This window comes from Anastrepha obliqua, chromosome 5 (genome assembly GCF_027943255.1).
Source record: "Anastrepha obliqua isolate idAnaObli1 chromosome 5, idAnaObli1_1.0, whole genome shotgun sequence".
Lineage (NCBI taxonomy): Eukaryota > Metazoa > Arthropoda > Insecta > Diptera > Tephritidae > Anastrepha > Anastrepha obliqua.
The window spans coordinates 109,564,440-109,636,528 of NC_072896.1; the positions used below are offsets into that span (position 1 = coordinate 109,564,440).

The 72,089-nt window shown below is 36.0% G+C and overlaps 2 protein-coding genes across 2 annotated transcripts in view; both read left to right on the forward strand.

The window, feature by feature from the left end:
• Nucleotides 1–25,578: 25,578 nt before the first annotated feature.
• Nucleotides 25,579–58,003, forward strand: LOC129248215 (probable cationic amino acid transporter). The gene is made up of 12 exons (XM_054887682.1): nucleotides 25,579–26,724; nucleotides 36,101–36,243; nucleotides 36,456–36,650; nucleotides 36,792–36,883; nucleotides 41,418–41,552; nucleotides 52,765–52,922; nucleotides 55,654–55,898; nucleotides 55,960–56,103; nucleotides 56,166–56,428; nucleotides 56,512–56,610; nucleotides 56,670–56,829; nucleotides 56,971–58,003. The coding sequence occupies exons 1-12, from the start codon at nucleotides 26,648–26,650 to the stop codon at nucleotides 57,324–57,326; spliced, it is 2,067 nt and encodes a 688-aa protein (XP_054743657.1). The 5' UTR covers nucleotides 25,579–26,647; the 3' UTR covers nucleotides 57,327–58,003.
• A 12,405-nt stretch (nucleotides 58,004–70,408) lies between these two features.
• The window catches only part of LOC129248455 (uncharacterized), a 6,235-nt gene continuing 4,554 nt past the window's right edge, over nucleotides 70,409–72,089 (forward strand). The window contains exons 1-3 of the mRNA XM_054888009.1: nucleotides 70,409–70,756; nucleotides 70,881–71,031; nucleotides 71,095–71,372. Of these exons, the coding sequence (XP_054743984.1) occupies nucleotides 70,562–70,756; nucleotides 70,881–71,031; nucleotides 71,095–71,372 (624 nt within the window). The 5' untranslated portion in view covers nucleotides 70,409–70,561. The remainder of the gene's footprint in view (nucleotides 70,757–70,880; nucleotides 71,032–71,094; nucleotides 71,373–72,089) is intronic.

A 72,089-nucleotide genomic window follows, 5' to 3' on the forward strand; every position in this document is an offset into this window, starting at 1 on the left:
CTTTATATACCCTTTTGGATTCAGTTTTTTGTTATTTTACGTTGTTATACTATTATTAACACCCTCGCCTCATTTGAAGTGGTGTTTTTTGGGTGTTTCTTTAAAGCGGTTAAAATTTTTTTTTTTCAGTACTTTATTTTTTTATCCGTAGTTAAAAAATAAAAATTTGTTTTGGCCACACGAGGTTCGTTCAAAAAGTTGTCAACCTTCAACAAATGGTCTTCCAAATAAAGATATATCGCTTGCGATACGGTTTTCGGGACTCACAGGTGTCTGAAATCAAAAAGATAAAGAGGTTCTTGTTCAGTTTGAATGTCGTTATCGAGTGAACTACAACCTTTAAAAAAAAATTTCACAAAATGGCGGGCGTTCAAAGATAATAACTGTTTTTCGACCCTTCTTTTATTTTGAAAGTCCCAAAAAAATACTAAAATGTTTCCCCCCAAATGAACGTACGACTGGGTTTGATTGAAAAGTAATGAGCCATCCCGCGCGGAGCGTCAGCCGAATCGGCTGATAGGGGAAAATGATCGTTGGACATTCCCCTTCCACTAGAAACCGGTCCCAGTTTGCTGGCAACAGCGGTGCAGTCAACATCGCTCCGCGCGTGAAAGCTGTTTTAAAAGTGTGTTAAGATTTTGCAGTGGCGAAATAGCAGCGATCGTTGGAGCAACATTACTTGATCAAATTTTGCATAAAGCTAAACAAAACGAGTACCGAAACCATTGGGCTACTCAAGGAGGCTTACGGGGACCAATCTCTGTTCAGTGCCCAGGTAAAACGGTGGCACAAGTCGTTCAAGGAAGGCCGGGAGAACGTCAAAAACGAACAACGATCTGGAAGGCCTTCGACGACGCAAACAGACGAAGATGTGAACCGGGTTCGTGAATTTTTAAACATTGACCGTCGTGTTAGTGAGATCAGTGAAGAGTTAAATTTAATTTATTATAATGTGCGGGAAATGGGCCCGACCTCGTCAACAATTGGACCCTTCATCAGGACAATGCGCCGGCGCACAACGCCTTTCTCTGCACCTCTGCATTGGCCAAGATGGGGGTTCCGGTGCTTCCGCACCCTCCCTAAAGTCCAGATCTTTCCCCTCCGAACTTCTTCTTGTTCCCGCGCCTGAAAAGAAAGCTGAAGGGGAAACGTTTCGACTCCATCGAGGCGATCCAAAAAACTGTGACAGCCGAATTGAACGCAATTCCGGCGGATGAGTTTAAAAAATGTTTCTTGCAGTGGAAGGACCGCTACCAGCGGTGTATTGACGCTCAAGGGTCCTATTTTGAAGAATATTAGTTGTATAAGCCGAAAGGTTTAATAAAACTGCTTAAAAAAAATAAGGCTCATATCTTTTCAATCAAACCCTGTACACATGATAATGACATCAATTCTACGTCATTCAAATTTTATTTCATCAAAATCGGTTAAGAACAATCGGCTATATCTATGCCCACTTTCCATCTGAAGAAGGTTCTCTTCCTTGGAACCCAATGTCTTGTCATCAATCGAAACCTCTCAAAAGTGGTGCCAAATGACTTTCGATATATTTTGGCTTCTTCTGAAGTTCGGTAGAAAACTTTTACTAACGAACCAGTAGTTTCTTGTTGGTAATCTACTTGATAAGTGGCTGCAACTTTTGTGCATATTTGGCGCTTTGCATAATTTATTGGAAGGTCTGCAAACTCTACTTCTTCATCATCAGTTCCTGTTTCTTTGACGTAAGTGTTGCCAAGCTCATTCCCCTTAATCCTCGCATGCGCTTTTATCCAGCTGAATTCGATCGAACACCGTTGCTTAAGCCGAAAGAGTCACTCATGGGCAGATACGAATAAGGGCATTCATTGTGTTCTTTCGGTCTCGAGGTACGACTGACTGTCTGAAAATAGCTGAAGCTTATTAGTTGGCAATTTTTTCTCAGCCCAATTCAAGGCATGATCGATGGCAAGTGTTTCAGCTTGACACATTGTTAAACTTCATGAAGCTCCAACCGCCGATTTACTACCATCTGTGTAGATTTGAATTGAATTCGCCGGTGATTCCACCTCATCCTCCATACAGCTGACGCAAAGAGGACTCGAAGTAGTAGAAATATCATGCATACCCCGCGGATACCATCCTATAGTCACACACTATAGTCATCCTATAGGGACACCCACGAAATTCGAGAGATGAGATTCCGTTAACCTCATAAGATTCTTCGAACGCGTCCCATCCACATGTGGCCAGAAAAATTTCGCGACCGTACAAGTTTGTGTACTTGCCCAGCGCTTGTTGAACTCACGCGAAGCCCACTCTTTCAGCAGCCGACCACAAGTTGTCAAAGAGATCCCAATGCTCTCTTTTCGTGGAGAAATTACCTCACAGCTCTCTTGTCTAGCCAACTTATCCGTCGCGCTGGTTCAGGCAGATGAGCCTAAAGTCAAAGAATTCGGATGCGATCAGACATTTCCTGACCAATTTCAAATGCATGATCATCGAGTTTAGGGCCCTTACTGCCGCTTGCCTGTCGGAGTAGATATTCCAATTATTATTACACAAGTGAGCACTGCTTCTTTGATTGCGGCTACCTCAGCTTGGAGCACACTGCAGTGGTCCGGCAATCTGGCCTTAAGCCTGATAGGGAGCTCCTCCCAAAATACTACTTTGTCAACCCTTCTTTCGAACTTCGAGCCATTCGTGAACAGGTTCACCAGGCCTTGTCTGCACCCCACCCACTTCTGCCTTTATGAAATATGAGTGGAGAATATTCCACTTGAACTAAGCAGTCGTCCGTTGAGCAGTCGTCCAGGGGGTGAATTCAAAGTTTCTAAGAATACTTAAATGTCCGTAATTGAGGTCGAGTCTGTAGCTCGAGCCTTTCAGTCTGACTGCGGCAGTTTTACCTGCGATGTCTACAGACATCACATTTACTTTGCTTGAAGCGCCCCACTCATTCCAATGAGTGCAAACCGTTGATCTCTCTCCAGCTTCTTCTCCGATGTCATACTTTTCAGTGAGTTTCACCAGACAAGGGCTCCATACTACGAAATGGGCTTTATAATGGTATTTTAGAAGAAAAATAGTACTTTAGGCGAGTGGAGCCATCTTTTGCCAATAGCATTCTTGCATAAATATAAGACGACTGTTGCCTTCCATATACTCCTTTAATGATGGGCTTCCACCTTAAGTTTATTTCACCTTGTCGGAAAGCACAAACGGTGCGCCCCCTCAAGTATTTTATATTTCCTCGTAAATAGGACGAGCTCCGTCTGGAGGGGACTCATCGATACACCGCAATTCGCCGCTCAACTAAAAACTGCGTTACCATTTCCCTGCATCAAATCGAAACCCAGATTGTAGACAAACTTCCCTCTGACAATTAGGGCCACGTCAACCGCGTAAACAATCACCCTGCAGCCTTCTTTAACCAGCTTCTCCATCAAGTCATTGACAACGACAACCCAGAGAAATGGTGAGAGGGCATCGCTTTGTGTGGAGTGCCCCTACTGACCTGCCGGTGGAGAGTGACACCGTCCCTCTCTGCCACGACTATTCTGTCGCTTAACTTTCGGTAGATAAATCTGGTAAAGACGGCTCCGACGGTCAGTTTATGCAGTGACTTAGTGATTGCCTCCGGGAGTACGTTATGTGAAGGCTTCTCGCTATGAAAGAAAGTATCTAAAATATCTGATAACATTTTATTTTGATTTCCTCTTGATTTGGACTTAATTTTTTGTTCAGCACCGAGCATAGCAAAATTTATGTATGTGTAAAATTGGCTCGCTCGAAATTCATAAGCGCCACAAAATTTTAAGTTAATTTTCGCTCCTTTTTTATTATTTCTTATTTATGTTTCATTTTTTCAGCATAATTTAAATTTTGTATGGAAAACAGTCAAGTAAGTAACTTTACATGTTGTTCTAAGCCTCTTTAAATCAGTCGCGCCAAATGTAGCTCCACACTAACAAATATCACTCATACGCCACGACCTACCCTACAAACAACGCCAAGCCTTTCATAACTAAAGCTCAACTAACGAATGCTTTTCCAGCCACATTTGCATTGCAGCTGTTGCTAAATTTGTATACAATTTCGCTACAAATTCATGCACACGCACTCATAAGCAAATGTATATACTCCTGGGTGTACGTTTTCAGACTTAGAGAATTGCATATGCATATCCATCAGGATCTGAATTTGCATATCTGCTCATTCGTTTATTTGTCTACACGTTGTTGTTGTGTTGAGCATGTTAACTCCGTGATTAATACAATTTTCGCCTGCCTACAGCTTAGAAGCTTTGTGGAGCGCAAAAATGACGCGCACCCGTACAGTGTGCCAAAGGGAGATAAAATTTGTAATGGTTAACTTTCTTCTTTTTTTTGTGACTAATGTGAACGATTTAGAGAGTAACAAAAAACTGCAAACGCCTACTTATATTCGACGGGCAGGATACTGATTATATATGAATTTGAAATTTTTCAAGCGCGGGACTGCAGCAAAGATTCTGGAGGAAGCATTTGTAATATTGTGGCTAAACTGTATGGTAAATCGAAGTAACAGAGGCTTACAACCATTCTCTAATATAACGGCAACGGATTGCGGCCTGTCGGTGAATCCTCTTAATTTGGACGACCTTCACGAAATTCGTCTTGGAGTGAACTACGACCACGATTGAATTCACCATACCACCGATAAACACTGGTCCTTGATGGAGCTTCATCGCCAAAAAATGAATTAAGTTCATCCAAGCAATGTTGCTGAGTTGATCCACGTCGAAAGTTGTAAAAAATAATTGCACGAAAATGTTCACGATTTAATTCCATTTTTGGACCGAGATGAATCTTTTAAGTTACTGTAACAACACAAATAGCGCTGGTATTTCAAAACGTTCTGAGTACGTAAAAGCCAAAAAATGTCAAACTTTGCGATACAGCTGTCAGTTGCCAGATTGCAACACCAGGGTTGCCAAATCCCGAAATATAAAAGGTACCCATATGGGTTTCAGTTTGATGAGACATCGGAGTAAAAAGTTTTGGTATCTGCCATGGGCATCAAGTGGAATGCCATTGAAGAGGATGGGATATCCTTAAAATTTGTGAAACTTGTGGTACCATTTATTGTAGGTCTCTAACCCATATTATTAATCACTGCTTCATAACTTCATGTTTTCCAAAAAAGTAGAAAAAAGCTGTTCAATATTCCTTTAGCCAAAAACGAACAATGCTACTAATGATTATAGGATTATACGCATTTTACCAGCCTTTACAAAGATATGTGAGCCGCTGATGGCAAGGGTAATTTTATAATTTGTTCAGGTAAATAATTTATTGTCCCTACTGCAGCCTGGGTTTAGACCTAAGCATAGCTAAGGGTATTGTGACAGCCCTATTAGTATCGACGGGTCAAGGTATTTTCTACAATGGAAAAAATCAAGTATCGTGCAGTAATGGAATTTTTAATTTGGAAGCTTTAAAAGCAAAGGAAATTTATGAACGAATGTTTAAAGTGTACAAAAGCTTTTCACCAACAATTAGTACAGAAGAAAGGTGGCTTACTGGGTTTAAACGGGGTCGTACAAGCCTTGAAGACGATCCACATCAAGGACGTCCAAGAACACCAATAACAACAGAAATCGTAAGAAAAATACAGAACATCGTATTGCAAATCAGTAGAGTGATTGAAAGAGATTTAGTAAAAACCGTAGGCATCTGAAGTATTGGTTTTCAGAGAGCTATGCGCACAATGGGTTCCGCATTCGCTGACAATGGAACAAAATTACATTCGAATCTGACTTTCTTAGCAGCATTTAGATCGTTTTCGAAAGGATAAAGCGAATTTTGTGCCGCGATGCATAAGTACGGATGAGACTTGGTTCGATCACCATAAAACGCAATCAAAACAAGAGGCTAAATGAGGATGTAAACCCGTTTCTTCAGCTCCGAAACGAGCCCGTGTCTAGAAATCGTCTAAGGAGGAGTAAAAACATTTCTGAGTGCTATTGTAACCTTTTACACCAGCTGAAGGAAGAAACTCGTGAAAAAAGACCCAGATTTTAAAAGCTAAAAATTCGTTTTCACAAGAGCATTTTGACAATGGCTAAAATGCATGAATTAAAGTTCAAATGGTTGGAGCATCCACCGTATTCATCAGATTCGTTTCTAGAACAAAAAGAGTTCAAGCGTTTTTCATCAAATGGTGAGGTCATAACAGCTGTGGAAGCCTTGCCGTCCTTCCAGGTTCTCACTTCAGGGATAGAATACAATACAATAAATTGGAATCTCATTGGAAGAAGTGTATTGATGCTCAACGAGACTATACTGAATAATAAAGTGTATTTCAAGCCATGGAATTATGTTTTCCCTATCGGACCGCAAAACTTATTGAAGAACCTAATACTTGATTTCGAATTTTGTAACTTCCAACAGCGTTGTATTTTAAAAGAACTAATGTCTTACAGATACAGCCTAATTTCTTAAATAAATAAATAAATAAGTATAAATTACTAATACCTATGAAAGTTAGGAAAAATAGCAGCTCCGCTCATTAATTGACGCCTGAATTATTCGACCTACCAATTCTTAAAATTAGTCTAAATCCAATGAATCTGGATTATCTACCTGCTGGAGAGAGAAGAGTTAGACCAGAATAATATACTGGACTACAGCAACTGGAACAAAATTTAACGATTATGTTGGCGTTTCCATTTCTTAATTTTTTCATTTTTTTAAAGCTGTATTTTCCAGTAACCAAACTGAGACACCGTAACTGCAACTACATCTGCCTTACGCGGCAAATAATCGTAATATTTATAAATCCATACATGTATACATTTCTATAAAAAAATGAAGGTATACATATATGTATATTAGGGTGGTCCAAAAATGCATGGGAAAAAATTTATATTAAAACTTTTATGCTGCCGCCCCCCATAATGGTAAAGAATGAAAAATAAAAAGACCCGTATTTTTGTTTTTTTAATCAGACCATATTTAATGGTGCCGCCGGGGCTTTGAAATATCCCATGTATTTTGCATGGGAAAAAAATACTTTTTCGTAGATTTCATGTAAAAACCTGGAAAATGAATATATTTTAACCGGATACCTCAGTTTCTCTTCATAATTGGTCAGGGAATAACAACCAATTATGAAATAATTAATTTTTTTGTATTAACTATTTTTTATTGAACCCCAAAAAGCCCCCATAAAACGAAAATCTAAGAAAAAATCGAAAAACATTATTTTATATTACTTTTATGAAAATAGTTAATACAAAAAAAATTAATTATTTCATAATTGGTTGTTATTCCCTGACCAATTATGAAGAGAAACTGAGTTATCCGGTTAAAATATATTCATTTTCCAGGTTTTTACATGAAATCTACGAAAAAGTATTTTTTTCCCATGCAAAATACATGGGATATTTCAAAGCCCCGGCGGCACCATTAAATATGGTCTGATTAAAAAAAAAAAAAATACGGGTCTTTTTATTTTTCATTCTTTACTATTTTGGGGGGCGGCAGCATACAAATTTTTTTTTTGGACCACCCTAATGTATATATATGTACAAGTAAGTAGAGCGCAACTTACCTCGCAACATCGCGACTATTGCAACATCCTATTTGCAGCTCTTAAGTGCTGCTGTGGATGTGCAAATTCGCGCAAAATAAGCGGAATCACTTGAAAATACGTTGAACTCAATAACAAGACCGCCACCACCTCAGCATACGCTGGCAAACGAGCAAGCATACATACCATATATCTACATATGTTAGATATGCAGCTATGTAAATACAGGCTCATGCTGGCCTTTCACTTAACACCTGCCAGAGTTACCATTGCCATTGGAGTGCCGAGTGCGGAGTGCTTGTATAGTAGCTGTTGCAATGTATTCACCTCATAAGGATATTTACGCACGCCTGAGTAGCGGAAAAGACAGAAACAAACGAGTGAGAGCCCGCACTTCGATGCAAGCCCGGTAAGACCTGCATCGCCCAGGTGAGGGTCAAGGAGTGCACGCGTATGCAGGGCATTGATAGTGCTAGAGATTTTTACACGACTTAATTTAATTTAATTTATTTAAGTGCATTTCCTTCCTTTTAGTGTGCTAATGGGGTTGGTAGCTTTTACTCCAACCATCAGTCGTGAACGTATGAGTGGGCACAACTATGATATAAGCAGATGGATGCACGCATATTCAGGCATATGGATATGTGTATGTGTTTGTGTGTGTTCATACGCATAACGCACGTCATGGAAGAACTCTGCCTTCAATGGCGTCCTTCCGTTTCCTGTTCTATTTTCCGTTTCTGCCAACTATTTTCCATTTACATACTCGCGCAGTTCTTCTCGCCCGCTGCTGCTGCTGCTGTTGCTGTTGCTGCAGCTTTTGTGTCTGCTGCATTTGTTGCCGCTTTGCATAGTTGCGTTTTTGTTGCATCATTAATGAGTTCGCACATTCGTAGCTGAAGTCGGCGTTGTTGGCACCGGCATCAACTTATTCAATGCTTTGGGAGGCAGTCGCCAAGGTATGAACGCGAGCAGTGATTTCGTTCAATCATTTGCATATTAATGTGCATACATATATAACACATACTAGTGTATAATTCGTACATACATACATACATGTATAATATAAGTACATGTATTGCTTTTATCTATTGACATTTGTTTGATATTTCATCTGTTGGACTGCCTCATCCGTTAACTTCCTCTTGTTTGGGCATGTTTTCATATACAGGCAGCCATTAGGGATGTCATTCCCGGGATTATGTTATATTTTGAGTCCAGGAATTTCGGGATTCTTTGCCAATCATTTCGGGATTTCTAATTTCTTACGAAGCAATCTCAATAGATGAAATCAGATTGATGTTACCAAAAACGAAATGTGGAAAAGCTCCAGGCTCAGACAAGATCCCATATGAGTTTTTTAAAAATGCCAATGACCGGTTTCTGGTTGAGTTGGCAAACGTTTTTAATAGGCTGTATAATATGGGCCAAGTAGCTGAATGTTTCGAAACAAGTCTGATGTATCCGCTCTTTAAAAAAGGCGATAGGAAATCTCCTTCCAATTATAGAGGTATCTCATGCATGAATTGTGTTGCAAAGATAATGACGGGCATTTTAAATGAGCGACTCACAAGCTGGGTAGAAAATAAAAATATTATAACAGAATTTTAAGCAGGTTTCAGAAAGCGACATTCAACCGTAGATAACATATAAAACCTAGCAGCAATAGTCCATATTAAGTTTAGGGAGAAGAAAAAAGTGTACGCGTTTTTGTGGACTTTAAAGCCGCTTTTGATACTGTCCCTAGACAACTATTGCTATATAAGCTTCATGAAATAGGAATCTCTACCAAAATGGCAAACTTTATTGAAAGTTATTACAGAAATACATGTTCGATAGTAAAAGTAGGAGATGAAATGAGTGAAAAATTCAAAATATCGTCCGGAGTAAAGCAAGGGTGCCTGCTTTTACCTTTGCTCTTTGCTCTTTACTTGAATGACCTGCACGACTGCTTAGAGGGGGGACTCTTTATAGATGAGTTAAATATCCGTTTGCTATTATATGCTGACGATATCGTCATATTGGCAGATGAGGTTAGAGCTCTTCAAAAAATGATAAGCAAAGCTATTTAAACGATAATACTGAAATATATAAAATTATGTGGATTATGAAAGCCAGATGTGATTTAATATACTTGGGAAGCCAAAGGAATTTAAATTGCACTTTATGTATTGTAACTTAAATGAATTAGAAGACATCACGCATTTCTTAGGAAATGGCCTGATACTTAAAAGAATTCGTGAAAGTTTTTTTGGAAAATGTAGTTTAAACCGAAATGAAATCATAGACATTTTAAATGGTATTGGCGCTTCTGGATATAATTACTTATTTAAGTTCATCACTGGTGCTATAGAATATCGAAAATTCATTTTAAGTGAATTCAATACAAGCTTATAAATTAAAAAAATAAATTACGTAAATAAATTAAATTAAATTAAATTACTGTCAATACCCTAAGAACTGTATCTATACATGGATTTATTTAAACTTTTACGATTGTATCTGTTATTTGATGTAACATATGTATAGGGTGGGCCATGTAAAATTTTCTTTTTAAATCGGCTATAAAAAAACTAATCAATATTTTTCCAAACTTTTTTTTTATTTTGAAGATTGAACATTGTCATTTATGAATAAAAAATAATATCGTTCAAATGACTGCCACGACTGGCTTTACAGTAGGCCATTCAATCAATCCAATTTTCAAGCACATTTTCGATTGTTTGGGCTCGAATTTCGTGAATGGCAACTTCAATTTCGTGTTTTAAAGCATCAATCGTCTCTGGATGGTTCTAATAGCATTTGTCCTTAACGGCTCCCCACAAAAAATAGTCCAACGGGCTTAAATCACAGCTCCGAGGCGACCAATTGATATCGGAATCCAAAAACGGTAGCCAAAAGTTCGAGTGTAACTTTGGCAGTGTGACAAGTTGCACCGTCCTGTTGAAACCAAATGTCGTCCTCTTCAATTTTTGGAAACAAAAACTCGTTGAGCATGTCACGGTAACGCTGGCCCCTATGATGCCGCCAGACCAAAAACCGCTCCAAACAGTGACTCGTTGTGAATGCATTTGCTTCTCTACAGTAACGTGTGGATTTTTTGAGCCCCAAATTCGACAATTTTGCTTATTGACGTAGCCACCGATGTGAAAATGAGTTTCGTCAGAAAAGAAGAAGACTCACCAGTTTGGAAATAGGTTTTCAATATTTCCCAATTTTGTTCAAGCGTATAGCGTCCCATTTCGTAAATGTTAAACCTTTAAGTAAATTGTGAACACATTTGACATGTCATTTGTGTTACCATTCTCAAAAAAATAGGTGGTTCAAAAAGAATGTAAGATTTTTTTCCGACAAACGACCTAGTGTCACTGTCGTACGTTCTAATGTTAATGTTAATTAAGAAGAAGAAGAATAAAGAAGAAGACACAAACTAAATCTGTTCGCATTTGAAATGAAGGCAAATATTTCGGGATTTGCAATTTCTTAGGAAGCAGACATGAAGACAGAAAATCCACTTTTCTATCAAAAAGCCACATTTAAAAGGACTTTGTGTTTACAACACTTTTGAGGTAGAAATCAGCTGGGTTTTTGTGTTCGCTGTTCAATTTTTCGAATGACTGAAATATCAGAATTCGTATTGTATCAAATAATACTAAAGTGCTGGGGTAACTTTTTATTATTCTTAGTAAAACTTTTTATATGATACTTAACTCAATTCAGTGCTAACATTTTATGTTTTTAATATTCAAGCTTTTAATGCCGAATGTCTTAAAAATATGCTGAAATAAGCACACATTTCTCGAAATTTAAATTAATTACTAAGAAAAGTAAAATCTATAGAACGAGAAAAGTATAAGACCAACTTTATTATTGGGCCATTCAAAGCTATTTTTTTTGTTTTTTTTTTTTGTAAATATTTTATTTGCAATCTATCTTAACACAATGATATTCAGCAAATTATGTCTTATAATCTAATAGCAGTGGCAGTATTTGCACAAATGCAAAACTACATATAAAATTACGATATTTGTTCAAGTCTTATATCTTAAATGTATTAAATTTCATTTGCAAGAGTTGCTTATCTTGATATAGGAACTTATGTATTTTGTTTTTTATTTAGTGTTGAATAAATAATTTAATTCAGCAAAATTAGAGAAATGGCAAGTCTAAGATATGATTACGCTTCAGTCGTATTGTTTCATTACTTGAGTCTAATAAGCATATAGCATTAGTATTTACATGGTTTGAGAGCCGTGCAAGATATCTGTTAGAAAATTTTGGAATTTCACGCTTTACAAATGGGATATCTAAGTCCTTGTGTATTGCTTCATTTGTGACAAACCAAGGGGCGTTAACAAGAGCACGCAAAGTTTTTGATTGGTAGAGTTGCAGGATTTCTATATTCGATTTGCTAGCAGTTCCCCAAAGCTGTATACCGTAGGTCCATACAGGCTTTAAAATAGCTTTATATAGTCTTATTTTGTTCTCTAAACTAAGCTGAGATTTGCAACTAAGCAGCCAGTTCATTCGCTTGGTTTTATTTTTAAGCTGCTCTTGTTTGGCCTTAATATGGGATTTCCAAGTAAGGCGTCGATCTAAATGCATTCCTAAATATGTAACCTTGGTATTCGTTGGTATTACAGCATTATTTAAAAATATTCTAGGGCATTTATTTTTTCTTTTAATTTCTATTAATTTACTCCTTTGACTTGATCCATGCATTGAGCCAGTTCGCCATGCTCTCGTAAGAAGTCAACCGCTCTCCAATAAGGGCTGACTGCATTGATCGTAACAGATGGTAATCCGATAGCGCAGTGTCTGAGGAATACGGCGGGCGGGGGGCAAGATTTCCCAATTCACTCCCTCTAAATATTTCTGGACTGATTTAGCAACGTGTGGCGTTGTCATGCAGCAAAATCAGTTTGTCAAGTCTGAAGCGATGCAGAAAATCTTTTCTTTTCTGCCGTTTAAGAAGCATCTCACACGTCACCAAACGTCTTTCGATATCCCTGGCCTTCAATTGATGCCTGGGTGCTACAGTTACCTGTTTTCTGGACCATTCCCATCGCATGAAAACCTTTACCGAGGGTTGATCTGTCAACATCGAACTCTTTACACATAATATCAAGGGTTCGACATATCTATTCATCCAATAATTGTTGTAGTTGGGTATCTTCGATCTCTATTTATCACTCACGTCGAAATCGCCACTTTGGAAGCGTCGAAACCACTATTTACAAGTTCTATTTGATGGTGCGTGATTACCATAAATATTGATCGATATACGACACGTTTTAACTGCACTTTTCTTTAAAATGTTGGTTTTTTCGGGACGAACGTAGAAATTTTTTACTCAGATAAAAAAGAATCTTTACGCTTCAAACGAATGTCAACTACTGCGATCGGAACCACACATACAGGTACACGCCTTCAAATCACCAGTATATTACTGTAGTGAACACAAAAATAGTATCAGCAACGACGCCTCTTTTACAAGGGTGGATACCTATTCCTATACCCAATATATTAAAAACATAAAAAAAAATAGAATTATTGATGTTAGTTTATAATTTGGAGCTTAGTAAATTGTGTGGGCCTCTTTTGATTATAACTGGTTGAAAGCAGCGATTTAAATAATTTTTTGGAATATTTTGATCAATTGTTGACCATTCGAAATTATTCGCACTCTGACGGTTTTAGTCCTATCAAACTGTCTGTATCCATTTTCCATTGAGTTAAGATCAGGGCTTCGATTCCAATTCCATTCTAAATTTGATTTTTTTTCGCTTCCAAAAACTCTTTTGTTGCTTTGAAAGCATGAACAGCTACGTTGACATGCTGGGGAATCCACCACTCATCGATTTTAATATTACAAAAAAAGTAATAAGTACTTCGTCTAGAAGTTCTATATGCTTTACGCTATTCATTAATGTTTTGCCTTTGTCACTAATGGCCGCCTAAACCATGGCAAAACCCCCTCCGGAATTACAAATCATTCTCTTCTAATTTTTCTTCCGTTTATCATGCCAAAAAATTTGTGAACCAGCTGGTCCATATAGATTGCATTTTTCTTTTCATCGGATAAAATTACTCTTTCCCATTCGTCTCCCAAAATTGGTATTAAAGGGTTAAATTTTAAGTGCCGATGTTGAATGTAAACCACACCTAAACGTCAAGTTTTTTTCTGCATTTGATTTAACATTTGGCCGATATTTTGTTCAATACGTAATTGAGCCATACCAATATTATCATAATAAAGAGAAATGATAATAATTTCCTAAAAAACTTGTAGTTTATTTAAAATCAACACCGGCCCTTAAAACTTAACCACCCTTTATTATGCAAATGTCAATCTGTCCTGTTTGAGTCGTGTGGTTAGCTTAGGTTTAGGTGCTCGTTTTACATATTCTGGACTAGAATCAGCTTGCAAAATTTGTTGCCCACGACGGGTAGTAATTTCCAAATTTGTTTTACTAAATTCCAGTATTGTAGTAATTAAATCCCGAAAATCCCGGGATTTAAAATTTCGAAAAAATTGTAATCTCTATTAGGCAGGTGAAGTCCAAAATAAAGAAGACTGAACTAAAATAGAAACGACAGGATCTTTGTTCTCTTTTCCAAAAAGTGTTTCAGGTCATTGACCGGAAAGTCCTTCAGAATGTCGGTACAAGCCTTTTGGATAGACAGTGAGTGATGGATGGTTAAAACGCGATTTATAGTCAAAAATCAGTCACAAGAGTGGATCGATGAGATGGTGCACTATCATGCCAGTTTCCTCCTTCGCGGTATTCAGGGCGAATTTGACGAATGGGATTCAACAAACGCTACAAAGCGCCAAGATAGAAAATTGCATTGACGGCTTGGCCCGTTGTTACGAACTTCTTGTGGACAACTCCTTTGGAATCGTAAAAACAAGTGAGCATTGATTTGATTTTTGACTTCTCCAAATGCGATTTTTTGAGTGGTGGCTTTGACGCGTAGTTTCAGATTTATGTTGAAAACTCCACTTTTCATCACCAGTTACAATGCTGTAAAAGAAGCTCTCGCCTCTTTAATGAGGTCTCTCAAACGTTAAATTCTGACCAATTTTTGGTCCTCAGTTAACTTGTGCGGAATGAAACGTGCACAGACCTTTCGTAACCCCAAATGATCAGTTAAAATACGATAAATCGATGTTTTAGAGATATTCAACTCCGATTCCATGAATTTCAACGATGATTTCGGCTCATTTTTGATAAATCTACGAACAATTTCGATTGAGTTTTCGGTGATTACTGATTTTGGGCGACCCGTATGTTCATTGCCATTTATGTCCTCACAACCATCTCTGAAACGTGTAAACCATTCATAAACTCTGGCACGAGATAGACAATCATGACCATAAACTTTTTTCATCAATTCAAATGTTTCGGTAAACGTTTTACCTTTAAAATCGATGATCTTTGTTTCAAACTCATTTTTGTACCGATGACACAAACATACTGACACTTTGGATGCAATAACTTCGCATCCATTGAACCGAATGTCACCAAGTTTTCATTGGAATTCAGCTAAGGATGTAACTTCCAACACTCTAACTCACTGAGAAGATGGCGCCATCAAACATATAACACCAATCCTGTTTATTTTGGACTTCACCTTGTATGCATATTTTTTTAATGTAAGTGTGAACCCACAATTAAATATACATCAATACAGTTACTGCTATTTTTTGGTGTGTCTGCCTGTTTGTCTGGCACTTTAATTTGACTGTTTTCATATCCGCTGTTCGCATGATGTATGAGTGTTGGCTTGCACTAATCATTTTTTTCACCTAACACACTTGCTGTTACTTACTTACATAGGTCGCGTTGCAGCTTTCTCCCCAGGGCTGTTCTAAATTTTCTAGCACCTCGCATGAATAAAGGAGGAGGTTATCAATCTCAACCATCGGCTACGAGGCTGCCAAACGCATAGGTAGACATTTAAATAAAACTAGACGACTTGCACTCTGTTCGGGATAGAGGCGGACAGAGTCAGAGTTTAAGTACTTATAAATTAGCGTAAAGTTTGACGCCCATCCACCATATAAATATTACAAATATTGAAATCTAGCTTAAAATGCCTCTAACCTGAAGTGTTATTCCGCCCCAACATTCCATTTTTAACGAGACATCCTAGTGGATCACAATGAATGGATATCTCTACGCCGCCGTAGCCGAATGGGTTGGTGCGTGACTGCCATCGGAATTCAGAGAAGAACGCAGGTTCGTATCTCGGTGTAACACCAAAATGAAGAAAAACATTTTTCGGTCGCCCCACGGCAGGCAATGGCAAGCCTCCGAGTGTATTTCTGTCATGAAAAAGCTCCTCATAAAAATATCTGCCGTTCGGAGCCAGCTTGAAACTGAAGGTCCTTCCATTTGTGGAGCATAACCAAGACGCATGCCACCAATGGGAGGAGCTCGGGCCAAACACCCAAAAAGGGTGTGCGCACCATTTGCATATATATATACATATATATATCTATATATCTAGGGTTCCAGTTGAATTGAATCTTCGCCTCGGCTGTCGAAGTTCTCATTTGAATTTCTGAAACTTATTTTTCCTTTTCTCAGCAGGTTACAATTAGCTATTATCTGAGTAAAGCGAGATATAAAACAAAATATTTATTTTAAAAGGCCGCTGCGGACTTCCCAGAGCTGGAAGTAATTACTTACATCGCTACTCCTTCTCGTTCAGTAATTAGAGCAGTTAGTGAACTCTTCACGGTGCACCCCGAATTTGTTGCCTGGGATTAAAATAAGTTACGAAAGTTTTCCGATTGAATGGACTGATGGTATTTTTATCAAAATCCTACAAAAAAGGTGACCTAAGAGATTATGACTATTTGCGTGCTGCCCGCGGAATCTAATATTGCAGCTAGTTTCACCCTCGATCGGCTAAAAGATCACCTCTATTCCACAATCGACTGCGCCCAAGCTGGTTTTCGCGCAAGATTCTCTCGTACTGAGCAAGTAAACGCTGTTAGAATTATCATCGAACATCGAACAGAACAATCGCAGAGTTCAGAGCCAACCATAATTTGATTAAAAAAGCTTTTGACGCGTGCCTAGTAACTTCTTATGGATTGCTCTACGCCGTCGAGGCGTTCCCAAAAAACTCATTTCAATAATTAAAACAACTTATAATGGCGCCAGAGACCGTGTGCTGCACAAGGATTAGCTATCGGAGCCATTCGCAGTTCGAAGTGGAGTTCGCCAGGGATGCACTCTATCGCCATGTATTCTAGAGCAGCCTTAAGCCCTCTTCACAACCGTGTTCTTAAAGAAAATAGATTCCGACCTTCATCGGGAAGCTAGGTCTGCTGAGTATAGCGTATAAGTTGGGTGGACGTGTGGAGATTGCAAGTAACCATATCGAAACAGTGAAGGAATTTACTTACCTCGGATGTAGAAGCTCCTGAATCTTCATCAAAACTAAACCATTGCTTATACCCGACCGATAAATTGAAGTATCTTGCAATTCAGAGCAATTTATGATTACTTCTTCACTCGTTTCGTTGAACTTACCTTTAGCGTCTTATGAATTGCGTTGCCAGCTAACCAATTTAAAACTTCTGCATAGTATTATATATTTTTCTTTCTTGTCTGCGATTTTATACTGCGTCCTCTGAATAATTCACTTGTCACTCACTGTCCCACTCTTTTGGAAATATTAGCATTCAATGCTTCCATAGGTTATTTGCGTTGGGCTCAGTATTTTGGGTAGGTGTTCCTTTGACTAGAGTCTTATCTGAGTTAAATGGTGTTTGGTGGTGATTTGGATCCTTCGCTGCCTTGTGGAGCAGTCCATTGTCTATTACAAGATTATTTTAAAATAATATTAAGTAGTAGAAACAACATCAAGAGGCATGCCACAAATAGGAGGAGGAGCTCGACCAAATACCTAACAAAAGTCTCCGCGCCAATTATTTATTTATGAAGTAGTTTTGTTCTATAGTCAGTGAGAATATTTTTCTTTGAAAAGTGCATATGAATTTTTAATCATAACAACTAAATATCCTGTTATTTAATTTTTCGGTACTAAAAATGCTGGCCAAAGAACAATTTTTAAGTTTTTAAATAAGAGTTTTTCGCATAATAGAATAACTCTTAGTTTCAACTTTTTTTTATCGCCATATAACAAATTTTCGATTTTTTTTTTTTTAACTTAACTTTGGTTGAGGTTAAGAAGGGTTGCCCACAAGGCGGTGTACTCTCTCCCCTTCTCTGGTGCTTCGTGGTGGACTCTCTTCTTAATGATCTGCAGGAAATTGGACACATCCAAGCCTACGCAGACGATGTGTGCGTACTAATCTCAGGACGATCACTTGAAGTTATATGCAATAAAATGCAGGTAGCTCTAAATAAGCTTGAGAATTGGTGCGAATTGCATGGTCTTTCGGTGAATCCTGCAAAAGGTACCTTAGTGCTTTTCACTAGGAAACGCAATATGGAAGGCCTGTTACTACCCACACTGAAAGGGTTAACACTGCAACTGTCTTCTGAGGTTAAATATTTAGGAGTAATCCTAGATAGTAAACTTACCTGGAAGAAGTACGTCGAGCAGAAGGTCTCTCGAACACTAAAAGACTTCTGGCAGTGTAACAGAACCTTTGGCAAGACATGGGGTCTAAGTATGATGTTAGGTAAGAAGTATTATGTTTTAATTCCAGATAGAGATCAATGGTTAAGTCCAGAGAACCTATTAACGGGATACCAGCACACTTTCTATACCGACGGATCCAAAACTAGCGATGGAAGCGGATCTGGATGGTACTTAGACGAATACCCTAAGTACTCCTATGCCACAGGACAGATGGCCACGGTATTCCTTACGGAAGTCTATGCCATCTTGAATGTGGCGTACTGGCTGATTGAGAAAAAGTGGCGGGGTAGCAGTATTGGAATTTGTCGTGACAGTCAAGCTACACTGAAAGCCTTTGCTAACCCACGCTGCTCTTCGAAGTTAGTCGGTGGATGTAAGACAAAACTGAACAGTGTTGCAAAACACAACAAAGTTAGTCTTATTTGGGTGCCGGGACATTGTGGTAATGCAGGGAACGAGTTAGCTGATAAATTGGCAAATAAAGGCTCTGCCACTAGGCCCTGACCCCTTTCCAGGTTCAATTCCGCATCGATTCAACTATGTATTGAGGACTTCATGAGGTCTACCCACAGCGGTCGTTGGTCTGAGTTGAACTCGTGCAGAGTAGCCAAGTGCTTTGTAAAATAACCAAACAGGAAAATAGCGACCTTTCTCCTAAAACTCTGCAATACAGGTGGGTGTAATCACAGGGCACAACGTCTGTGGTCAGCATATGGCTACCATGGGGGTCGTGGACAGCCCGATATGCCTATCCTGCCTTGAGAATGACGACACTGCAGGGCATTTTCTTTGTAGCTGTCTGGCGTTTCCCAGAATCAGACTTAGGATTTTGGGTTGCGATACACTGAGTATGGACAAAGTTCATACTCTTCCTTTTTCGGATCTCTTAAAACTCATCAATGAATCTAAGAGATTTGTGGAAGAGTGACCTCAAACTAATTTATCCGTTTTTACCATCCACCTTTTATCTTTCCTGTCTCTATTCTTTCTACTGATTTCAATGCCGGTGTAGTACAATGGTCTACTGACTGAGTACTTGGACTTGTCCAACCCCCACAAATCTAATCTAAACCTTTGCTTCATCAAAATTATTCACCTGAGTTTTAGTTTAATTTATTTGCTAAACAGGGTTTCCTAAAACTCCCTCTGCGTTTGTTATAAAAAATTCTGCGTGAAAATAAAATAGGTTTCGCCCCTCTTGATGGTTATTCCGACCTATGAGTTTTTGTTTGCGTCACCAGCATCGTTATGGTAGGCGGCTATTGTGAGCTCAGTCATGTATGCGTACATGCGTATCCTTCTATGTACATATGTATGTATAATATGTGCGGATGCATTCGTACCCTGAAGTAACAAAATTGGTAAAGCATCCTAGAGAGTTATAAAGTGTCTTCAAACCAGTGTAAAGTTGATGAGAATTGTAATAGTTGGTACTCGGATTACTTTAGCTGGATTCCTGTCTTTTTTGTTAATATTACGATTGTCAAAGCACAGCAGTTTACCCTCAAACTTGCCTCTCTTCAAATAGCGTCGGGGCCTCGGGTAAGTTAGGTTAGACTAGAACTTCAGCCAGGAAGAGCAAAACTTATGCCTGTATTAAGTTCATTATTTAAATTCAATTAGTAATGTGCCGCTTTCCTAGGGGAAGAGTCATTTATCCGTTTATTAAAATTAAGAACAATTCTTGGAACTCAAGTACACCTGCCAATGAAAAAAGTATTGAGGTACATTCACTAGAGTATTGCACTGGTATACTGGATACTTTTCGAGTTATTCAACAAATAACAAAGAGCGCTCGGGTGCAAGCAACCGCCTTCTCGGGTTTTATTGTTATGAATGTCCATTTTGATGTATATATGAATAAGTTCGTGCGGTTTTACAACAGATGGCGTAACTTGATTATTATTCCATCGATTCACATTTCCAAACATTCATTGGAGAGCTACTGTCGTAAGGCACAAACGTCAGTATAAGTTTTTTATTTGAAGCGTAAACAACAATATTTTTACCACACTTGAAAATGTCGAATTTCGTGCCAAATAATGTGTTTTTGCGGGGAATTCTTCTTCATTATTTTAATATGAAGAAAAAAGCAGCCGAAAGTCATCGTATCTTGGTGGAAGTTTATGGTGAGCATGCTCTAGCTGAGCGAACGTGCCAGAAGTGGTTTGCACGCTTTAAAAGTGGTGATTTTGGCTTGGAAGACGAAGAACGCGAGGGTGCGCCGCCAAAGTTCATGGATACCGAATTGGAGGAATTGCTCGATCAAGATCCGGCTCAAACGCAAGAAGAGGTTGCAAAAACTTTGGGAGTTGATCAATCAACCATTTCCAAACGTTTAAAAGCCATGGGAATGATCCGAAAGGTAGGCCATTGGGTGCCGTATGAATTGAAGCCAAGAGACGTTGAACGCCGTTTTATGGCATGCGAACAACTGCTTCAACGGCACAAAAGAAAGGGTTTTTTGCATCGAATTGTGACTGGCGATGAAAAGTGGGTCCATTATGACAATCCAAAACGTCGGGCAACGTATGGATGCCCTGGCCATGCTTCAACATCGACGTCGGCGCAGAATATTCATGGCCTGAAGGTTATGCTGTGTATCTGGTGGGACCAGCTGGGTGTTGTGTATTATGAGCTACTGAAACCGAATGAAACGATTACGGGGGATGTCTACCGACGACAATTGATGCGTTTGAGCCGAGCACTGCGAGAAAAACGGCCGCAATACGCCGATAGACACGACAAAGTTATTTTGCAACATGACAATGCTCGGCCACATGTTGCACAAGTGGTCAAAACATACTTAGAAACGCTCAAATGGGATGTCCTACCCCACCCGCCGTATAGTCCAGACCTTGCGCCATCCGATTACTATCTCTTCCGATCGATGCAACATGGCCTGGCTGACCAGCACTTCCGTAATTACGATGAAGTCAAAAAATGGATCGATTCGTGGATTGCGGCAAAACCGACCGAATTTTTCACAAAGGGAATCCGTGAATTGCCAGAAAGATGGGAAAAAGTAGTAGCAAGCGATGGACAATACTTTGAATATTAAATTTGTAACCATTTTACGTCAATAAAGTTTCAAATTTCGAAAAAAAAACCGCACGAACTTATTCATAGTCCTATTAATATAAATAAATATATATATATATATATATTCCCTATATATACGTGGTGTGTTCAAAAAGTATCGCGAATTTTGAATTTTCCCAGGTGAGGTATATTCGAGTTTCGATTTTTTTGTGGCGATATGTTGGTACTCATGTGAACCTGTATCAAATTTTGTCTGAACAACGAAATTAAATGCGCGGATGCACTCCGAATGTTGACTGTGAAGCAATTTACGGAGAAGCAATTTTGGACCAAAGCAACGTTTATCGGTGGCACAAAATGTTCTCAGAAGGCCGAGAAAATGTGAACAACGAAAAGAACGCCGGACGCCCGAGCACTTCAACAACACATGAAAAAATTGATGAAAAACGATAACGGGTAAAACGGTACATAAGGAATATTACCTGCAAGTTATGCGCATCACGATAACGCCCCTGCTTAGACACACTAATGATGACAAAGCCCCCGTATTCCCCAAATCTTGCCCCTGTTGCTTTTTCTTCTATTCTTGGTGCTCTTACCAGCACGATGAAGCAACTCACGATTATTCTCCCTTACCACTTGATGTTTGAATCATGCCTGAATCGTTCAATGGAGGCTTTTCTATTTATTACCTTTTGCAATTCGTAGTTGAATCATGTCTGAATCATGCCTGAATCATGCCTGAATCACAAGTGAGGACTTTCGTTAATATTTTTCGTTTAGAAATTATAAAATTTATATATTTTTGTTTTCATTAAAAAAATTTTACAAATAAAATGAGGAGCTTTTTCATGGCAGAAATACACTCGGAGGTTTGCCATTGCCTGCCGAGGGGTGACCGCTATTAGAAAAATGTTTTTATTAATTTTAGTTTCACCGAGATTCGAACCAACGTTCTCTCTGTGAATTCCAAATGGTAATCACGCACCAACCCATTCGGCTACGTCGGCCATTTGTGGAACAACATCAAGGCGCACACCACAAATAGGAGGAGGAGCTCGGCCAAACACTCGAAAAGGGTGTACGCGCCAATTATATACATATATATGTATATACCCGGAGATTCGAACTCACGAATTTTAAACTTTTAGCCAAGCATCTATTCATTCGGCTATGGCAACCTTACAACAACAACAGCCAAATTTCACACTAGAACTTTTTTCTGAGCAGCCACATTATAAGCATACAAATGAATTATCTTGGCGTTTAAAGTACAGTAGTAGATATATTTTTCACTTATATAAAATTGCTAATGGTAATGTAGAATGCATATGAGCTGTGTTATGTGACAGGTCAAGATATTTTGAAATAATTTTGATAATACACTTAATATCAATACAATTTAGTTAATTAGATACTTAATACTTCACATTCGTGCATGCATATTAGGGCGGGTCGATTTAAAAATCGCTCATTGCTCTGTGAAAATCGTATTCTAGGGATCAAAATAAGAAACTTTGCCGAAGGAACCATACCTCTAAAACGAATTCTGATGTCCCCCAATTTGGGTCGAACGAAAAATCCTACTTTGACCCATTTAAAGTGCTCCAATCGAGTCCAAACGTATGACCGACCCCCACTAACTTTGGACGGCCGATCCACTCATGCCAGTGGCACACCCCCTGGAACTCCCCTGGGGGGTTCCCCATACAATCACTTCAAAATATCACCATTTTTGGCCTTTACATGAGAAAAGAAACTAAAAAGTTCGACCCAAAATGGGGGCATCAGAATTCGTTTTAGAGGTATGGTTCCTTCGGCAAAGCTTCTTATTTTGATCCCTAGAATATGATTTTCGCAGAGCAATGGGCCATTTCTTTGCCTCCCCACAAATCGACCCGCCCTAATGCATATACTTAGAATTAATTTATTTATCTCACAAGAAATAACCCATAAGCCTGAAAGAAAAATGTACAAATAACAGCAGTATTTTATTTTGCCTAACACCAAATCATGGCATTTTACATTTCAATGCAACGCTAAATTTAATTCTGTTGACTACGCTCCGCTATGTTAACTTTCTTCTGTTAACTTTTCCGCGGCCGTGGTGAAATAATAAACATTTCTTACCCGCGTTTTGTTAGCATTTGACATTTAACCTGCTCATTCGTTCCTGAGGTCGAATTTACGTTCTCTGCTATTTGTGTATTTGGGGGTGGAAAACACCAGGGGATGAAGATGAACATCTTACAGTGTTCTATTAAACTTAACATACAAATGTTCTTTCTAAAAACCAACCCTGAATGCATCTTCGAAAAGTAAAAAGTAGCGTTAATAATAAAATATTATTTCATCTGCTTTTGTTTTATCTCAAAAAGTTGGATATGTCAATCATGAATTTAGAAAGCTTGAACAATGAAAAAGGTTATACTCTTCGGCTCAAAGGAAATGAAAAATATATTTTGGTATAAAATGAAATGAAACTACAAAATTTGTAATCGATACTCACACACAGCCCGCGACAAAACCAAGGAACATCAACATTTGGCTAGTTTTGAATATTTTCCTTTTTCGTAATTTTTTTATAAAATTATGGCTTATTTTCTAAAAAAAATCATATGAATCCCAAATTCAAATTTAAATAAAGATTAGGAAAATGAAAAATTCCACAAAGTTTCCATCACAACATAAGTATGTATGTATATAAGTAAAAATTACAAAAAAATCTTTAACATAAATCCAAGCTTAAAACTTTGTATAAATAAAAAAACAATCAAAACATGTTCATCGAAATTTCACACTTTCTAATCTGATAATTTATGAAAACGTCAAGTACACAGTTTTGTAGCTAAAAAGCCGTACTAGTTTTAAAATAACCTGCAGAATAGCTTCAAATTCATTGTATCTATTTTAATATTTTTTGTGTTCATGTTGTGCTTCAAGCTTTTTTTTATTAATTACTAGCTTTACCCGGCGCGCGTTGCTCCACCTACAACTAAAATAAATTTAAGACAAATAACTTTAAAGAAAAATCAGTAAAAAAAAATCAAATATTCAATTCATTCTAAACCATTTTATTGATTTTGTTTATTTCAAAAAAATTGTGACATTACAAAGTTTAGTTTTCAATTCGATGTTTATTGAAGTGCTGTGGGATACACAATATTTCTTGTTTTTTCATCTGGTGCGTAGACGAATAAATCAGAAGGTTTTCCGACACATGAGCAAGCCACATAGAACTCTCCATGGATTCCCCAAATTTAATCCACACACTTGTAACGATTGTCCTTGTGCTTTGTTAATAGTCATTGCGAGAGCGAGTCGCACCGGAAACTCTAAACGTTTGAATTCGAATGGCAACAGTACGTCCTCTCCTTTGAATTTTCCAGTCAAAGTTGTTGCCTCGATAACATTATTCATCATTTTCTTGATTCAGAGTCTGGTTCCCTTGCAAAGTCGTGGTGGATTTATGCTTCGAAGAAGAATGATGGATACGCCAATTTTAAACGTATCATAAGAACGTGCGGCGGCATGCCTGGCAAATCAAGCGAATTCAAGAATTTAGTTGGATAGTTGACAACCTCGTCTTGATTCTCCACAGTATCGATGGACTTATATGTGGTCGTTTCACTGGGTATTCCATGCTGAATGGTGAAGTTAATGGTATTGACATCGAAGTTTTTGGCTGCTAATATAGCACGCGTACTGAGCCACTGATGGTTTTTGTAGTTTTGTGCAATGTTTGGGAAAACTTTTTGCACCAATTCGTCGATGCTTCATGTGATCTTACAGAAGTTTGCTGGCAGGGTGATACATTGTGTAGATTGAATTTACATTCGCCTATTTTCAATATCCAGTAGTTTTCAAAGTCAATTTCTGTAAATGACGCCATAGAGCTGATGATTAAGACATGCATTAAGTTCATCAGCGGGTGTTGAACGTGGTATAATGCGCAGTGTTGGTCGAAAATCAGCAGACAATAAAATGAGTGCGCCACCGAAGATCCGTCTGTTTCCTCTCAAATCTCGCAGTGTACGACCAAGCGCTTCCAATGCGTTCTTGTGAGACATTGTAAAAGTACATGGTCATACTGATTTTCATGACAATCGGTTGAATGGGGCAGTAGTTGCTACTCTGCAGCGCCACCTGGTGGAAAAATACATATATATACCAATTTATATAAAAATCGGTCCAGTAGTTTTTGAGTTCATCGATGACATACAGACAAACATTCATTTTTATTTATAAAGATTTGCTCATAAAGTCATATTACTAAGATAACTTACCTTCAAATACAAATTTTTTTAAATATAAAAGTGAAATTTTACTAGGTGCTGAGTTTTGTGAATCACTGTTTTCACTGTTATGTAGAATATTTGTGCGCGTGCAAGTGCTCATGTGCCGGCAAAGCGTGATTGAGAAGAACATAAAATGTGACAGCTGTTCTGCGTTGGTCTAAATAGTTTCGGTGGGTAGGTGAGAGAAATGGAGTTGAAGAATAACGAAAAATACTACGAGTGGTGCAAAGCCTATTGTTTACAACGTGAATGTGAAAAATATGTGGCCCATAGCGAGATGCGAGAGAAAAGAGAGCACGTTGAGAGAGGGTGATGACGATAGGCGGAAAAAAATAGCTGCTTGTCGCAGTGTTGCCAAAGAGGCCACAAAATGCAATTTTCTCCCTGAAAATTAGCAAAAGAAAGTAGTGACAAGGAAAAGCAACGCAAATCGTGCAACAAATCACCACCCCGGCAATTTAGTTCGTTTTGTGAGCTTCATAAAGAAACAACCAACGGCACTTTTACGTTCGACAGGCAGCGCTGCGAATTTTCAATGCAATAGTTGTTGTACGCAACCGGGGGACGAGCGAGTGTGTGGAGTGTGAGAGGGGTGTGGGCTGTAGTGGAATAGAAAAAAAAGTGATTAAAACAAAATTAAAGAATATTTAAAAAGTTCGAAAGCCAAGTGTAAATGAGCGACAATAATTGGCTATAACTAATGGCTGGCTAAAAATAAGCGCAGAGTAAAATATACCTGAATTAGCCAATTTAATGCAGCTGCATAGTTTTAGCAGAGCTAACAAGAAAGAGAAGTGAACGAAAAAACTGCAAAGTGTGTATTTACGCACACTTCGAATTGGGATTGAATTTTGAACAAAGAAAGAAAAAATCAATTGAAACAGAAAAGTTCAAATAAAAATTGTACATTAGTATATGTATGCACAAGTGTGTATGTGTGTGTGTTGAAAAAAATTTAGCCTGCATTGAGCAAAACTGTGAAAATAATACAGAAAATTCAAAAAACCTGCTCGTGCGCATAACCACAAAAAAGCCCTAATATTTGGCAGTCTGCCATCCAAACAAAACAGAAAAAGGTGCAAAAAGAAATCGCAGCCGCCAAGGGCTAGCCCGCTCCAAAGCAAAGAATGCAAAACAAACCAACAATTAAATACACAAGTAAACTAGCAAATACAATATACAACGGACCAATGGGTACGGTGAGGTGAGTAAAGCGGCGAAGGTGGTGGTTGTAGAGGAGCGCCATGTCAGCGCGTGCCACTCAAGTGTGGCAGGCAAAAGACGTCGCTTGCTTACTTACATATGCATATTAAGGATATGCCGCATGAATACCAGTCAGCCTCAGTATTTGTATGGTAAACGCCATCATCTTTTTTCACCCCCCTTTTCATCGTTGGCGTTCAGATGCTTTGAAACGTTGCTGGCCTGCCACTTGTGATTCAGCTGTCAATTTATGCAAAACTATGCAATTTCCATTCCATGCGCCCCACCGCTTATCTGTGGCTGTGGCCATTATGGCTGGTGCTCTCGACGATTGGGTACTTACTCTTAATTAGCATTTAACTGCCATTTACGTTTCGGTATTTGAATGCCTGCAACTTAGCGTTCTCAATAGGCAATCGATAAATTGATTTTTGATTTTAGCAACCACTACAAATGTTCGTTTCTTTTCGACCTAATGGACAAGTATGTACGAGTATATGTAACTTTTTGTTGTTCGCGTTATTCGTACTCGTATGGCAGAGTGTTCAAGGTGATGAAATAAGTTGATTTCGATATGTCAGTTTGTTCGTCTATTCGTTCTTAAGTGCTGCTATGAGCGAAATAGCTTGAACAAAAATTTCGATGTCTAATTTATGTTTCTGTTAAATGTCTTTTGTTTTCTGCTTGTTTTCTGTTAGATGTCTACAATAAGCCATATCTCCTTATTCTTCGTCAGCAACACTAATATCCAAGGTGGAGCCAAAAGCGGTTAAGCCTGGTGCGAATCAGGACAGTGCCGATTTAGATAAACCTTGTATGTTAGTGATCCTTAAAAGCGCAACAAGCTACCCGCAAGACAGCTCTTGCCAACAAGCGCTATTTGGGTCTGAGTAGGCAATTGAGTACTAAAGCTCTCTCTCGACAAAAAAAAACTAACACCTCATAAGGCTCTCATCATACCCCTCCTATCGTATGGCGCAGAAGCTTTGACGATGATAACATCATAAAACGTCCCTTGGAGTGTTTGAGAGAAAGATTTAGCGTAAGATTTTTAGACCTTTGCACGTTGGTGATGGCGAGTATCGTAGGCGATAGAATAAAGAGCGCACAAGCTTTACGACGACAGAGACATAGCACATCGAATAAAGATCCAGCGGCTTCGTTTGCTGGATCACGTCGTCCGAAACGCTCTGGCTCTGAAAGTTCCGGCTGGTAGTAGCAGAGAAGAGTAAGACCTTTTATATGTTAGAAAGATCAGGTGAAGAAGGGCTTGGCTTCACTTAATTTTTCGAACTGGTGCCGGTGAGCACGAGAAAAAACTCGGCCAAAATCGCTTAAGGGGTTACGGCGCCAATTAAAAAGAAGACAGCCGAAGAAAAAGGAGAGGAAATATGAAGAAAGTTGCAACTTTGGCTAAGGCAAGGGTGATAGATTTCAAGGTTTGGCCCTTCGAAGCAAAATTGTGAGAGTAACTTCGGCTGCCACTTCACATGGAACTTGTCAGCAGTATTGCGGTAGCTCATTGCTCACGTATTTTTACGCCCTTCCAATCAGTCGTTGTTCCGACAGCAGTGAAATAACACAATCTCGGTTTGACGGTCATATCCCAGGTTACGTCAGCAAGCCAGCTGATTTCTTAAAAATCGTTGAGAGTCAGTTATATTTCTGATGCTGACCACACCTTCTGAATTATCTTTACCGTGTGACCAAGGTGAGTACTCAACTTTCTTTGTTGTCAGGGGAGCGTGACTCTTCTCTTTCCACCCAGTGTTCCGTGCGAGTAGAATGGTAAGAAAGAAGAAAGTCTCGGAAAAGTCTTGGGACCGGAATCGGATATGCCTGGAAGCTCGACCCAACTGCCCGCCTGCTAACCAACAGGTTGGTAAAGAATCGTGATCGTCGGTTGCTTCTGCCTCTAAGTCACTTTGTCTCTCCCTCTAAGATTACTCTTTAGAACGCTTTAGAGGTAATGAGACTTGAGATATATTTCAATAAAGAAAAAGTTTCATTTTCCACAGGACAAAGCGATTTCTTCGAGAAACTCGAGGAAGGCTTTGGCGGTTCGAAATATGAACCGAAATTCGAGGTTTCCATATAATTTCTATCAGGAATTTTATTTTGTATGCTCATAGTCTGGTCGCCTTGTATGGACGTAGAGGCGCTATAGGAAAAAGATGCGTCCTCTCGAATAAAGTTACATTTTGGCATTTGGCCTTTTTGAAGTCTTTGTATGGTGGAACTAGCTAGAAAGGACGACACCAGTTAAGAAGCCAGAGAGGCTCCAAAAGGTTTACCCACATTGGAATCAGTGGGATGCTTCGGACCACTACTACACTAGCTCTTAACGCTATGCTTAACCCATGGATATCATAGGGCAAACTGCCACTGCACTCGCCGCAATCAGATTAAGGTGTTCGGGCCACAAGCTACACTAAGTTTATCACCATAGTGCTTGATCAATGTACACCCTTGTTGGGTCCGAGCAGGACTTTTTCTATACATATTCGCTCAAGGGAGGAATGTGCGGGGTGAAATATTTGGAGACAGGGCATGTCAAACATAATTTCATATGGCTCGAAGCTCGATGGAGAATTTTGTGGCGGAGCATTCTGCAAGGATATTAGGCTCACTTGGGTTACCGATCACAGTGTCATGGAGGGAAACTGCTGGGCTGATGAACTGGCTGGACAGGTCACTCTGCAGACGCCTTCATCGCAAGATGAAAGGTTTGGTTCTCCTTTGAGAACCTGTGGTCTACACGTGGAAAAATTGCCCCAGCGTCAACTCAGCGATCGATGGGCTAGTGCGCAAACGGGTAAAGTTGCGAGATAGATTTGATTTTCCTCTGCATGGCATCAGAATGGACAAATTTTGATCTTTCGTCCAAGGGGCTCCTCCCGCGTGCAGCCATTTATCCTAACCTAACTCAGTCTTGTATACAAAAGTTTATGAGAAATCGGTCTTCCTGACAAATTTCCATCCCAAATTTTTTGAATCTTTCTTCAGCATAGCTAAAGTCTTCTTCGCCTTTTAGCAATCCTGAGGATCCTCTGCCAGCACCTTTTTTTCGCTCAACACAAAAGTGCTCATTAAATCGTTTAATATCGCGGGAAAAGGTTTTTTAGACTAGGACCTCCAATAGTAACTATTAGTAACTTTAAGTCCATTGAAGTTGCTTTACTATTTTTATAGTACTTTCCATTTCCCATTCATTTAAAAAATTCTTCGTTAATACTTTATTTACTTGATCACTTTCAGGATTTATTTTGAAACTAATAAAATGCAATCTGACTTTTCCGAATAGAACAACAAACTTTATTTGTTGTGCTAGAAATATATAAAAAAATGCATTAAAAAACAAACGAAGAGCAATTCAAAGATTACTATTTAAATGCTAATGCGACAGATATTCCAGTTTTAAATCACGAAATATCTTTAAAAGCGAAAGAGATTTGAAGAAATGAATTTTGAAAATATGGAATCATCGATGATTTTTTACTGACATGAATCATTCGATAATTTTCAATATCCTAAAGAGTTTGGGATACTCTGCTTATGTGTTTATAAAATGTTAAATAATAATAACATTTACACCAAGAGGGAGCTGCAAGTATCGGATTAGTATTATTTTTCAATTTATATTCGTCATTCGTAGTAGTAGACGCGTTCGATACCTCTAGCATGAAACACCATATGATAAAAACAGTTTTTCCTAATAGCGGTCGGCCTCGGCAGACAATTGCAAGTATCCGAGCATATTTCTGCCACGGAAAAGTTTCCCATAAATCTGTAGATCACTTCATTTTTGTAGAAAAACATTAAGAACAATGCTCTAAATAATAATATTTTATCCTTCAAATTAAAAAAAAATTATATGTTAAAATTAGATAAAACAAAGAGAAATAGTCTTAATGAAAAAAAATAAGAAAGAAAAGCGAAGGAAAATGTTTTCCAAAACCACATAAATTTTTTTCCTCAGAAAAATTAAGGTTTCTTCTAAAAGTAAGTAAGTTTTTTCTAAAAAAATATTTGTAAGAATAAAAACATTATCTCAACTATTTTTTAAAAAAAGATAAAATGTAAGGGAAATGTTTTTTAAAGCCGAAAAAAAAATTTTTCCCACAAAAATGCTTAACAAAAAAATTTTATTTTAAATAATGTTCCAATTTTCAAAAAATTATTTTTTATTCTAAAAAAATTGTTGTAGTTAGGTAGAAAAAAAGGAAATAAGAATATATCATTTTACCACAAAATTTAAAAAAAATAAAATTTTAAGTGTCAAAAAAACAAAAACAAAAAAAAGGGTATATGTTTTTCAATAACGACAAAAAAAATTCTCCGCAAAAATATTAAAAATTTTAAATTAGAAACAAAATATGCATTTGTTTTCTAAAAGAATGTTTGTAAGAATAAAAAAATTATCTCACTTAAAAACAAACAAAAAAATTAAAAAAAATTAAATCTAAATGTTTACAAACACGGCAAAAAAATTGTTTCTTCCCCAATAAGGTTTAAAAAAATTACATTATTTTCTAAATTTTTTCTTTTAATTAAATTATTTTTTAAAAAATTGCTGCACTTAGGTATAAAAAAGTAAATAAAAGTAAAAAAAAAAGAATTTTAAATGTTAAAAAGCAAAAAAATTAGATGGTAAATGTTTTTCAATAACGAAAATTTTTTTTTCAACAAAAGTTAAAAAAAAAACTATTTTTTTTTTTTAAATAAATTTAATAAATTTAATTTTTAATTATTCAATTTCAATGTATCAAAAATAAATTTTTCCTTTTAAGTAAATTATTTTCTAAAAAATTGCTATATAATATATATATATAATAGGTTTCAGAAAAGTAAATAAAAATTAAAAAAAAAGAATTTTAAAGGTTAAAAAAAATCAGAGGGTAAATGTTTTTCAATAACGAAAATTTTTTTTTTCAACAAAAGTTAAAAAAAAAATTCATTTTTTTCAAAAATAAATTTAATAAATTTAATTTTTAATTATTCAATTTCAATTTATCGAAAACAATTTTTTTCTTTTAATTCAATTAGTTTCTAAAAAATTGCTGTACTAAGGTATAAGAAAAGTAAATAAGTGGGTAAATGTTTTTCAATAACGCGTTATTTTGAATTGTTGAAATCTGACTTCATATTCGTAATCAGAGACCATCAAAACCATTGAATACGAAATTTGGTAAAAAAAATCCAATTTTTTAAATTTCATGTCCGCCATATTGGATCCGCCATTTTCAATTGTTGAAATCTGACTTCATATTCGTAATCAGAGACCCCAAAACCTGTGCATAGCGGTATTAAAAGTTATAAATTGTTGGTGTTTTGGGAATTATGAATTTTGGCCACTTATAAGGGCTCCTGGCCCACTGTGTAACGGAGAAAATGTGTCCACAAACAAATTAAAAAAAATTTTTTTTTTTTAAATAACATTTTTCCAAAAAAATTGAAAATTTGACAGAATAAAATTGAGTAAAGCACAAATAAATAAATAAAAATTATACAAAATATGAGCTCTACACATGCGCATCTTTCATTTTAGGGAAAAATCACCAACTGCAGAAATATTCAATAATTGATTTTTAGTTTTTTGAAATAATTAAATTTTATTTTTTTTTTTAAATTGAATTTTTATTTTGTATTCTATTACATTGAATCGTTCACATAAGACAGAAAGTGTGCTGGGTAAAAGTCGATGAGACCCTTAAAGATAAGCCTCGATATTTTCTTTGTTGTAGCTCGAAATGGCACGATTTTTGTTAGTGAAACATTTCTTCGTAAATAATTTAGCAAGTCAGCTGCCCCTAAATTATTTTTACTAAAAATACTGCTAGGCCTATAAAGCGTCATTCTCACTGAATTTATTACAACTAAATTTATTGCATTCACTTAAATTTGTACAATTAATTGATTTGGCTTATATTTACGTCTATAATTTTTTTTTTTATTAAAAACTTAACTTGAACACTGAAATTAGTACACTTGGCAAACCAGTTAGTCACACAAAAACATAAATAAACAGCAATTATGGGGACAACTATGCAAGCAAAATGTCAAAGAAGTTAACAAAATAAATAAATAATAAAAGCGCCTCCACTTATGGGGCCAGCAAAAATAAATAAATAAAGTGAAAAATGAAAAATGAAACCAAAAGACGAAGCCCAAAAAAAACGGCATACAACAAAGCAAGTAATTAAAATTAAAAACCTACTAAAAGATGCCATAGCAAATGCCAAGAAAATGAAAATAAAATATGAAACACAAACATATTATTTACTCACACTACGCTCGTTATGTGGTTACTCACCCTTTTACACACACACATTGCACATTTATTGCGTTCCTGAAGTTGTCGTCCATGTCGTATGAGCAACTTGAATGGGGGCGATGCTGGTATGCGTTGGCATTCATTATGAAGCCTTTACTGAGTTAGTAAAAGTCATTAGGGAAATCCGCAAGGATGTTGTGGAAAATTGTCGACAGCGGAAAGGTTAAAGTACGAAGAATATATAAGCCTGTAGGTGCATGTGTATGTAGGTGTGAGAGTGCAAATTAACGGCATGCAGTGTTTAATAACGAAAATAAACTACTGGGCTGACATTGAATTTGACGCCTTTGAATGAAAGCCGTGCACGCCTTCTGAAGAGGTTTCCGCTCAATGCGATGGTCTATAAATTTACGCTTTGCTAAGTAATGAATGACGAAATATATGCCATAAGCCACTACCAGCTGCAAATATTAAGCAAGAAATTGTTTCAGTGATTACTATGTTCAGCAAGCGTCTGTTATTATAACAGTATTTATAACGGTCTAGGAGTGGCAAGATAGTTGTACAGATATATGGTAAAATGAGCAGAATAGCAAGGGAAAAAGTCTTAGCGCATTATGTGGTATTTCAACCACGCTCAATAGACACACTTGGTAAAAGGACGACTGCTATTCAGATTGGCAAAAAACGAAAATTTTCATATAATTACAGTTTTAAAAAAAGTGAGAGATGTGATGTTTTGGTAAATAATTCAACTTTTATTTTTTAATTAAATACAAACCATTATTCTTTACATTAAGTGCATTTTAATTAAATTAAAAACAACTTTTTTTTTATAATTTTAGAAAAGAGTTCGTAAGTCATAGCGATGCTTCCATTGATTGGACAACGTACGTAATACTGATACTGACTTACACTGATTTTTCACTGGTTCACATAACTCGAAGACTTATGGGAATGCCACTATGAAATTTTCAGAGATTACTGATAAAAGTCATTTTAGCTATGGGCTTTTAATGAACAAATAAAAAAAAATCTGAGGAGAAATGTTTTTCAAAACGGCAAAAAAAATGTTCCCCAAAAATGCAAACTGCTTTCTAAAAATAAACATTCTTTTTTTTGAAAATTTTTGTAAGTATGCTTAAAAACACAAAAGAAAAAATCCAAACATGAGAGAAAAATTTTACCCCACAAAATGGAAATGATTTTCAAAATCCACAAAAAAAAATTTTCCAACAAATCAATTAAATTACTTCTAAAAATAAATAGTTCTTTTTTCTAAAAATTTTTTTGTAAGAATAAAAAAAAATTATCTGAGCTATTTTTTGAAAAAAAAGATAAAATCTAAGCGGAAATTTTTCCCAGACACGACAAAAAAAATTTTCCTCCAAAAATATTGAATAAAAAAATTTAAGGAAAATTTTTTTTCTAAATTTAATGTTATTCTAAAAAAATCATTGTGGGTTTGAAAAAAGTACATATACTAAGAGAAAATTATGCGAGCTATTTTTTGAAAAAAAAGAGAAGTCTAAGGGGAAATATTTTTCAAACATGACAAACAAATTTTTTTCCACCAAATGGAAATGTTTTTCAAAAACCACAAAGATTTTTTTCCAGCAAATCAATTAAATTTCTTCGAAAAATAAATAGTTTTTTTCTCAAAAAATGTTTTGTAAGAAAAAAAAAATTATCTGAGTAATTTTTTGAAAAAAAGGTAAAATCTAAAGGGAATTTTTTTCCAGACATGACAAAAAAAAATTTTCCTACAAAAAAAAAATATTTTTTCTCCCAAAAAATTTAACTTTTTTCAGAAAACAATTTTTTTTTTTAAAGAAGCAAAAAAAAAATTATCTGAGTAATGTTTTGAAACGAAACGTAAAATCTAATGGGAATTTTTTTCTAGACATGAAAAAAAATATTTTCCCACAAATATGTTGAATAAAAAAATTTATGTGTTTTCTAAATTCAATGTTTTTTCTAAAAAAATTGTTGTAAGTTTAAAAAAAATAAATACAAATATACTAAAAAAACGTATGTGAGCTATTTTTTGAAAAACAAGAGAAACCTACTGAGAAATGTTTTTCAAACATGACAAACAATTTTTTTTCCACCAAATGGAAATGTTTTTCAAAAACCATAAATATTTTTTTCCAACAAATCAATTAAATTGTTTCGAAAAAAATAGTTTTTTTGCAAAAAAATTTTTTGTAAGAATAAAAAAAATTATCTGAGTAATTTTTTGAAAAAAAAGGTAAAATCTAAGGAGAATTTTTTTCCAGTCATGACAAAAAAATTTTACCACAAAAAAAAAATTTTTTTTCCACAAAAAACTTAACTTTTTTCTAAAAATAAAAATTTTTATTTTTAAATAATTTTTTTTGTACGAATAAAAAATTATCTCAGCTATTTTTTGAAAAAAAGAAAAAATCTTAGAGGAATTTTTTTTGTGAGAATAAAAAATTATCTCAGCTTTTTTATTATTTGATGAAAAAAAGATAAAATCTTAGAGGAATTTTTTTCCAGACATGACAAAAAAAATTCCCAAAAAAATTTTGAATAAAAAAATTTGTGTTTTTTCTAAAATTTTTTTGTAAATTCAGTGTTATTCTAAAAAAATTGTTGTAAGTTTAAAAATTTTGTTCCACCAAATGGAAATGTTTTTCAAAAACCAAAAAAAAAAACAATTTTTCCTACAGAAAAATTAAACTTTTTTCTAAAATTCTAAATTTTATTTTGAAAAAAATTTTTTTGTCAGGATTAAACAATTATCTCAGCTATTTTTTGAAAAAAATTAACATCTAAGAATTTTTTCCGAACACGGCAAACAAATTTTTCACCACAAAAATGTTTAACAACAAAATGAATTTTTATTCTAAAAAAATGTTTGTAGGTTGGCATAGTATTATTGATCAACCAATCGACTGTTTTCTTATTTGTAGCTACCTCTACTTGAAGAACATTATGAGCCTACTCATAACATATTTTGTTTTGATAATTATCTAAATTGCACCAATGAAGCAGTGCCATGGCACAACTATTAGAAAAGTATTTTATTATGAGTACTTAGAATTTTGCTAAAATAACTGTTTTGATCTTATTTCAGTCATAACGTTCTCTTCGATGGCAGTGGAGCTCGTATGGTGGTTGGGTCCGCCATCCTTGTTTATTTACTCGTCTACAATGAGGCTTGCGCGCCAGCTATTGTGCTCGCCAACTTTTTGGCCTGCATTTATGGATTAATAGCAGGTTAGTCATGGAAGTTATACTTACATATACATATACATATGAAGCTGCAAAAAATCGCTAGCGCATAATCTAATTAAACACAACCACTAAATTCACATATTCAATCAAATCTGAAATAAAATCTCCTGTGTAAAAACGTACCTTACTAATTCCTTTTAACATTTTATTTACTCTATTTCCCCCTTTCTTTAATGCTTTTCGTATCCACACAGCATTCTGCAAGTCCAGTCTACGCTCCCTCCAAATGCCCTACATACGCGCTACCAACAAATTTGACTTCACCTGTCTCTTTCTCGCCACATGGATGGATGTGTTGGCGGTACTGTGTGCCTGTGCAGCTTTGGCGCGTACAATGAGCACCTGCTTGGATGCGATGACAGGTGGCATGGCGCATATTCTCATTTTGGGTAGGTGAATGTGTACGAAATTGCGTTAAAATTTTATTTGCTTACTTTTAAGCTATTTATGTTTACTTTTAAGCAGCACTGTAGGTAGTAGCAATGTGATTAAGTAGTATTAATAACACAATTTTTGTTGCATAATTTTAGGCCGCAATTCATCAGCGAATGAGCCATGGCCGGATGTTGTGGGTGTTGCGGTGGTTCTTCTAATTACTGGCATGTTTATGCTGGGCTTGGAGGTATGCAGTTGTTTACTGTTGAATAACTTAAAATAATGTTTTGTTTTACATAATTCGAGTGCGCATAGGCAAGTAGAATATTATCATAATTATAATAATATTTAGTTTTATCTTGCTGAACGCACTGAGTATAGATTTTTTGCTTTTTTTAAGCAAAAAAAGTCTTCATTCTAAAGTCATTTTAGCTATGGGCCATTAATACTATTAGATGAAGTAAAAAGTTCTGAACAGTAACAAAAAATAACCAGGGCATTTAAGAAAGGGACGCAAATTTCTGCATAGTGATTTTTTGATATAAAATTTAAATAACTCGCAAAACTTATACACAATTTTTGGATTTATTTGTTGAGACTTTAATTTGATTTATAATTTTTTTATTCATTTTTTACGTTTCGAATTGATCTTCTATTTAATATTTTCTTTTAAATATAAGAGTATCCAAGTAAACTTCAGAAGATAAACATTTGAAGTATGTATAAAAATTAATGTAGCTTAGGATTTCGATTTACGTTTATTATCTATGCCGCAGAGAAAAAAATCCTCAATATTTAGCTATTATTGCGTGAATTCAAAATCTAAAATCGAAATTTTTGAAAAAAAATCCTTCGATCAGGCACGAATTTTTTATGCTTTCCAAAAGCAGTATACATTTTATTGAAATCCACCAAGTTACACTGATCACCAGTTCAAAAAAATAGTTTTGAGAAAAACGCATTTAAAGTTTTACTATCGATTCCGGAGTTTCCGAACGCCTTTTGTTAGTTGCTGAATAAATCGAAAAGTAATATATTTGCCGGACTCATTTCAAATTTCCACACATTTTTTTTAAGATTTTATATTTTAAGAAAATGCAAGAAAAAAATTAAATTTTTTGAAAATTCTGCCTCCTGCATAATCCAGTCTTGGCCTTTACAAAAATAAAACCAATAAATAACTGGTTTGCACACTTTTGTTATCTGTTCGACCGAGTTTCTCCTCGTATTTGAGGGGTGTGTCTTGGTTTTGTTCGTAGATCAAATGGTTTTTTATGAAGAGCTCTTTCATGGCAGAAAAACACTCGGAAGTTTGCCATTGCCTGCCGAGATTTAAGTGTATGAGTGTTCGCGAAGGCTTGTCAGTTTCGGCGGTTAAAAGCTAACATCGAATATGAGCTATTATATGACTATTTAATAAACATTTTTATTCGCTTTTTCGAGAATTTTAAATTCTTAAATTCCTAAATTTTAAAGATTTAATTTTTTATTTTTTTAATTTTTAACTTTTTAATTTTTTTTTCTGGAAAAATTTGCATTTCACATTGGAAAAAAATCTCTACATATACATTCATACATATTTACATATATAGTATGTACATAACAAGGTCGAAAGTTTCTGCCCCGATTTTAACCGTTTTTACGCCGTGAGAAGCCTTATGCATCATGGACGGTTTGTAATACTCATTTCAGCTGGGTGTTGTCACCTGTTTGCATCCAAAAAAAAAACAATAATTGATTTAGAAAATAGAGATAAGTGTTACACCATGGGTATGAAAGTTTTTCAAGAAAACAATATGCAAAAAACAATTTTTTTGACAGCGCTGCCACGTGATTTTTTTTTAAATAGTGACTTATCGCAAATATTACTTGAATTGCAGATGAAAAGTATAAGGTTGGCCAACAAGTCTTGCGGTATTTCCGCAAGCTTGTCTTTGCAAGCGCGTAGTTCTAGTTGTATTCGTCGCATCGGTTCACGCTAGAGCTTTTTGGAAAGCTCTTTTCACGTGCTAACACGTGTTTGATTAATTGTTGTTTGCTTTTAGTCGTTCGTGAGTTATAGCGTCGCAAACATGGAGCAAAATAAAGAGAAAATACGGCATATTTTACAGTACTACTACGATAAAGGCAAAAATGCATCTCATGCTGCCAATAAAATTTGTGCAGTTTATGGACCCGACACAGTTTGCATTTCCACCGCACAACGATGGTTTCAACGTTTTCGTTCTGGTGCAGAGGTGATCGAAGATGCGCCACGGTCCGGAAGGCCTGTCGTCAAAAATTGCGATAAAATCGCTGAATTGATCGAAAGAGACCGGCATAGTAGCAGCCGTAGCATCGGCCAAGAGCTGGGCATGAGTCATCAAACCGTTATAAACCATTTGAAGAAGCTTGGATTCAAAAAGAAGCTCGATGTATGGGTGCCACACGACTTGACGCAAAAAAAAATTTTTGCCCGTATGGATGCATGCGAATCGCTCCTGAATCGCAACAAAATCGACCCGTTTTTGAAGCGGATGGTGACTGGCGATGAAAAGTGGGTCACTTACGACAACGTGAAGCGCAAACGGTCGTGGTCGAAAAGCGGTGAAGCTGCCCAGATGGTGGCCAAGCCTGGATTGATGGCCAGGAAGGTTCTTCTGTGTGTTTGGTGGGATTGGCAGAGAATCATCCACTATGAGCTGCTCCCATATGGCCAAACGCTCAATTCGGACCTGTACTGCCAACAACTGGACCGCTTGAATGCAGCACTCATGCAGAAGAGGCCATCTTTGATCAACAGAGGCCGAATTGTCTTCCATCAGGACAACGCCAGGCCACACACATCTTTGGTGACGCGCCAGAAGCTCCGGGAGCTCGGATGAGAGGTTCTTTTGCATCCACCGTATAGTCCGGATCTCGCACCAAGTGATTACCACCTATTTCTGTCCATGACCAACGAGCTTGGTAGTCGGAAGTTGTCCACAAGAAAGTCCTGTGAAAATTGGCTCTCCGAGTTTTTTGACAATAGGGAAGCGAGCTTCTATAAGAGGGGCATTATGAAGTTGGCATCTCGTTGGGAACCCGTCATCGAACAAAACGGCGCATACTTGACTTAAATCGCATTATTATAACCAATTTTATGAACAATTGAAAATTCAATAAAAATACCGCAAGACTTTTTTGACAACCTTATATTTACAAAAGCTTTAATAAAAATTATATTTATTTGGTGTTGCCACTTGATTTTTATTAGGAAACAGCATTTTTTGACAAATTTTATTTGAATACATGATTTTTGCGAAAAAAAAAAATTACAGCGTTGCCACCTGTTTTTTTGTGTGAACAAATTGTGACTTATCGCAAATAGTGCTTGAATAGCAGATGAAAAAAGTTTAAAAAAGCTTTAATAAAAATTATATTTATTTGCTGTTGCCACATGATTTTTATTACGAAACAGCATTTTTTGAAAAATTTTACTTGAATACTGAATATGGGTATCCGATAAAAAGCTTTAGTGAGAAAATATCTTTAGATGGTGTGGTGAAATGTTAGAAATTCTAACAAAAAAATGTATTACAAAAATATGTATATTAATTCTAATATACAAAGATATATGAATAAATATATAAGAAGGGTTCCCTCCTGGCCTGGCCAGGTCATATGCCTCACAATTTACAGAAAGGTCTATGTGACCAGGAAATCAAGCATTCTCTGACCAGTTTCGCATGTACCATCATTGAACTGAGGCCCCTAATCGTCGCTTGGCTAACAGAGTAAATATTTACTTTCTTGACAGTTAATACGCATGTGAGTAGCCTATCAGCTGCTACCTTTGCTTGGAACACACTGCAGTGGTTCGATAAACTGAATTTGAGTCTGATGGCGAGCTCCTCCGCCAACCGAAGAAGAGTTTCATTGCTTTTATTCTTTAATTTACTTCATTTCTTATTTTTACTTCATTGCACTTTCGTCTTGTAATTACTCTGTTCTACAATAAAAACTACTAACTAACATTTTCAACGAAAACTTTTCCATAACTAACTTCGGTTCCTCTTCAATTCGTGTCAAGGTTGCCTTTCTCACGGGCGTTAATCATAAAATTTCTCACATAAAAATGTCTCTTAGTGATAAATGAGAAAAAGAAAAAGAAGAAAAATTAAATGGTAGCAAAACAACAACTTGTTTTTACTGTGAGCCTGTTATTATTGGGTTTTCTATTGCAACCATGAGTTTTGAGATTTATTCGATTTATAAATTAATTATTTAAATTACAAAATATTGTAGATTAAAACTATAGATGAACTTGTTTAGTCAACCTTCATTTCCTATGCCCATTTCTCTAATTTTTTTGGCCAACCAGAGCCTGCTTAACCTCAGTTGCATTTGATATTTTATTGGGTCGATTAGATTAGATTCGATTATCTTTGAGGTTTGAACTTCAACTTCATTTTGGGCCCTTTACATTTCACAGTACCTTACCCAGACCCAGTTTTTTCTTTTTTCGCCTCCCATTTGGAGCGCGGCAGCACATAACTGGCTTAGCTACAGAACTCTCAAAGCTCCATAATGCGGCCTCTCAATCACCCTATAGAGTGACTTAATGCAATTTATATGTATATCATGACATATGGCTCACTAAAGACATCCAGCGGGAAATGCTCAGAGCTTTTTACTTCATTTAATATTTCTATTCCATGTGAATTTATTCCCTTAAAATTTTAAAAATAAAAATAAACTATTTAAAATAAATACAAATTTTCAAAACGCTTTATTTTTTATTACATGTTTTAACTCAACAGAATTCCAAAGTCTTTTGCATGATCATGTTGACTGGAATGGTTATCCTGGGCGTCTTGGTAAGCGCCGTGACTCTTTGGAAAGCTGATTCGCAGGAATGGAAACGCTATCTTTTTCGACCAAATGGCATTAATAGTGTAAGTAAATTTGAATACTCGTAAGTAAATCAAGTAACTTATATCAAAATACCAATCGAACTGCAAATTTATTTGAGCAATTCTGCTGCTGTGCACTTATCCAAGGGAATGTTTTTAGAGGCATAGGTAGCATTTGCTTTCAAAAAACAAAAATAAAAATAAAGAAAATGTTAATACTTATACTTTCCGCTGAATTTATACACGACCTCAATTGATTCGAATGTCAGCTGGAAAGTAACTTTATCGTTCGAATGAACTTCTAAGATTGTCTCATGTGTAATCTGCATTATTAGCTTCAAATTTTTAGGGCTTTTAGTGTTAATAAATAACTTCAGACATATAGTGTAGCACCAGAACTGCGTCTTATGAAGATCAATCAGTCGCACAGTGGGAGATTTCATAGATCTATCTGGAATTAACTTATAAAATCTACAACTTTAGTCTACAGATTTTGACTGAAGTCGTCTGGAGAACGCCTAATCATGAAATCTGGATTGCGCTTATCATTAATATATTTCACAGAATCAGTTCTGTAGTCAGTCTTCATTCATTATTAAATTTGAATAAAATCCATAGACTGAAGAATGGACATGAAAAAAAAGTCGATTATCTTCACTCATCACTTGCGTAAAACTAACTGTACAGGGTAGCCAATATTCGACGGACACATCTGGCAACCCTGTATCTTTTGATAGAGACGTCAGATCGCTTAATGACATACCGCGCTGGAAGCGTCAGTCCAAGCAGATTTTTGCCATGGAACAGTACACGCCACGCGAGCGCTCCCAAATTGTTGAAATTTACATTCAACAAGAGAAGTCAATTGGGAAAACTGCGTATAAAAAATTAAATAATGTGAAAAGTGCGCCTTCTAAGAACACCATTAAACGTTTGTACGAAAGGTACGACCAAGGCGATCGGATGAGAATATTACTCTTGTACGGGTCAGTGTTGAGACGTCGCCAAGGACATCCCAAAATCGCCGTTCTCAGCAGTTGGGCATTGCTCGGACCACTTTACAACGAATTATCCGCATTGATTTGCATTTATTCCCGTATAAGATTCAATTGACGCAAATATTGTAGCCAGCGGACAAGCCTCGTCGATTGGAATGGGCCCAAAAAACACATGGGTCCGTCAAATATGGGCAACCCTGTATGTATTCTTCTACGAATTCTTCAAAATGTATTCAGTTAAGTGCGAACTTATGTCTTAAAAAAGTTTAATGCAATCTTGTCGGTTGAACGAAGACCTGAAAGTGGAAGGAAAAAAAAGGATTTGTGTCGCAGTCACAAGCCAAAGAAGTGGTGCCATTATTTCGAAAAAAACTTGCCTTTCACTTCGAGATGCTACAAAACAGGTCTATAGCGCTCGAAAGGTTACGCCCAAAAAGCGCGCAAAAGTGAAGATATGCGATTATTTAAAAAGATTGTAGCACCTAATCTAAAAGATAAACCAAATAAGAGTGCTAAAAGCATGTGCATGAAAATTATACAGTCAAGACATTCATAAATATGGCTGTGTGGTTATGGACGATGAAACAGACTTCAAAGTAGAGAGGAGGAGGTACAGGTGCCTTTAAGCTAAAAATGTTAGACAAGTTCTTTTAAAAGCTGCGATCAGGGCACTGTCGTCGCCGTATTGCAGCTCTCTTCTGGTGAACCCCTGTAAGGAGGAACTCAAACATCTCGATCGAGCAGGAAACATCTCCCTTATCTGGATTTCTGGGCACAGGAATATAAAGGGAAATGAAATTGCCGACAAGCTTGCCAGAAAGGGGTGCCCTTTGGGGTGCCTAGCGTGCCCTTTGGGGATGACTTGAAGAAGTTCTCCAGCTTATATCCCTTTTCTCTCCTCCACTACATCAAGAGCACTGGATGGCTGTAGACGGTTTCTTCTCTCAATCTTTTCACAAGTCCAGGTGGTCCACCTAATGGTATCAAAACGGCACGTGAGTGCTACTTGAAGTGTGCCTGTGGCACTCTTGCCATTTTACCTACTTACGTACCTCACTTAAAATTTTCGGGCTTGGGAAGCCACCTGCCAGTGTGGTATGAAAAGCAAAGCGTTCATTACAAGAAATCAAGAAATATATTTGCAGTTCTGTTTTGGCGCCATTTAGCATCGTGTCATTATAGCCGTCTTGCTGTGAACTGGTATGAAAATTACAGGGTAAATATAAATCAAAAGGCCCACAACTCACAAAACTGTTAAAACAATTGTGACCCATTGAAAAATATTGGGCAATTGCTAAAACTAAAAAAGGAATTAAAAAGCGACAGATACAGTAAAAAACCTAAGCGAGAAGTCAAAACTAAATTGTGTCATTTTGTTTATAACAAAGAGCATTTATATGAGTTTTTTGTTTAACATAGTACGCTTAAGAAGAAGAAAATAAAATAAAAATTGTTTTGATAGATCATACAAATTTTATGTTATAATGATTTTCGCCCGATCAATATTTTTTGTGTCCATTCTTTATACATATATGTAATTTATTGTATAATCATAGAGTTAACTTTTGAGGGGTCCAATGCTTCTTCAGACTTTACTTTATTAGATGTTGCGTACGGTTAGTAGCTACAATTCCTGTGTTAATTGGATCATATGCGCATATAGACGCAAGCCAAACTCTGTTATCAGATTCTTCCATGCAATGAAGAGATAAAGGTTGAGTTGTTAAGGGCAATAGAATTTCGATTCATTTCTACAGCAACCATATCTTCTTCGGTAAGCTGAGTATGAAGTTGTTTTGGATGAATATTTTCTTAACCATGAATGTTGCCAGCCATAAATCGCATCATGAGATTGCAGGCCAACTACTTAGAAGCACTACTGTGCGCAACTTGGGCGAAGTGTTTAAGCAATTTGGAAGCACAGAGTGTAAATTTTGGAAATAAATTTTCGCAATTTGTAAACATTGATCCGCTTGCCATAGTAACTTTCCATTTTTATGGTGATTTAGTAGAGTATACTGAAAAAAATGAGAAGGATAGACCTTTACTAGATTAGTTGGTTTGATGGAAAACCCATTCAAATGTCTTGTATGTTAAAAAAACACAGAAAATAAAATAGAAAAAATATATAAAAAAATAAAATTAAAAAAAGGAAGAAAAAAAAGAAAAAAACATCAAAAGAAAAAAAATATATATAAATAAATACATAAATAAATCACCCGTTACAATGCAGTGTGTAAATTTGAACTGGACGAGTGTCTTACGCACAATGAATTTTTAAATTTTTTTCTGGGTTTTCCTGTGGTTAGCATTTTTACTATTTTACATAATTAAGTATTAAAAAATCATTTTAATTTCATAAAAGAAATGCAACCCTTTACCGGAACTGGAACGGAGAAATGTTATTTGTACTCGTATCTTCTATTGTATATTTGCATATCCGTGCACCACAGCGCCACATTCATTTCTGCCCTATTTAACGGCTAATATTGATTTTATACACTGACGCCTTTGCCCTCTTGGTGGTGATCCGACAAATGGTCATGCAAATGCGCGTCAGGCTTTGAGTTACGACCATTTGTAGTAATTATTTTGATTTCCTGTGGTTTACTGTTTGCAAATCTCTCAGCGAGCTGAGTTCGCGTGGGTTGCATATAAATTATGGTGAGCTTTAATGAATGAAATGCAATGCATTTAGAAATACGAGCGCATGCAAACTTGTTAATGGGCACACCAACTTATGTATGCACATACAGATATATTATATATATGTACATTAGGGTGGCCGTTATTCATGTAAATAAAACACCTTTATTTGTTGCGGGACACCCTCTAGAAAAGTAAGGTTATCTAAAAAACTGCAAATTATGAAATCTTAAGCCAATCGGAAAAAATTTAGAGGTTCCGACTAGAGCCTAAGGTTGAAAAATAAAGATATATGGGTATTTTTTTAAATTAATCTCAAGTTAAGTAAAATAAAAATAGGTTATGTATGTTTACTATTCGAAATATTGAAGTTGTAGCATTAGAATATTGTGTTCTTAAAACTATGTTAGTTTCTAAGAAATAATGATTTTATAGTAATCTAAATATTAAAAAAGTAAACAAATATTATGTCTCGTGAACAGGTTTAGCAATTTCTAGGCCAGTTGAAGTATCATAGTTAATTTTGGAACTCTCAATAGTTGTTCACCACTTGCATGAGAGATAATGACTGGTAAACGATCTATCATATATCATCATTTTATCATTAAATAATACAAAATAACAACAATTTAAAAATTTAACCTTGAAATTATTTTTAACTAATGTAGATATTTTCAATCGGCTTTTCTTACGTTCCTCCTGTAATGGGTTGCGATTTATTACAAGTATTATATATCAACGGGATGTCCAAGTGCTTCAATAATTAAATGAATGGCCGGCCTATCAAAAATTTTTCACTTGTCCAAAGATCCGAGAAGTCTCGACGTATGGAATTTATTTTTGCCTCTTCTCAATAGCCCCAGTACTTCCATATACATCATTTCAAGTTTCATATCATCTTGTGTTTCGATATCGCTTTCGGACAAAGAAAAAATTTGTTGATCTAATCAAAATTTATTTTTAACATTAAATTTAGTGAATTAAGTTAATTAACCATAAATTAAATACTCATTGTTCATACCTTGAAAACTGATTCCTATTGACTTATTACTTTCATCAATATGCTTTCGCTTCCGGCTTTCTTCTGCATTCAATCGATCTAATTTTTGTTTATCTTTTAGAATTGCTGTTTCTTTAATACCAAGCATACATTCTGGACGCCCTTTCTCACGTTGTGAAAGAAGAAAAGATTTATCAGTTTCATCCTTCATCATAGATATAGCATAAATGTGTGCGATATCGAAAAGATCATCCAGTTCATTAACAAACTCCATCTCTCTTGTACGAAAAACCTCCAAATTTTTATTTTTATTCTTTTGAAGATTTTGGTATTCTTGATAAAGCTTTTCCACTTTTTCTATACAATGTTGTTCTGTTCGAACTGGATTATGTGACTTTTCCCAAAATATGCACATTTCTTTTATAGCTAACTTTACACTTGCACGAATAGTTAATTAATTTTACAGTACGATGATTGAGGAAAAAAACGGACAATCTTTGTTTTGTTGATGGTATTTTGGAGCCAAGTATTTCCGAAGTAGAACATAACTTTGCCATTTAATAATTATATTTCGGCTTTAAGTGGAGCACAAGAAACATTAGAACGTAAACTGCACTTTATAAACACATAGTTTGACGATCACATACGGGCACTAAATTCAATGAGTCAGTGGAAAAGGTCGAGTAGAGGTTTCGATACGCAAGAACAGTGGAAAAAGCAATAACTGATTCCGCGAACGTGAAAACACGGAACTCAATGTTTACAAATGTTATGTTTGCAGACGATAACCAAAAACTACAACCACAAAAACCCTGACAGTATAATCAAAATCGAACATTCATAAAGAAATTAACTTAAAAAAAAAATAGTTCAAAAAAACTAAAAAACACGCTTTTATTGCTAATCGAACTAAAAAGTAGAAAATTAATTTTAATGACAAAGATACCTATGATGAAGTAATAGCAAATCGAACGATCAGTCATAGTCAACTACCTCAGAACAGAATTATAACAAAAATTAAGATACAAATAGAGTAATTCAAATTAGAGTTAAAAACGTGGGATGCATTTTGCTTCACTTTCATAACCCTCTGTACATAGGAAGTTGCCAATAGAATGATTGTAATATTTACTATATCACTATATATTTTTTATTTTCTACTTTTTAGTTCGATTAGCAATAAAAGCGTGTTTTTTAGTTTTTATTTTTAACTATTTTTTATTTTTAGTATATGTAGCTGTTAACGAGTAATATACTATTACACAACCGCACACTAAATACTAACCTCAATGGTGATGTGGAAACTAAAAATTCCCAATTTTTGTTTAAAAAAATACCCAATTCATGTTTCTACCGGTATGGCAATATTACCAAATGTTATAAAAAATGCACATTTTTCAGCGCTCTTCCGAGTCGATCAGATTTTTAGAAGCCAGTAAAAATTAAGCTCAAAGATTCCGTTATAGTCATTCATACATACAACCCGAGCTAACAAAAGTGTGTTAAAAAAATAAAATATTAATCCTGGCAATCCTAATAAGGATAATGGAAAATTTATCTCACATGTCTCACACTGCACTCGTTCTTCGTGACTATTTCGCCAAAAATTCCACGCATATCGTTCCGCAACCACCGTATTCGCCTGATTTGGCTCCGTGTGACTTCTGGCTATTCCCAAAACTCAAGAGACCACTCCGGGGAACGCGTTTGGAGTCGATTGAGGAGATAAAAGCTGAATCGAAGAAGGTGCTGATGGCTATACCGGAAATGGACTACTTGGCATGTTTCGGGGATTGGAAAAATCGTTGGCATAAGTGTATTTCATCGAGAGGGGATTATTTTGAAGGGGATGAAATTGATTTACAAGAATAAATAAAGATTTTTAATTTTACAACCAAATTCACCTTACTTACACAGGTAAAAAAAGAAAATATTAATCCTGGCAATCCTAATAAGGATAATGGAAAACTTTTATCAAATTATTGCATTGTCATCGGTCCTTGATAGGTGTGCAAAATTCCAAGTCGATCAGATGTTTAGAAGCCAGTGAAAATTAAGCTCAAAGATTCCGTTACATACATACATACATACATACATACAATCCGACCTAATAAAAGTGTGTTAATAAAAGGAAACGATGAAGTACCCGACCAATGATCGAATTTCACAAGCATCCAGCTATCCAGCTTAGTGATATCAGTGTAACCAGCGTACAGCAATAGAAAGAAAGTGCAACACCAAATGCTAACAGAGTTGCAAAAAAAAAAAAAACAATTTTGGTTTGAACTTCATTTTTTTAAGAACAATCACAACAATAAGATTCTTTTGTGAGTGCGCACGTGCACAAAACAACAAAATTATCAATGGAAAACTTAGTTAGAGCCAAACAATATCAGAAAACTAAATTATTGCAAGAAGTTATCTGTTTACACTTACATGTTTTCTTAATGTAAGATACTGATTTTTAGAGAATTAAAGTTTAGCTCCTCTTTGCTTAATTTTTTTTAATTTAACCTTCACAATACTGTGATCAAATAATTATTTTCAAGCGATTCTGATCATCAGTAGAGTGTAAAAACACTTAAATCTAATCGAATGATTGCAATGATGATTGGAATGAAAATCGACAATTTTCTTAAGTTTAGGCTTAAGTCGGAACCTCTAAATCAACTCAGATTGGCATGGAATTTAATATTGGGTAGTTTTTTAGGTGTTTTTATATTTGTAGAGGGTGTCCCGAAAGGTTTCAATAATTTTTATAATAACGGCCACCCTAATATACATACATACACATATATACACACGTACAAGTTTATATGTATTCTACAGTCACCAGCCAAAGCACTCAGTAAATATTCCAGATCATCAGCTGGTTTTTAAGAGAGTCATACTAGTTCGAGAAGGACTACAATTGTACCAGTTGCAAAATGACCAATTACCAGGTCATACAAAACAAATATATTAAATAAGAATGCTTCAGTTATTAAGGGTGTACGCAATGTGTACGGATTAAGTGAATTTAACTGTTGATGGAGCGAAGCCATCTGCGGAGTGATAACTACAATTCATAAGAGAAATCTTGCAATGGTAATGGTAACGGTAATGGTTGTACGGGTTAGGCTAAGGCCTTTATGCACTGCGACCAGATTGATCTATTGTGCGCCCCTAATTATTTCATTATAATTATTTAGTATATCGAGGAATGGAACCAGCTCCTTAGGAGGGAGCAATTGTAGATCTTCCTCCTCTAGTAGGTACGAGCCCAGGAGTCCGTGTCTCCTGTGGTCTAATGCCTCACAGTTGGGGATTAAGTGTTCCATAGACTCCTCTTCATCACAGCAGAACCTGCATGATGTTGTATTAGATAACCTTATTGTGTTAAAGTGTTTATTGCAGGCAAAGTGACCTGTAAGTGCTCCACAGAGTAATCTGAGGCCCTTTTTATCTAGATTTAGAGCAGATGGCATTGCCCTGTTGGCATTGAAGTTCAAAAACTTGTTGGAGTGATTAAGGCCGCTTGTGCCATTCCAGTGTTCCCTGATTATAGCTTGGATACATTTTTTGGTTTCTTGTTTTACATTATTTTTGTTAAAGTCGAAAAATGGGGTTGGTCCAATAAATAGCCCTTCTGCCCTTTTTTTGGCATAAAAGTCTGCCTTCTCGTTTTCTTCGTGTTCCTCATGTCCTGGTACCCAAATCAGTGAGACCTGATTATGAGCGGCCAGTTTGTTGGGTGCATTGTTACACTCTATTAGGACTTTTGAGTAGCTATTCAAGGCTTTAAGAACCGATTGGCTGTACGAACGTATTTTAATTTTTACTTTCTCGAACCCTGTTTTGTATATGATTTCCACTGTTTCCATTATGACGAAGAGTTCCGCATGGAAAATTGTGGTATCTGTACTTAGTGTTAGGTATTTGTGTGCTCTAGGCCCCACTATTACTGCTCCTGCTCCTTGGAGCGTTTTGGAACCATCTGTGTACCATTTTTATGAGTCATCATTTATCCATGTTGGGTTAGGGTCCCACTCTTCCCTAGATGGCAAGATAACCTTTTATCTCTTTATAAAATTGAGTACGGGTTCCGTGTGGTCATTTGCCTGGGCTCTGATTCCTGCGGGGTAAGCGCTAATCCACAGTTGGCCGATTCATCGGCACTTTCATTTCCTTGAACAACGTAGTGTACTGGAATACACACAAGTACGAGCCTATTTGGTCTTGCAACAGAATTAAGCTTCTTCTTACATTTTTGAACAACCTTTGAGGTTTGCTTTGCATTTTTTAGAACCTTTAGTGCAGCCTGATTGTCAGGAAAGACTCCAATATGTTTCCCGTCGCGCTTCATTTCTTGTCTTTTTGTATTCTGAACCTGTCTATTTCAAAAGTGTCAAATATGATTGATGACAGGGTGATTAATTTTGCGCCACCTAGCGCGTAATTTTTTTTATGTTTTTGTAAAAGTATAGCCATTTGTAGAAATTATAGATTTTCCGATAAGATGATTAATTTTGCACTACCTTTCGAATAACATAACTCATATTCGTCTTCGCGCTGTCAAGTGAATAGGTTTGACCGACAGAACTATAAAAAAACAATTATTCACAGCAATATTTCATGGCACTTGGTAACTTAAATAATAAAAGTCACTATTTCTGCATTATTTAATATTTGGTATGACCACCCTTATTCTTAATTATTTCAAACATTCGAGTTGATAAGGAATCGTAATATTTTTCAATTTCACTCAGTGAAATAGTTGACCAGGCTTTTTTAATCGCTTCAACCAGGGTCGCCGAGTCTTGAAATTGTCTTCGCTCTTCATACACTCTCCTGGATAAAAATCCCCAAATGTTCTCGATAATGTTTATGTCTGGGGAGTATGACGGCCACTCGAACAAGTGGACATTCTGTTCCTTAATCCACTGTTTTGTAACCCGGGCTGTATGGATGGGGGCGTTGTCTTGTGGGTACGTCCATTGTATAGGTCCAAAAAATTCGGAAAACTGGGGAAAAGCCTTTTGGGGCACAGTCTTGTAGACATTTGCATTCATCTTTGATGAAACAAACTGCAGCTCGCAAGTTCCATAAAACGAACCATTACGCCTCCTGTACAGGAGTGATGACGACTCAAAAAGCATTCCTCTTTTCGCATATCGTGAAAATAATAGTTGTAGCCATCCGGTCCGTCGAGATTGATTTTTTTTTTCGTCGGAGAAACTACAGCCTTCCACTCCTTGTTCCATGTCATGTGATCCCGCGCATCTCGAAGTCGCGCTTCCTTCCGTGCATCATTGAGAGGAGGTTTTTTCATCCCTGATTTTACTGGCAGAGAGGTGGGAATTCGAAGAAGTTCGAAGGATTAGTCGCCTCTCTGATGCCGTTGTAGCATATTTTTTTCTCCTTTCATTTTTTCCCGTAATCGGCATCATTACGAAGAAAATTGGTTACCACGTTTTGGCTTCGACCAATCTTCTTTGCTATTTCATTATGTTTTAGGCCAGATTCAATATAGCCTTTAATTTGACCTTTTTCAAAATCGGTTAAAGATTTCCCCGACCCATATTAAAAAAAAATGGTAGCAATTACTTTAAATTTAAGTAGACCAAAGAAATTATATGTTTTCAAGCACGCAGTCAATCAAAAAGTGAAGTCAAAGTTGTCAAATCTAATCAAATGAGCCAAAAATAGACCACACATTTAGCGAGTTTCCCGATGAAAGCAAAATTCCGATTTACCGTTGCATAGAACCCGTTACATTTTTTTGTCATACATATTACGAGTAAACAAATGAATGTTCAAAACAAAAAGAAAGAAGAAAAAAATATGGCATATGGAACAAAGAGAAGAAAAAACAGAAGAAATAATTTTCAAACCTATTCAGTTGAGCGGCACTGTATGTATGTATATATAGAAGTACAGTACTTTCCATTTACACCGAACTCCAGTTAAGGTGCACAAATTAAAAAGTACCGATGGAATTTCGAGAAAATACTCGTACCTACTTTTCGTCGCTTAAAATCATCTCGCTTAAGGCGCACATACGGTTAATCCGATCTAAGTTTATATGCATACAAGAGTGACATTTTAATTAGCTGTTTCTTTTGGTTTTAGTTATCACAGAACTATTATTTGGAATCGATTATTTAACGAAAACGAGGTCTTTGGCTCCGAAGTATTACGAAAAAATTAAATATCGGAAAAACAAAAAACCCAGGAACACATTCCTCAGAAACATCTCCGCCGACATACGAGTTATGATATACGCCGTGAAACTACTTTTCAAGGGGCCTGCGGAGATTCATTATGACTCGCTCAATTTTCGATGTTTTGTAATGAAACTTTAGAAAAATGTAGTCAAAGTGTTGCTTTATTATTTGAAAATTGACTAAATAACCAACCAAATAAAAATAATTATTGATATATTATTGTTCCCTCTGAGAGCTATACAAAAATGATTTCTTTTAGTATTTTTTGTTAAGAAATAATAAATATTTTCTCTACTTATGCAGGACTTAAATAGTACTCGATTGATACATACATATATACGTACCTATGCATACTTAATTTATATAAATGATATTTTAATAATTTTCTCTTCTTCGTTTCACAGTTTCTCACGGCAGCGGGACTACTCACCTTCGCATATCCGAAAGACTATCCATCGAAAAATTCGTTTCTTGACCGAATGACAGGAGTTATTTACATACTTAGGACCTTCTGTTCAATAATGCTTAAAGCACTGGGCTTTTCATTATTAATGAACTACAAGTAAGTTGAAAAAAAAAACTGATTTTAAATTGAAATATTCATGGTACAACTTAAATTTACTAAAAAGTGTGAAAAAGGAACATCAGCCTATAGTTAAGATAAGTGTAACTTGACATTTGAACTAAAAGCAAGCAAAGGACTAAGATAATGTATGTTAATAAGAAGCACAACATTTTGACTAAGGTTACGATAACTAGGTACTTTTCCAATGCGATTGCCCATTTTGAATTTAGCAGCATCAGTGTGTAAATATTGAGATTTTCGCAAGGCGCGCATAGCGTAAAATTTGTAAAAATCCACTACAGAAATTTTGAGTGTTTTGAAGAGATACCGCAATGCAAATTAGAATTAAAATAGTAAAAAAAATATTAAAATAAAAAAAAAATATTACAATACAAAATTAAGGAATATTTATATCGTGTGATGGGCAGCAACTAATTATTGAAGGTTAACAACGAAATTAGCGCTACAAGTATCGCCGCGGTGGGTATAACAATACAGAATTGATCGATGTCAGTACAGAGTAATTGGAGTTACTCTTTGAAAACAAAAATTTTTAATTTTTGGAAAAAATGTAATATTGGCGGTCAATTGACATCGCCGCGACATGAAATTATTCGGCCATCAAATTTTTTGCGCAAAAGAGCCATTGTTTCGTTAGCTGGGTGACAAGTGGCACCGTCCTATTAAAACCACATATCGTGCACATTCATATCTTCCAATTCGGGCCATAAAAAGTTCGTTATCATCTCATGATAGCGAACACTATTCACAGTAACTGCCTGACCGGCCTCATTTTGGAAAAAATACGGCCCAATGATGCCGCCGGCCCATAAACCGCACCAAACAGTCACCCTTTGTGGGTGCATTGGTTTTTCGGTAATCACTCTTGGATTATCATTCGCCCAAATGCGGCAATTCTGCTTATTGACGAATCCACTGAGGTGAAAATGTGCCTCATCACTGAAGATGAAATGCGCGATATGCATTTTGATTTGAACACCCGTTTTCATAATAAGCCTGAATAACTTTAACGCGTTGCTCGATTGTGTATCTTTCCATGTTTCAAATTGAATTAGTCTGAAAAAAGCTTGACGTTTCGGTGTGGCTCACATTCAACATCGGCCCTTGAAATTCAACCACCCTTTACAATTGGCTAAATTTATACCATTGTTTTTCTGATTTAAGTGACATAATAATAGATTAATATTGACAGTGATCAAAATATCGCTTTTTTGACAAGCCATGATATTCTGAAAAACGTGGGAAAAATGCATGAAGCCGGATTTGTTGGATATTAAATTTTAGATGCTTTGTATATTTTTTACCTGCTTTTTTGGATTCTTCGTCTTTATATAAAGAGGCTAACGTCACCCAGTTGGGAACCATATAATTTACGTATATTTTTCGGTGTGACAAACAAATATTCTAAATCTATATTAACTGAAACTAGTAAAGTGATTGAAGAAGTATAAAGTCACCACATATATAAGTTTTGACTATATTTTTTGTGTGTTTTTAAATTAATTAAGTTTGAAGAGTTTAAAAACTCACTTTAATTTTTGTTACAGTTTTTCCTTAACGAATTCACGAAGTTTGTTTTATATAAGAAAATTTTGAGTCACTTAAAATTTACACTTTTATATAGAACCGCGTAGTTAAATTTTCTTTTAAATTTTGATTAAAAAGTTAGGAATCTCGATGAATATTTTTTGAATTTTTTAAATCTTGCACAAAGTTTGGAAATTGGATTTACGTGGTTTTTGTTATGGAATAACATATTTTTATGAAAAAAAAAATAAAAAATTAAATTAACTAGAAATCTAAAATTATATTGAAAAAAATAAATAAATAAAAACGTATCTATTTGTGCTAACCTTATTTTCGTGTTACTTTCATTATAAAGTTTGAATATACGCCGAATCCGGTCCAAAGTGGGATTTTTGGAGATATTCCGATACCAGCCCCAGCTGAAGATTAATAGTCGTATTTTCACGTTAAAAAGTATTTTTTCAGCGGCTTAGAAATTTCCTTTATTTGTTAATGAAAATTCGGTAGAATTTGGTTAATCGGTTACGGCCATTATTGTTTTACAATTATTTGTTTTGTTTTTTGTAATATTTTCTATGTAAACTTTTTTTTTTGTTTTTTCGGTGAGTTAGGTATGGTTCAACTTTCAAAGTGCGTTGAGTAGTGTGACCACTAACTTCTCCATCTGGGGAGGCAAAGGCATAGTATAGACATACCTATATGTATGTAATTTTATAGATTACAATGAAAGAACTAGCGACTAAGGCTGTCCGGAGGGCCATACATTGGGGGGGCCAAATTAAAAAGAAAAAATCTTAAAAATCAACGCGATGTTTCAGCCAATTAAAACTTGCGCTAATTCTACTAAAATTTATGAGCCATGTTACTACATACCCGAAAATTTTCTGAAAATTCGGTTAAAAAGTTCCAAATTTAAAATTAATTTTTAATATTTTTATGAAAAGTTTGTGATTTTTTCTAAAGTTCTTGTAAAGTTTGAAAGTTTGATTTACATGGTTTTGGTTAAACAAAAAGTTAAAAATTATAGCTCAAATTTTATTTTAAATATTTAAAAAATTTGCCACCCATTTAGTTAAGCTCGCCAGTGTAGATTCTAAGAAATACAAATACAATTCAACTTAAAAATAGCTGTACTTACAATTCTCTCACTACACTCAAATTTCTTTCATTTCTATTCAAGACCCGCTGCGGAGTACAATGCCATTCCAATCTTCACTTTTGTGAACGACCTGAATTTTCACAATTTCGTACCAGCCATAGCTTGTCTTTTAATGTTAACCTGCTCGGCCGCATATTTGGAGCTTTTCCAAGAACTCTACGGCTACATAGTACGCTTTGCGACCGCCGAATGGAAGGTGTTTTCCAAGCAAATAAGTTATGAGAGTCCTGACAGCGGCAATCCCGTGCTGGCTATTTTCATAAGCGGTAACTAAGTTTGGCGTTTGTGTGGAGAAGTTATTTATTAAGCTGATTTTAAAATTTGCAGGAAGCCTCTGCGCTATGTTAGCGTTTGCCTGCCCCATGCAACATCTCAGCTATATAATGGCGTCTAGTCACCTATTTGCGGGCTTTCTCAGATCATTCTACTTGCTGTACTTGCCATTCCGTCCAAAGTATATACAACGCAGTAGTAAGTCATATGTTTTATGTTCAATTGTGGAACCAGAAGTTCATTTTATTATCTAATTTTAGGTTTCAATTCATCACTCTCGTATAGTCGTCTGTCCACTGCACCAGTTCCTGAAAAGAGTTCTTCTTCGAATAGTAAAAGTAAGCGCAGCTTACTGAATGCAAGCCTAGCCAAGAAAAGTGCCATCAAGAAACCAAAAACGAAGAAGAAACCCAAGAAGGAGTTGGAGAAGGAATGGCTTTTGCTGGGTGAGCCCACATCTCCTTGTCCCGTGCGCGAGCCAAAAGACGTAGAATCTGCAATACTATCGGATCGTGAGCCACCGGTAAGCAGCATAAAAATGAAATATTAAAGTTCTTCATACGGACAGAAGATGTAATAAATAAATTATGGTATCTTCTATTGAAGCCTTCCGATTTCGAATTCCCAGAGAAATTTGAGAAGAGCGATTCTGATACCTCAACCGATATTGACGCGATAGTTGATGAATATCGACAGAAAATCAAGGTGGCTTCTAGCTAAAAAACAAATCTAAAATATGTCTTAACTTTTTTCTTATATCTAAGGTCACAACGGCTGGTCCAATGGAACGCACTGGGCGCTTACCGACTCTGCTGACATGGCGATTTGCCATGCTCTCTATTTTTATGATTGTTTCTGGATCAATTTTATGCAGCATAGCCTTTGTATTGCATCACACGAATACGGTGTTCATTTACTTTTGTGGTGAGTATCTTATCGTGTTTAGTTGGGAATGAAATTGCCAGAGTCTGATAGAGCGTTGGAAGCCCTTACAGATTTACAAATTTAATTTGGAATGTTGAATAGCATTGACTAAAATTATTGGTCTCTCCCCTACAATTTCAGGTGCCATAATCGTAAGTTCTATGATGTCAGTCTTTCCCAGCTACCACACCACCGTCATCAGTGTGAGCCCGGTTCTTTGCTCTGCGTCTGTTATGATGGCTTCAATGCTGTTCGTCGCTTGCTCATACTATTCTTGGCCGGCCATACTCTTTTGGCTAATTGCTGGCCTAATTTTGGTGATGCGCTGTGATAATTGGTGTTGTGGTTGTTTCGAGTATAGCGGCGGCAATATACAAGAACAACTAATACCGAGCGTTTCGGCAAAGACAGCGACGAAGGCAACAACAATACGTATACCACGTCCGCCCAAGACATTCGTAACCATACCAACTCGTGTAAGCTTATCAAGTAGATGACAACCAGATTCCTCGGAAAGCGAAGATCTTTTCAATGAAGACTTGAATTTGTGCGACTTTAAGGAGGATAAAAACGATGATGATGACGACTTTTGGAGTGAATAGAAAAGAGATAAAGACAAAAGCAAATAAATACATTTGAGTACATGAGATCTGAGTGATCAAATAACTGCGTACCTATCAAATGATGTACTTTAAAGGAAATGTTGTGCCGTTGCCGTAGCCGTAGCCATTGCCATCGCTGTAGTCTCCGCAAATGCTGCTTGCTTGGCTTGCCTACAACTAAACGAAGGAGATTGGCGTATTTTTTTTACAAAACGAAGCTAACTGAAATAAAATACAATAAAGTGAAATACGGAATTAGAACATTTCAAAATTAAATTAAAAGAATTTAATAAATAAATATTAAATAAATAAAATAAAATAAAATAAAATAAAATAAAATAAAATAAAATAAAATAAAATAAAATAAAATAAAATAAAATAAAATAAAATAAAATAAAATAAAATAAAATAAAATAAAATAAAATAAAATAAAATAAAATAAAATAAAATAAAAACAAAAAAATAAAAATAAAAATAAAAAAAATTATAATATAAATAAATAAAATATAATAAAATGTAATAAAATAAAAAATAATAAAATAAAATAAAATAAAATAAAATAAAATAAAATACTCCGATGCGGGGTCACCCTTAAACCAACCAACCAACCAAAATAAAATAAAATAAAATAAAATAAAATAAAATAATATAAAATAAAATAAAATAATATAAAATAAAATAAAATAATTGCTTGCAGCAAAGCTGTCGCCAATTAATGTAAATCACTCTTGGGATGCAATAAAACAAAATAAAAAAATAAAATAAAATATAATATAAAATAATAAAATCAAACATAAAAATATTAATTAAAAAAAATGAATTCAAGCAAAATTTGTAGAGCTTCTTACAACATTTCTACATCAAAGTCAAAGATTTGTCAACAAAATTAGATTTTATATATTTAAGTACATACATACATACATTTGTGTGTATGTTTTACCGAATATCTAACTTTAGAATTTACTCATTTACAGGTATAAAATTTTGAGACTTCATTAGGTAAATATTTGGAAAACTCTAAAAAGTGGATGTACGTAATTCTAGAATGAATAAAAATAGTGATTTTCTCCAACATTTACATATATAAGTAAATATGCTTATGCATACATTTTAAAATATTCAAAAGTATTTTTTTTTTTTTTAATATTCAAAAGTATCAAAGTAACTAGAAATTGACTTTGAATTATCTTGCGACTCTTCTGCACATAAAGAAGAATTTATGTGCTAGCGAGGAGTGCTCTGAATTAACTATAATTAAACTGTCGGAATTGTAACTAAACTTGCCTACATATATTTATATATACCAGCTACAGTCATAATTGAAATATTTTAGTGAATGATTTTATCGCAATTTCAAATATGTATTATCGAATGTACCCCGATTTTATTTTAATGTGGGTCATACGTAGTAATAAAGAAGTCTTCAAGGAGGTGGAGAGAAATGTAATTGTAAATGAAAAATTTTATTCCAAGGCTTCAAGCTTTGCAGGTAACGTTTGGTTTTTTTGTTTGTGGAAATTATATTTCTTTAGTAGAAATTGAAATTAGTTCATTTAGTAAATAACATACAAATAAAGTGGTTATGAGTATGAGCTTGTTCGAGCTTCAATCACAACCGGAGTGTTGCATGATTTGTGAAAGCATCACGTTCGTAAAAAATTCCGTAAATGTTCCGCGCGAATACAAATAAATCGGCATCAAAAATTTTTGTTTGCACGATTACAATGGAATCTCCCAAAAGTAAACGGCGTCAGTCTCACGCTAACCCAACTGGCAAAATACCTAGATATTACCCTAGACCCCAAACTCAACTGGAAGTCCAACGTAGAGTACAAGGTAATGAAAGCGAATATAGCACTTTACACGTGTAAGAGAATGTTAGGTAAAAAATGGGGTCTCCAACCAAAACTAACCAATTGGTCCTACTCAACCATTGTAAGGCCAATACTAACATATGCGGCACTAGTCTGGTGGCCTACAACATAAAAGAAATACAACAAAACTAAGCTGAACAAGATACAAAGAACAGCGTGTACCTTAACTACAGGAGCGCTCAGCACCAGTTCTACTGAAGCGCTCAAAGTACTAACTCATCTGCTACCATTAGATTTACACATTAAAACAATAGCTACTTGCAGCGCGGTGAGACTCAGAGATATAAGAAGCTGGACAAAAAGGTCGTACGGCCACAGTAAGATCCTCCTACAGGGACACTCGCTGCTCAAAAACAGATCAGACTACACAGTCCCCGACCTAAACTTCAAGAAAGACTTTACGGTACGTTTTCCACCGAGAGCCGAATGGAGCCAAGGGAAGCTGATTAGAAGCTACGATATCGAAATCTATACTGATGGTTCTGAGATGAACTGTGGTGTGGGAGCTGGCTTTCATTCGGAGCCGCTCAACATATCACAGTCAATTCGTCTTCCTGACTGTGGCAGCGAGTTCCAGGCAGAACTGTTAGCGATCAGAGAAGCATGCAAATCACTAAAACTCTACAAGGAAGTTGGTGCAAGAGTAGCTTTCTTCTCAGACAGTCAAGCAGCTATAAAGGCCTTGGACTCCAACTCCATTTCATCCAAACTAGTCTTACACTGTAGAGAGGAGCTGAAAATGCTTAGTCATTGGTTTGAAATCACTCTGATATGGGTTCCCGGTCACAGGAACATACGGGGTAATGAGATAGCGGATGAGCTAGCAAGAAAAGGCGCGACACTAGAAATAGAAGAGGCAGTGGCAGCCTCCACCCCACTAAATACATTAAAAGCTTCACACTATCTTGTTTTATCCGAAAGAAGATGAAAGCAACTAACTACATGTATTACAACAAAAAAACACATGGCCGTCATACAAAATCCAAAGGACGAAAGATCTGTTAGGATGCTCCCGGCGAAACATCTCACGTATCACTGCAACCCTTACAGGCCATTGGAAAGTAGGGGATCATGCAGCTAGACTCAATCTACCTTTCAATCCAATCTGCAGAAGCTGTCAAGCGGAAGGAGCGAAGAAAAGTCTTTTCCACTACTTATGTGAATGTCCAGGGTTAGCTAGGGCACGACTCCGCTCCTTTGGTAAGCCTTTCCTGCAGCAAATTAATGAGATCTCAGACATCATTATACGAGGACGGCGGTAGTAAAGTGGTACCGGTCACTAATTAGGATTATTTCAGTGGAAATACTCAACCACTTCAACAACAACAACAATGGAAGAGGAAAAGTGAGTAAAAAATTGGTTTATAGTAAAATTATGTCTAAAATAAACGTATTCTAGATATAATTTAATACAATAGTTTTAAAAAAGCTAGCCATATTGATCATGTTTCTTCTCCTATACAATTCCTTCCACATCCAAATTGTTTTCTTTGTGCGCTTCATTCTTCTCCTTGTCATTATCAATAGAAAATTTCCGTCCGTTTCGAAACTATCGAGCAAAATATTTACATATATATTGTATTATTAAATTATTACTTTTTATTTTTTTTATCAACAACTATGAATCTATGCAAAACAAAAGCCAAGCATCAGAAAAGTATCGGTTGAGCAATTGCAACAGTGTTGCAAATTGTCATAGGTGCAGCAGTATTGCCGCTTTTATTACGTGCCTCGAACAAGCCCTATGTTAACATATCTCTTTCTCTTTTATTCACCCTGATGTTCAGAGTGAATCGGCAAAGCTTGCCGTGCAACTAATTATTACCTCTATCTCCGCGGATAGCAATTTTTAAGATTTTTATTAGTCAAGACATATTTGTGGTTTTCAAATATTTTTTTCTAAAATATGCCACAAGTTCTCTTGAGCATTAAGGGTTGGAGGTTGAATTTGCTCGAGCTTTGGAAAATAATTCATAGCTACTCTAGCACGACATGGGCAGTATACTTGGGGTCATTGGTCTGGTAAAAGTGACGCCAGTCCCTAATTCTCAAACTAGCAGAACTCCCATAAATACTACTTTGAAAATATCGAAGTACAACTTTTATCTATATTTCCCTGCATGAAATGCAAATTCTCAATTTCTGAGGCAGACGTGGTAAGATTTTTTTCTTGCTTTCATTCAAAAATATTAAATTCGCTTTCGTCCGTAAAAAGATGGTATTCTAGTAATGAACATTTTTAGATTCGAATTCTTTTGTTGATTTTCTTTCTAAGCGGTACTACGAGGCTCGTTTCAAAAGTCCGCTCAAAAATAAATAAAAAACACTTAATTGTTTGGTGTAAACCCTTTTATTTTTCAACATAGCTTCCTTTTAGGCCTATACACTTCGTCCAATGTTGTTCTAGATTCTTGATCTCTTCCGAAAAATAGAATTTGTATTGATCTCAAAAATAGCCATTCGTTTCTGCAATCACCTCTCCGTTTGAATGAAATCTTTTTTCCGCCAGTCATTTCTTCAAATTGGTAACAAAGAGAAAAAATAAATTTGAAGTTTGAAAAGGGTGAGCCAAAAAACACGAAGTTATTTGGAAACTCATAAAACACTCTAGCTAAAAAGTCCATTCTATTCGAAGCTTTGGCAAGTAAACGGGTAGATTGTCAAGAAGAAAAGGAGAGAAGTGACAGAGAGAAAGTTATAGGACAAAATGGAGACATAGAGGTAGCTAGACCTGTGAGAATTTTCCAAATGCTTCGGTAAATCTATTCCTCCAGTTTATATATGTATATATACATATGTATATATATAATTCGCGCGTACACCCTTTTTGGGTGTTTGGCCGAACTCCTGCTCCTAATTGAGGTGTGCGTATTCATGTTGTTCCACAAATGGAGGGACCTACATTTTTAAGCCGACTCCAAAAGGCAGATATTTTTTATGAGGAGCTTTTTCATGGCAGAAATACAATCGGAAGTTTCCCATTGTCTGCCGAAGGGCGACCGCTATTAGAAAAATGTTTTTCTTAAACCTACGTTCTCTCTGTAATCACGCACCAACCCATTCGGCTACGGCGGCCGCCAGTTTGAGGGAACGAATTTTACTCTTTCTCATGATAGCGGAACCCAAAATTCGTAGCCTTGCTTTAGCAGATGCGGGACACTCACAGAGAAAGTGCTCAGTGCTACCCTCCAGGCAAATCGGATCGTCAATGATTCCAATTATGCTCATATGCTGGCCCTTTGGATTATGCCCTATAATATAATAATACCGATCATTAACCGAGCGTCGTTTCTACCAAGTTTTAGAAGAAAGTTCGACAGTTTTCTGTTCAGACTTGTCACAAAACACTTTGCAGTTTTACAGCGTTCTAGACCGGACCATCGCTCTTTGTGTAAATTGAAATGCATGATCCAATTAATAATTCCTATAGAACAGATTCCGATTAATGGCTCGCTGTGGGGCAACCGCTGATCCGCAGTGCAGTTAGCAATTCACCGGTAGTTTTATTTCCATGAACACCTCGGTGTCCTGGAACGCATGTAAGTACAAGCAAATAGTAGGCCGCGGGATCCGTGGAAGCGATGTCTGAAGAATAGAGGGTATGTGAAATGAGCCTTTTGCCACTAATTTTGGGACCACAACTGTTGAGAAGTGAACTGGTACATAATCGTGATGGAAAGGGCTTTATTTGAAAATCTTATCCGACTTCCTCGATTCTAACGAATGCCAAACACAAAAAAAAGACCGATCTGACTGAAGGTTGGTGTGTTATCTTCCTCGAGATGCTACTAACTAAACATACCCCCGATACGTGCCAGTAGTGCCATCTCTCCGACTTTTCACGGGCTTTTCAAACGGCGCTCTTATATTTATATATTTATATTAATAGATCTGGCTTTAGAACTACAAGTATTTTTTTTTTTTTTGACGGTTTGGTCCAAAGTTTCTGCAGTGTATTTCACTTTGCTCAGTTTCAAAAACCAATTTTGGTGCGCTTTGTTTTTGCGATGTCCGATGGGCATCAGCTTTATTGAAAATGCTTTTGTTGGTCAATTTTCTTTAAATTTCTTTTTGCTTGTCAATTTTCTTTAAATTTCTTTTTGTTGGTCAATTTTCTTTAAATTTGTACTCTGACGTCGATTTTATGGCATTGAATTATACAATGGATAGTGAAATTACTTATTTCCAAGCCTATGGAATAGCTCGATGAGTTCTTCTGAATTATAGGAAATAGATTATTCCCCTCTTTCTTAGTAGCCTTTTTATGAGAAGTAATTTTCTCAGACTTACTCTGTCACGAAATTCACTCAACTGCTTAATAAGGCACGAAGCTAACCTAAAAGAATAGCTAACTTGATACAAATCCTAACGCTGCTTACTAGGGATGTAAACTTTTCCGATTTTTACAATCCCGGTATTTTCGTGATGTCATTTTAATAATTTCTGGCGCCACATCTGCGACGTCCGTATTGCTAGATCGGAATCGTTGGAACCCCCGCTTTGCTATTGCATTCAGCAGTTATCTCCTGCCAAACAAAACCAAACCAGACTTATGCGATTTTTCATTTACGCCACATAATTCGCCAAATAGTAATCTCGGTGCCTCTATTAGCGTAAATGATCTCTGGACTATGATAAGCTAATATCTGCTGTGTGATAAGTATGTATGTGTATTTGTGTGGAGACTTTTCACTTGAAATAAATTTATGAGATAACATATAATTGCCCTTCATATTTACGGGTATGGGGTGTCTCGTTGACACCGCTTATGATTTATGTATATAATAATATTTAGAAAAGGTTGAGCTCTAGCGCGAAATTTAAATTAAAATTATAATCTTATGGTGTTTTGTTAATTGGTCAGCTGGTATTTTGACCTGAGTCGGTAATCTCTATTTAGAATCCTACGGCTAAACCTGGTCGTCTGCCTATATTAAAGTTAGCGCCAACTTCCTCTTCTGTCGGTTATTCTCGTACGGTTGTATTGTTTGATGGAGAATTACACACTCGAGTGGTCCAATTAATGAATAAATTTGAAGCTTTTGAATAAAGACAGTCCAAAAAAGTCCTAAACAACAAAAAAAAAAAACACTTCTTCTCTTCTCAAATCGCCTATCCAAGACTTTTTTGTATGCATTTGGGAGACTGAAAGCTTCCCCTTGCCAGTAAGACAGTAAGGCGCGTATTCATTATCATTGTTGGCAGCATGATCCGGATAGGACATTGGCTCCCTCAATAACTTCAACTAAAAATCCTGATCCCTTACAAGTATCCTCCACTTTTTCAGTCCAAAGATATTGCCGTCGTCATTAGCTTTAACAATCCTGGACTTCCTTGGGCGACTCCTTTTAAACAGCTAAACTGAAATTGCAAACCAGATCTAAAGCTTACTATTGTAGATATTTTTTACAATTTCGTTTGGGTCCATTCTCAAAACATGTCCAGCCCACTTAACATGCTGAAATTTGATGTAGTCGGCGATTTGGAAGTCGTTTAGCTCAGCTAGGTTTTGATTGTTCTAACGTAGACGATAGTGGACCAGATCTATCTGCCCCGGTCCACGCATGATTTTTGCTCAAATATGTAAAGCTTTTCTTCATCCACCTTACACATCTCCTGGGTTTCAGAGGCATAAGTAACGCAAGGTCTGATTATTGTTATATAGAGTTTTAGCTTCGTTCACTAGTAAGAAACGAGGAACCTTCTGTATGGGTGTTTGATTGAGTTCCTACCGGCTCCGAACGACAAATGTGTTTGTTTTTTGGTGAAGTTTTTTCATGGCAGAAATACACTCGGAGTTTTACCATTACCTTCCGAGTGGCGACCGCTGTTAGAAATACTTTTTCTTTAATTTGATGTTTCGTACCCGAGATTTCGAACCCATGCACTTCCGAATAGTAGTTATGCACCAACATATTCGGCTACGGCGGCCATATTACTTTAGAAGATGATAAATTCACCCGAGCAATGCGTTGCCTAGGCCATCCGCCATGGTTAATCCGGTGCTGCCAATATGTCAGATTATTTTATCACCCAGTAAGGGCGAGTACGCAAATCTCCAGACGCTGTAAACTGTTAATATTCTGCTCATGTGTTTAGTCAGTATTGTTGTACGGAAGTAAAACATGGGTGGTCTCCAACACCATCACACAGAGGCTACAATCTATCGTTAACAAATGCCTCCGCATGATCTGTAGAATATTCTGGCCCAACACTATCAGCAACGATGCGGTGTGGAGAATAACGAATGGCAAATCAATCGCAGAAAGTGGCGATGAATAGGTTAGAAAACCACCAGATAGCATCACGAGAATGGCACTGGACTGGAAGTCGCAAGGGAGCAGCGGTCGTGTTCAGCCAAAAAATACTCGGTGGAAGTTGTGCGAGCCAGCATCACATGGGATGGTGCAAAAATAAAGCTAGCAGAGTCTTGCCGAGTCCCTATACGCCCGATTGCAGTGAACGAGTAAATAAAACAAAATTGTATCAGCCAAGAGAGTACCATTTATCGACTAGCATAACTTAACATAACATAACATAGTATAACATAACATAACATAACATAACATAACATAACATAACATAACATAACATAACATAACATAACATAACATAACTTAACATAACATAACATAGTATAACATAACATAACATAACATAACATAACATAACATAACATAACATAACATAACATAACATAACATAACATAACATAACATAACATAACATAACATAACATAACATAACATAACATAACATAACATAACATAACATAACATAACATAACATAACATAACATAACATAACATAACATAACATAACATAACATAACATAACATAACATCATAACATAACATAACATAACATAACATAACATAACATAACATAACATAACATAACATAACATAACATAACATAACATAACATAACATAACATAACATAACATAACATAACATAACATAACATAACATAACATAACATAACATAACATAACATAACATAACATAACATAACATAACATAACATAACATAACATAACATAACATAACATAACATAACATAACATAACATAACATAACATAACATAACATAACATAACATAACATAACATAACATAACATAACATAACATAACATAACATAACATAACATAACATAACATAACATAACATAACATAACATAACATAACATAACATAACATAACATAACATAACATAACATAACATAACATAACATAACATAACATAACATAACATAACATAACATAACATAACATAACATAACATAACATAACATAACATAACATAACAAAACATTTACGCGCTAAACAGAGCTTCAAAGTCTTCTCTTTTTACTACAATAAAAAGAAACGAAACGAAAAGAAATTCGGACTCTTTCTAAAATGTCAAAATATTATATGCGTACCTAATGCAACACCCCATAGCCACATGTAACAACAGCAGCGTACTTAAAACACATTTTAGTGTTAGATATACACTTTACATATCTCATTGCAATGATCACTGCTTTAACCCGTGGTATCCCAATTTTTTTGTTTTTTTTATAAATATTTATTTAAATATTCATAATAAATTTGCTGATTAATTTAAACAATAATAGAATATTGAAAGGCAGCAAAAGCTTACGAATTTTTTCCAATTTTTTTTTCGTGAGAGAAGAAAAGGAACGTCCCAAAGATGTGCACAAAAAGCACTAAAAATATTTCCATAAAATAATTATTTCAGTTTAAAAATTTATTTATATTTCCAATTCAGATAACACGAGAATATATAGGAAATTATTCTTCTTTTTTTTTGCGGATGGGGAGGTTGAAACTGTCTAATGCATCATCAAAGCTGCCGTCGCAGCAATGGTATGTCTGGAGATTAAAAAACTACCTCTCGTTTGGAACCAGTTTCGCATTACTTCAGAGTGGCGTACCACCTTCCTCAATACAAAGTCTTTGCTTGTGTGCCTGCGATTATATTTTCAGAAGACATAGGACACAAATAGAAGTTATATGAATGGGAATTAGAAGTATGCAATATGATCAATATTCATTCAAATCAAATCAAAAAAGGAAAAATATGTAACTCTTGTTCCGTAGTAATTCTTCCATTATATTCGAAGACTTCTGGACCTGTTTGACAAAAACCGAATTTTTCGTAAATAATAAAAAGTATAAATGAAAAGATTCAAAAGAATTTGTGTGACAACCAAAATTGAGCGGATTTATCTCTGCGAGCTGAAAGATCTATTGCGACACTTTCGCTGGTATTTTTATTGCACTCTGCACATCTTGCGAGCAGTTGAGTTAAATTGGATGTAATTATGTGATGTTGATCAGCTATACCTAGGCTTCTCAAAGTCTTTCCACTTGCGGATCTGTTTAACAGAACAAAAATATTGGCGTCTCCATTTTGGAGGAACTGAAGCAAATAATCTAATGCGCATTTAAACATTTGCTAATGTTTCTACAAAGCTGTTGTTGTCGTACTTGCACGGGAAATGGTGCTGGAGTCAGATACATATAACGCCCTTCCGTTAACGCAGAACCGACTGTCGTGGGAATGCCCCTATTATAGGTCGTACAGCTCGCTATTCCATCGTACACGATAATCCTCACTAACGCGGGGCATCAACGAATTTGCAGAGAATTTTTCTCTCAAAGGCTACCAGAACTTTCTCATCTCATCTGTTGACATCGTCCATGCTTCTGCGCCTTATAGCAGCATGGGAATGAAGACCGTTTTGTAGAGTGCCGATTTGGTTGTTCGAGAGTGAGCTCTACTTTTCAATTGTCCACCGAACCTAAAGTAACACCTGTTGGCAAGAGTTATTCTCTGTTTGATCGTCGTTTTTGTTATAGATATTGGCGCTAAGGTAAGCAAAGGCCTTCACAACTTCGAATTGTTGGTTGCCACCTTGACACTTTGTCCAAGACGCGACGACTCCTTGTGTGGTGTTGTGTTGTGTGCTACTTTGTTTTACATTCATCATTCACCGTAAAACTCAAATCCAGGTTCATGTGATCCCTGGGCACAATATAGGCTATATATAACTTTGGAAAAGTTTGCACACCCCATACAAAAAAGTACCAAATTTGTTATGTCTTCGTAGATGTATCTTACATATGTGTGGGATGTATAATATTTTATTTAAGAGAGAAAAGCCGGAACCACGGCCCATTTAAGAGTAAAGCACAATTTATAATGTTTGCTAAGCTGTTTGACTGAGATATAGGGTATTTCCTGCAAGTCATACTTCAGGCCATATAGCGTTTGCTTTTTGAACCACCTATTTTTTTGAGAATGGTAACACAAATGACATGTGAAATGTATTCATAATTTACTTAAAGGTTTGACATTTACGAAATGGGATGCTATATGCTTGAACAAAATTGGGAAATATTGAAAACTTATTTCCAAAGTGGTGAGTCTTCTACCCAAACTGTGAGAAATTTGAAAAAAAATCCAAAAAAAAATTTGCCAACAAGACAGTTTGTGGATCAATTTGTTAATCGTGTTCGTGAAAGTGTCTCGTTAATGGATAAAACAACACGTGAACGTGCTCCTAGAGTGCGTACACCCGAAAACATAGCTGCTGTAGCCGAAAATGTGCGTGAACATCCAACAACCTCAACTCGTCATCGTTCTCAAGAATTGAACATTTCACGCACTTCTTTGAGGAGAATTTTGCGTAAAGACCTCGGTATGAAGGCTTACAAAGTTCAATTGGTGCAAGAACTGAAGCCTAATGACCATCCAATGCGTTTTCGGTGCGCTCAATGGGCAGAAAATCGTTTGACCGAAGATGAGCATTTTTACCGAAAAATCATCTTTTCTGATGAAGCGCATTTTCACATCGGTGGCTACGTCAATAAGCAAAATTGTCGGATTTGGGGCTCAGAAAATCCACACGTTACTGTAGAGAAGCAAATGCATCCACAACGAGTCACTGTTTGGTGCGGTTTTTGGTCTGGCGGCATCATCGGGCCATTTTTTTTCGAAAATGAGCAAGGAGCCGCGGTTACAGTAAATGGCGAGCGTTACCGTGACATGCTCAACGAGTTGTTTCCAAAAATTGAAGAGGATGACATGGACGACATTAGGTTTCCACAGGACGGTACAACTTGTCACATTGCCAAAGTTATATCAAACTTTTGGGTACCGTTTTTGAAAACCGAATAATCAGCCGAACTTCCGATATCAATTGGCCGCCTCGGAGCTGTGATTTGTGTGTGGGGAGCCGTTGAGGACAAATGCTATGCGAACCATCCAGAGACGATTGATGCTTTAAAACACGAAATCGAAGTTGCTATTCATGAAATTGGAGCGCAAACAATCGAAAATGTGCTTAAAAATTGGGTTGATCGAATGGCCTACTGTAAAGCCAGTCTTGGCAGTTATTTGAACGATATTATTTTTCATTCATAAATGACAATGTTCAATCTTCAAAATGAAAAAAAAGTTTGAAAAAATATTGATTAGTGTTTTTTATAGCCGATTCAAAAAGCAAATTTTACATGGCCCACCCTATACAAGAAAAAAGCCTTAATGCCTTGATTAAAATGCAGAGGCAAATCGGAACAAATCGTGGAGAATCATGCAACGGAACGAACGTCTATAATATTGACAAATCTATTACCTTATCAATAAAAATGGAGTGTATATCCTAATCTCTGCCTCCTAGAAGTGCTTACGGAAGTAGCGCTGGCACACCCTGTTCAATGCAGCGGGCTATGAACGACTTTCTATTCTGCGAGAAGGGTAAATAATCTCTGTAAACATGTTGCTGAACCCAAAGGCGAGGTTAGCGTTAGCTCAGAGTACGAAAACAGTAGTTGGAGGCGAATGTGGGCTAACTTGCTTTATCCTTTTCTGAGCTTCTTTAACATATTTGAAGTCGAGGTTAGGATAGGTACTATGGGCTACACCAAGGTCTTATGAAGTGACGACGAGTGAGCCGCTTGTGGATCAACGGTGGCGTTTTCAACCGCAGAAGAGGATTACTGCTAAAACAAGACTATCTAGAGTCTATAAGGAAGGCAAGCTCCGTCCTGGCCTTCTATTTGGCTCAAAATGTGTGCGCCTACGAAACATGGATGCTCCATGTCCCACGAGGGATTGAAGACTGGAAGAAAAAGAGACTAATAAAAATTACGCTGGGCATGCACGGGTTAAGTGCTACACCTCAAACAATTGCGATCAATTTGCAAGCGTTGACAGTTCTAAATTGGCGAGCGTGGAGAACAGATGTTTGATCACATGAACGAGACAATTGCTGATATTCTAAGTGCGGCAGAATGTGAAAAAATCGCCAGGAATTCGTTAAAACTGCAAAAAGATGAAAGCATTAAAATTGTCAGCTATGCACTCGAAAAGGGTTCGAATGAGCTAGTGGGCTTTATGGGTGAATATTACAAGCTACGCATACGGGTGCAAGATGAGGTAAGACGATCGCGGGGTAAATAACAAAACAAACAAGCTAAATAATAAAATAAAACAACAAAACACAAATGCAATTTGGGCGTTTATATGATTTGGAATTCAATAAAACTTCTCTCACGCATAGCCTATCAGTGATGAAATTAAAGAATTCTGCTACTTTGTGAAATCGGTGCCCCTCTCCAATGAGCTGCATCGGGACGAGTGTGAACGTAAATGTTTCTTCCGCAAAGAAGGCTGTGCATACACGCAAATATTACCGAATATACAGAAATTTGGTAAGCATTAGAAATATCAAAAATTTATAAAATTACCAAATTTTATGCAAAAATCACCGATAGCAACAACGAAGTTATATCCCGTGTGTTATTATGCGCGAAAAGATTTACTGGTGCTTGAAGATCTTGCCGCTCCCGATTTGGGCTATCGCCATTTGGAAAATGAGGAGGCATATACAGTTAAGCATTGCAAGCTGTTTCTTACACATTTAGCACAGTTACATGCAGGCAGTATTGCTTGGGAGGAGAGAGAAGGTGTTAACATTGGGAGGCAATTCGAGGACTGCTTATTCGAGCTGGTATTGACTACGGAAAATGAATGGTACATAACAGGCGCTAAGGTGAGTTTTGGAAATTAGTCCATTTAAATCTACAACTGTGTTCGAAATAATAGTAGCGCGACGAGTAACCAAGTTTTAACATTTTTCTTGTGTTTTCATTTAATGTTTTCTCTGTTTTAAAAGCTCACTCTACATTTTTACACAACAAAGCCATATAGCGCAAGCTCCAAAATTTGTACAAAGTTCACAAGGAATTAAGAAATTTACAAAAAAATATCATAAAAATTTTCAACTTTTTAAACAGAACATTAAGAAAACTTCAAAGTATGCACTTTTACAGCCCAATCCATTTTAGTCCCATAAAGTGAAAATATAAAGTTGCTCAAAAAACGCGTTATTTTTTTTACAATTTTGTTTATGCGTTGTTGACAATTTTTCCCCCACCTTTTACATATGTATACGGAAGAAAATGCTCAACAACTAAGCGAAAAAATTCAGAAAATTCAACGAGAGTTTTAAGCCATTCTGCCATCTGATAAATAAAATAAATAAAAACGGTTATAAAAGTTCGTATCCAAATTTTTTCGTATTAATTTTTTTAAATTTCTCAAATTTTTATAGATGTAATGTTTACAAATTCGATTATTATGGTATTTCTTATAGAATGAACTATATATTTTATAAAAAAAATGAATGAAAAATAAGTAAGTAAATATTTTAGTCAAAACTTATCACTATGTGGTGTCTTTCTAATAATTTCGCAGAAGGAGTTTGATA

Bases quoted from the DNA above. Each gene is read 5' to 3' on its own strand.
- LOC129248215 (XM_054887682.1), top strand. From the start codon at position 26,648: ATGCAAAACAAACCAACAATTAAATACACAAGTAAACTAGCAAATACA. The intron at 26,725-36,100 runs GTGAGTAAAGCG...ATCTTATTTCAG, and splicing joins GGACCAATGGGTACGGTGAG to TCATAACGTTCTCTTCGATG. The intron at 56,104-56,165 runs GTAAGTCATATG...ATCTAATTTTAG, and splicing joins AAAGTATATACAACGCAGTA to GTTTCAATTCATCACTCTCG.